This window comes from Tamandua tetradactyla, chromosome 8 (assembly GCF_023851605.1).
Source record: "Tamandua tetradactyla isolate mTamTet1 chromosome 8, mTamTet1.pri, whole genome shotgun sequence".
Lineage (NCBI taxonomy): Eukaryota > Metazoa > Chordata > Mammalia > Pilosa > Myrmecophagidae > Tamandua > Tamandua tetradactyla.
The window spans coordinates 30548322-30620410 of NC_135334.1; the positions used below are offsets into that span (position 1 = coordinate 30548322).

General features: G+C 39.8%; 2 long non-coding RNA genes across 4 annotated transcripts; one reads left to right on the top strand and one right to left on the bottom strand.

Moving 5' to 3' along the window:
• Positions 1-9695: 9695 nt before the first annotated feature.
• Positions 9696-34691, bottom strand: LOC143643320 (uncharacterized). 3 transcript variants are annotated; one of them, XR_013156217.1, is made up of 5 exons: positions 34599-34691; positions 33695-33930; positions 32839-32916; positions 12510-12678; positions 9696-10236 (listed from the first exon to the last, which is right to left on the bottom strand). It is a non-coding gene; the product is annotated as an uncharacterized LOC143643320 (long non-coding RNA). The 3 variants fall into 3 exon arrangements; XR_013156216.1 differs by lacking the exons at positions 9696-10236; positions 12510-12678 and adding an exon at positions 31769-31907; XR_013156215.1 differs by lacking the exons at positions 9696-10236; positions 12510-12678; positions 33695-33930; positions 34599-34691 and adding an exon at positions 31769-31907 and having other exon boundaries at positions 32839-33682.
• LOC143643319 (uncharacterized) lies at positions 33220-49594 on the top strand. Its single transcript, XR_013156214.1, has 3 exons — positions 33220-33479; positions 48653-48760; positions 49324-49594. It is a non-coding gene; the product is annotated as an uncharacterized LOC143643319 (long non-coding RNA).
• Positions 49595-72089: the final 22495 nt, after the last annotated feature.

Sequence of the window (72089 nt, forward strand, 5' to 3'; positions counted from 1 at the left end):
TTATGCATAACTATGTGGACCCTTCTTATGTCTGAACTAATGACTGATGTCATGGTAGAGGACTCTCAAAATTTGCAAAGGGGAGTGGGCATTGGTGGCTCAGCAGGCAGAGTTCTCGCCTGCTATGCTGGAGACCCAAGTTCAATTCCTGGTGCCTGCCCACGTGGAAAAAAAAAAAAAAAAACCGAAGAAGAAAAAAAAACTTGCAAAGGGAAAATATCTGGTATTTTAAACCTTGCCATAATATTTTTCCACCTGAATCTTGTTGTCAACCAATGGAATCCTAACATATATATTGCTAGTTAGTCCTATTGTTCCCCATAAACATCTTTCTTTTCATCCATAGTGCCCTGGCAAACAACTTCCTTCGATGGTAACTCATGCCCACAGTTGAATGCAATGTTGGGTTTGTACAGACTTGCTATCTTCAGGCACTGCCGGCCTTCCTTGGATTGTGACTCCTATGAGTTGGACTGCATGGAATACCTTGATGGCCTGGCAAAATTCAATGCACTGGAAAATCTGGAAAAGAATCTTACGCCTCTTGTCTAAATGATTTAATCCTTTTTCTTGGCCTTGGTGGTATCTCCTTGTAAGGTTGTTATCTCTGTGTGGGGAACTCCTAGTGTTCTGTTGTCTCTTATACTGTTGTTGGGGATATGAATGCAGTATCTGTCCCATGGGCAACATGGTCTGCTGTATGGGGGTGGATTTTTGTAGAGAACCAGGGCCTGGGCCCCCCTTCCATACTGAGAATGAATGACTGCACGTAGCCACCTACAATGACCAGGTCAGAAGTTAAATTTCAGCACATCTCCTCAGGAGGGAGGAGATAGTATCATAAACAAAGCATCAAAACTCCTTTCCCTTAATCACTATTGATAACAAACCTCCAACCCCTGTGTCATGAGACCCTGCTAAAGCGATGTTCTCACACCCTTGTCCTAAACTCTTATAAGCCCTTGCACTCCCTGCCCCCTTTGCAAAGCATTAACTTCCATTTCCTGACTAAATGCCATCAGGAAAATTCTTCTCCTATTTGTAAGTCCCAATAAAGTTCATGTCTAACTCTCTGCCTAGCTTTTTCTTGGTCTTAAGGCTGCATCAACCCAAGCTCCTTGAGAGCTGGATTAGAACAAGAACTACCTGTAAGATCAAAATAAAGCAAAGAACTGAGAAAATCTGTCTGGATAATTTTAACCCACTATCAAAAAAAAAGGCCTCCTCCAGACTGGCTCTCAATACAGACCAAATACCAAGATACAAGTTGAGGCCCTGAAAGTTTAAAAAAATGTGGAAGCAAGGAAAGATGTACTTGGAGGACATAAAGGAGTTAAGTAGGAGTTATTATTTAATAGGTCATGACTCTCTGAGCTTGAGCTCTGGTTCCAGAGGGTGAGTTTTGGGTTTATACTCAAATACATGGCGGTATGCTGGCTTCATGGTAGTGGGTATATAAAAAGGAAACACAGGGTAACCACCAAGCTCTATCAGGCATGTGGTTGGATATCAGCTAAGTAAGCCAGTCTGGAGTGCAGTCCAGAACAGAGAGAGTGAGTGGGAGATTGCTAACTAGTGTTCTAACTACAAATTCAAGGGCAGGAGGAGAGATGAAAGTGAGAGAAAAAGTGGGACCTAGGTCTATTGGTATATCTGGGTGAGTGGGTAGAGCTGACTGAAAGGCACTAGGTCAGGGTGGACCCTCCTCATAGTTCCAATTCTGTCTTCATGGTTTTAAATAAGACTGCTGGGATGCACTATTTTAATTGAATTGATTAGCCAGTGTGGTTAAACAAAGAGTTGAGTGACCTTTTAGTCCTTGAGTTCATCAAATTCCCCAGATGCTTTGGTTCTGCTTCAGGTTCCTTATATCACATTGCATAAACCCCGCATATTCTGCTAGTTTGGAGGGGCCCATGTGCCAGTAAGAGGCCTTCTCCCCCCAGGGCCCTGATGTCCTGTCCATTGGCTCAATGGAGGATGGAGACTTATTCTTCCTGACACTTTACTTCCTCAAACTCAAGGACTGTCAACTTCTATTGCACTCAAATGTTGTTAGATTTGAAATTCCTTGAAATGAGTGGATCATCAGTTGCAACTATTTCCTGGATGAGATGCTTTTTTTTGAGGAACATGTTGTTGGAATAGATTTTTACTTATCTGGAAGGTAGTACTTTTTTTTTGAAGTTTAAGATGTCTGACAAATTTCCTTTACTCTATCAGTTTACCAACAGAGACTAAGGTTAAGTCTTCCCAGAGTGACTGCTCCTGAATCATGTTTCAGGTGACCCCAAACATCTCGCTTGCCCCTCTAGGAGGCAGCGTGATATAATGAAAAGCACATGGACTTTGAAATCAGACAGTGTTTGGATCCAGCTTCTGCCACTCTCCAGCTGTGATCCAAGAGTCAATTGTCTAACCTTTCAGTTCTCTGCTTCTTTTCCTAAAAAATGGGGAAGCAATATTTATCCCAAAGGTGTACTGTGAGGGTTAAATGAAGATAACAGTGTTTAGTGCTTGGCATATATTAAGTGCTCAAAGGTAGTTCTAGGGCTTGGTTGGTTGGTTTATCCCATATTATGTGGCACTGGACAGAGAGTCAAATCAAGTCGCACTAAGACTCAATCAGGGGAAATCTGACCAATTAGCCAATCTGGAAAATACCTTTTTAAATAAAAGAGTAAGATTTGTAATGCAAGAACTTGTCTTCATTTATTTGTATTATAGATCGGTTTGGTTTGTATTTGTAAATGGAAGGCAAAACTTGAAGGCAAACAAGATGACCAGGCCACTCCTTGTTCCATATATGTTTGCTGGCAGGTGAATGGCTGTGAAGCTCTAATTCTGTAAGCCAGTCCATCCGACAGCAGCAGGAGAAGGCACAAGCTTTACCCCATTTAGTAATCCCCACACATCTGCCATTGAAAGCACTCAGCCCCTTACTTAACAGCCTGCGTTTAGGAAGGAATTATTTCACTGTCCAAATAAAAAAGCCTGAAAACCATTTTTCTCCCCTGGGCCCCAAATAAATTCTTTCCATAACATTAAGAGAATTGAAACGTTTGTCTTCTATTTCTTAAGATATAGAAGGCTCAGACTACCTTTGCTTCGTCTAAACATATTCTTGGAGTTCATTAAAATCATTTAAAGGAATTTTCAATTGTGTCTCTAGCTGTGGTCTAGAAAAAAATGGGCCATGAATAATTAGCAAGGCTTAGAGCAGTCCTGAATTAGCTGTAGCAGACACTGGTCAGTATTGTTGTGCTTTTCTTTGACTGCAGAGATTTGACACGTGCAGAGAGAGCCTTTGAGTCTCAATACCAGTCTTCTGATTGATTCTGCCAGCCTCCTTGAATGAGTTTTGACTGCCCAGACATAGTCGGCGGTGGGTAAATTTGTAAGTTGCAATCTTCTTGAATCCATGCTCTAGAGAGGGTCCCTTTTTAGGGCCTTTAACTTCTGTTTTAAGCTTTGTGCCTTGTTTCCAGAACTCATTTTGCTTTCTCTCATCTCTGGGTCTTCACACATGCCCTGCCCTCTTCCTGAAACATGTTTCTCAAAATATCTCCTCTATACCCTCTCTTCTTCGCTTAGTAAAATCACACTTGTCCTTTAAGTCTTAGCTTTGATGTCATCCTCTAGGAAGCCTTCCTTCTTCCCTCCCCTCTAGCAGGTCTGGATTAGGTGAGCACACCAGACGTGGCCTACAGGGCACTCACCACGTCAGACAATACTCGCATACACGTGTGTCTGTTTACCCCATTAGACCGTGAGTACTGGGAAATCAGGGCCATGTCTCCTTCACCATGCTAACCCCAGTGCCTGACTTATGCCAAGTGCCCACTGACACGTGCAATGTTTTGTTCACTCTAGTGCAGATATTCCAAACGTAGCTTTAGATTCTACCAAGCCAAAAGCTGAGTTCTTAAAAATAGGGAAAAAGCCAAGGGGAAGATAACACAGTGAATTTTACCCAACTCACTTCTCAGGAGCTTTGGGCATGTGATTTAGTATCCCCAAGTGTCTCCATCCATTTTTAAATGGAAATAATAATGCCTTAAAACTCTGAAGCTACACGGTTCTTTTGACTGCTCTTTGAGATACAGAATTTGATCCAATGAACATGTATTACTATTAATGAGAAGGAGCAGGAATAATTAAAGGAAAAATCTAAGGAAGAGGAAAAACTCCAATTTGTTTTTATCATGTTCTAGTGTTTTGGATGCAGTGAAACATGTGAAGGACAACAATTAAATTAGAAATGTTGGAATCTGTTTTTCTCTAAGCAAGTGATAGTCTTAAATTCACCTCTTTTGGATTTCCACATATCTCCTTACTGGTAAATTGTTTGGGACTCAGAGAATAGGGCTGGAATTAAAAAGCCAAAAGGCATCTCACACTCCAAGCATAGTGATGTAACATTTTGATGATGTTAAGGTAAACAGATTAGAGATCTGTGGATTGCATTCCTCATGAATTATGTAGATTTTTTAATTAAAGGGTAAAGTTCTCTGGGCGAAATGTGTTTTGCATTTGGTTGAACGCAAACTGTGCAAAGAGGCCTAAAAAAGGTTATTCTGAGAGTAGCTGCCTTTTCCTCCTGTCCCTATTTAAACTTCTCTCTTTTTTTAATTTTGTGCAGAGACTAATGAGCTTTGGAATGAAAGATACCTATATTCAAGGGAACTGCAAAAAAATAAGCCCTTGGCCAAGTTATTTAACCCTTCTAAACTTTGGTGTGCTCATTTTCAGTAAGACAATAATGATCTTTACCTGGCAGGTCGTTCTAAGAATTAAATTTGTTGATATGGATACAGTGCTTAGTCCAGCTCTTGGTGTATAGTAGCTGCTCAGCTATAGCATTTTTGCTAAGAAGCATTTCTTTTGTAGATGCAAAAACATTTGCATGTTTCAAACATATACTATACTGATAAGCATAGTATCGGTTCCAAATCAGATACAGTGTTCTAGGAGCATCAATTTTTGCTAATTTCAGTAGCTTCCCAGTTAGCTTCTTTTTAATTATCAGTATTCTTATTGTAGTTTGCGTCAGGAAATTACAGTAACTAGCAATCATGGACTTATTTGTTCATAAGCAAGCAAACAATAGGCATGAACTGACTAAAACCAAAATGTCTTTGGTAAAACATAGTGGAGGAACAGAGGACAAATCACAATATCAAAGGAAAAGCTTAAAAACCAGATCCCGCCAGGGACAAGAAGAAAATCAGCTCTAGGAATGCAAGGAGGAGGAACTACATAGCATTAAGAAGAAGTGAGTGGCTCATGATCTAAAAAGCTTTAAGACAAACACTGTGATCGATTAGTGTTTTCACCATTTAGTATTACATACTAATACTCTGATGGAATTATTTCAAGGAAGTGATCGTCCCACTGACTGAGAATGACTTTGACTAATGGTCCTACTCTTTTTGCTTCAAAGCATGAGTGTCCTAAAATTTGTGGTGGGAACTGCAAGAGGAAATGTCTGTTTACAAAATTTTAATATTCTGCACTTGGCTCTCACTTGAACACTATTGAATAATTAAGAATATATGCACCCTAAATGCTATTTGACAATGATAATTTTTCTTAGTTACTGGCCTGGAAGGTGAATTTGTTTCACTTTACGTGTTATTGATTATAAATTTGACATGAGATTGCATAGGGTCAGCACACTAGATAGCCTTCTTTGAAATTAATTTTGAAATGCAAGACATAATTGTATTGGCAATTGGATGAATTTAGAAGGAAAAAGCCAATAGATAGCCCAAACCTTCAGTGGGCAGAATATTTTATAGTGTCATTTATAGTACAGTATACAAAGTCCAACATTTGATTTCTTTCCTACACTATTCCTGTTATGACCTATCTCTCAAGTGTGTGGGGTGCCTCAGTGCTCTGATGTTCAGATGCAGAAATGGTTTCCAAGGAGATGCTGTAACAAATTCTGTCAACCTCACATGGGAGTCAGGCTTCTTAGTAAGCAATGCTGAGTCACCTCCCAGCAAAGCTGGGCAGATGCCTTATTTGGAGGTAAAAATACTTGCTGTAAAATTCTGAATTCACGAAAAATTGTACGGCTCTGTGCCTAGGCCATATCTGATTGAAAGCCTTTCATCTCATGAGGACAGACAACACGTCAAGGGCCAGGCCAGGAAACTTACTGTCCAGGAGCATGTTCCCTGAGTAGAGCCATCCTCGTGCACCCTTCAGATCTTCTCACCCTCTCTTTTTCCTCCAGCCTTGATGGCAGTCTCTTATGTACAAACCACAACCAGCTTTGTGCAGGTTTCACCTGACTCCTTTGGGTCCTCCCAGATGCCCCTGCTAGTCAGAGCCCAGGAGAAGAGCTAAGTAGAGCCTCCCCGGAAGTGTGGAAGCACAAGGAGAACAACTGCTGTCCCCTTTGGCTCTCCTTCCACATGTACACTCCTCAGAGAGTCCCATGACATAGAGCATAATGGTGGCCAATTTAACATTCCCCCTTCTACTGGCATTCCTTCTTCCCTGTTTCACACCCTTATCCATCCTTCCTGCTCTCTGGAATCACTCCCTAAGTAAACTACCTACACACAAGCCTCTGTCAGGCTGTGCTTTGGAGAGAACCTGAGAACAATCTACTCAGGCTTCTCATATAGAATAATACCCACCCATCTTATGCTGGTCCCTAAGTAGGGAGAAGTTTTCTCTCCTAAGACTTAAATTTTAAGGAACAAGTAGAGTTATTCTTTTTTCTCACTGATAGTCAAACATTTGTTTTTATACACAAATAATACCCATATCCTATATGGCACTTATATTTTCAGAGCTCAATTGCCTTATTAAGCACCTCAAGTTGAGTTCTCACTTCTTTGTAACCACAGCCCCACCTTCTACCAGCACCTGGCAGGCACTCTGGACTGTTGAGTTGGCTCACCTGCCTCGTGGATAAGGCTGTGGGACTGGAAGTCAGTCAACAGGAATGACCTTCTCATTATTGAAACATCTCAAACTCGTGATTTAGAAGATTGGGCAAGGTTAAGAAATAGCTTTGGGGCTAGGACATCAGAGAGTATCTTGTTAAAGCTTACAGCCCCATTTATTATTAGGTACATTTTTTTCAAAGATTCATCCTCATTTACATTTCAAGTTATCAATTGTTTATGATGTACTTACTAAGTGCATGGTACTATGCTAGGCCCTATGGGGGTAGAAAAGTAACAAATGTTTCCAGTCTTCTGAAAGCTTGCAACTTAGTTGGGAAAAAGTAAATTTAAAACCACATTTGACAGTAAATAGAACCAAGACCTAGACTACTTGGTAGAGAGTGTGAGTTCTATATGAACTAACAAGGGCATAATAGATTTTGCTGGAAAGAGTTAGCAGAATATGCATTATGTTAGGAAATGGCAGGTGCAGGCTGGTGGAAAGGTTAAGGAAGTTATTCCAGGTAGTGGGAACAGCATGTGGGTACATTCATTTGTACCCACATTGTGCTAAGTACCATATCTTGTGCTGGGAATATAATAACATAATTATATAATAATAGATATAATATAATAATTATGTTATTATATAATAATATATAACACACTCAGTCAACACTTCATGGAGCCTACATCCTAGGGGTAGGGGCACAAGAATAAGCTTGATCTGCAGAGAACCAACCTCCGTAGAGTGAAAGCTGCTCTGAGGAGCCACTTGAAAGACAAAACAAAGCGGCTGTTGATGATTTGTCAAAGAAATGTCTTTTTAGAGATTTTCTTATTTGAGGTATAAAACATTTATATCAGTGGAAGATGAGGTCACCTTTTATCAATATTACCTTTTATTTCAAACGGTACAATACCTGTTTGTATCTCTGGGGAATGAGAAGTTTACTTAGCAGACAGCTGTCTCTTTGATCAATGAGATCAAATATAATTATTTTTCCTTTACAGGAAAATAAATGGGCCTCCTATATTCTGGAGCACCTAGAAGTAAAAATATGACAGGATCATATGGTAGCCCATGACAAACTCTGGGATCTGTCCTGTAACTACTTGTTGAAGAGTACTTTGAAAACTGTTGCTTTTTTCTTTCTTTGCTTTGTGTATATGTTACACTACACAATTAAAAAAAGTTAAAAATAAAAATAAACAAATAAATAGGAACATTTGATATTAATATCCAGGACCTCTCATTAACTGCCTTCCTGATCACCGCCACAACAGATATGTATTTCTAACGACTAAAAAATCAACTCTTTTCTACAAAAGTTTGGCTTTAAGCTTTGGATAAGTAGCAGTTTAGAAGGGTCTCAAGCACATTTGTGCTCAAGTTCTTTCTAATTCTGTAATTTTGCACCCTGTCCTTTCAAATTGGAGATAAAATGAAGCAATCATAGTATAAAGTAACGAAGACTCCTTAGAGATATCATAGGGCTTTAGCCTATGTGAACCACACGTTGAACAAGTACTTGGGACACAATGGGGTGCAATAGAAAATTGTGATTAAATGCTACCTCTTCTCAGCTGAGTATTTGGTAGGAAACTTGCTCTTGCCTCTAAAAATGTCAGCATGGCTCTGGTTCCATTTTATATTTTTCAGAGTTAGAAGAGAAGTATAGACCTGAGATGGTAGTTTTTGTTTTACTATGATTAATATTGTTTCTCTTAGAAGAGCAAACAGAAGTAATTTGGATTCCTGACTACTGGTTACATACTGCAGAGAACTGTCTGGTAGAAAAGGAAATCAATTTGAAGGCAGTTGATGGCAGTAGCTAATACAAATTTGATGAGTAAAATGGAAAGCGGCTCTGACAACATCAAAGTAGATTTTAAAATATTGACATTCATGAAGGCCTTGGAGAAACTTCATTCTAATCTGCTCGGTATGGTGACAATCTCCCAATTATTACCCCTTCATCATGTTCTGTCTCACAACCTGGAGAGCAGGTCACACAACGGAATGAGAATTGTGTTCAAGTTCAGTTCAACCTTTACTGAGGAACTGCTGTATGTCAGCACTCTGCTATAACAGAAAACAAAAATGCATCAATTTATTCACTTGAAATTATTTATGAAACATAGTGTTGGACTTGGTGCTGGGGATACAAGACAAAGTTCCTGTCCCATGGAGCTGAGTCTCTACTGAGAGATCCCAACTGTAATAAACGTAATAAATATGCATATGATACAATTTCAGACATGGCTCCTGCCCTGGAGAATCTGATAGCTGAGTCTGAGTCAGTACCCGTAAGAAGGGGAAAATCAACAGGAAATGGAGGGAGCCAGAAAATGAAGAGTCTGTGGTCAGTTGTTAATTAAAATTCCCCTTGGCTTGGGGATGCAAGGGTAGTTCAGTGGTAGAATTCTTGCCTGCCATGCGGGAGACCTGGGTTCGATTCCTGGTCTGTGCACTTCCCCCAAAATGAACAGAACAAACAAAAATTCAACAAATGGTACTGCAATAACAGCATACTCACATGGATAATGAAAATGAAAAATAATGGAATGTGATCCTGCCATACAGTATACAGGAAAAAAAAATTTCACCTTGGCCTACATGTTAGCCTTTGGTTTTTGTAGTGTCTACTTGTCATCCAGTGGCATCCTATGTATCCTATCATCTTATAGGTGCTCACAGTCTCCTTTTATGATTTGAGTATAGTTATATAGGCCAAGTGAAGATTCTCATGATTTCTCTATTTTGGTTTTGAGCTTTGGGTAGACATTAGCGAACCAGGCAAAATCTTGGTACAAAAGTGTCAGGAGAGTCCTAATCCCTCTGGGGATTTTTTCAGGGCTAATAGGTTGATACTACTTATTCCAAGATGCTAGAAACCCACAAAAGCCAAGGTAAGATCACCTGATAAGACCCCTTGTCTAAGAGCTTCAGAATGAGGGGAAAAGGTCACACTTGCAGACTTGTTCTTTCCATCTCCCCTACTAAAGCTACCCTTTCCTCTAACCAACAACCCACCCACCCATCTATACTCCCTCCCCTTGTTCTCTGGGAGGGAATGGGGGAAAGATGTATTGTGAAACAGGTGAGCTTCCTTTTAAGCCTTTGTCAAAGTTGACCCCTTGCAGCTGGGCCATGGACCTCCCTTTGCCTCATCCCTCAGTCCATCTGCATCATGAGCTCAACAAGGCTTTTTAGTGGTCTGCAGGTTGGCCTAGTCTCCGTCCTCTCTTTCTCTGGAAGGTGTAGGTGGGGTTGGAAGGACAGAGATCCCAGCACACCAGTCCCCCCACTTCATCTGTTACTTCACTAAAAAAGAAGAAAAAGGCAAGGGGAGAAGAGCTGAGCTTAAAAAGCAGTCAGCAAAAAAGCTATTAACACAATCCTCAAAGCATGTTTTCTCTAACTAATAAGACTAAATGAAAGAGATAATTTTGGCTTTCTGTCTCTCATTCTTTCTCATGTAATTTCTTCCCATGCTTTTCTGAATAATTCCTTCATCGATTTATTAATTGGGGCACTGGCCACATTTTTATCACTTTTAAACCAAATTTCATGGGAATATTACACACTTATTCTTCACTAAGTATCACCTAATAAAGGGAAGACCAAGCTGGAATGCAGCAAGCTGAGGCTGGTCCTGGCTGGCAGCCCAGTGCTGGCCCACTAGCAGCCTATCCCTTGCCGTGTGGGTGTCCAGGTGCAATGCAGTGGCATGGATGCAGAAGTAAGATTGGTTGACTTTTTGTTATTTTGAAAGTTATTCATTATTACAGAAATAGTATAATATTTGCAAGGTGCTGTTCTGAAAAAAGAATGCAAATGCTTCTAAGAAAGTAATTGTGGACCAGTAACAGAAAACCTAATGGATAGTTTCAATCTAGATTACAAGGTGCTGCGACAGAGATACATCCAGAGCAGGTCTTGTCTTCTCTGTGGATTGGTGGACAAAGCCAAAGTCTCTGTCCTTGGGATATCAAAGATGAGTATGTACAATAAGAGAGAAGTAGCCTTATTTCAGGAAGAAACTCAGAAGCTGGTTTGGTATAGTGATTAGTGGCAATTTGAAACCCTGAAAATTTTTTGGACTTCTTTATATATTTAGCATATATTTTTGACACCTGCTCTGTGCTAAGTACTATGCATACATTAGAGTTATGGATAAAAGTATGCTTTGTCCCTGTTCCATAAGGGACACTTAATATACAAATTAAGTTCAATGATGATATCTTCTGCCCAATTATGGCATAAGAATACATGACACAAGGCCATCTCCAAAGAGCAGTGCTGATGGTGGCAGGCAGTGCAGAGCCCTGTCTTTCTCTTCCAAAGCTTCAATCCTCTCCCCATTATGCCTTCTGTCCCCTCTCCCACCCTCCAACTTGCATTCATTTTAAGGCAGGTAAGTCCAGGCCAGGGCTGTGATGCTCAAGGAGGGGGACAGGTTGCCAGGTTGATCCCTGTCTTAAATGAATCATGTCTGAACTGTAGAAGCTGCAGAAGTCCCTGGGTTATACAAATTCACCCAGAGAGAAATTCATTATAGCTATTAACTGCAATGGTGTTGAGGAATCCAGCACTGCTGGTGACTATCGTCATGTCCCTTGTAACACAAATGAACAAAGCTGTATAGTTTATAGTCTCCCTCCTTTGGCTTTGCCTGGGTCACTAAAAACTCATGAAAGCCTGGGAAGTGAGTATTAAAATGCATTTTATAAATGAGGATAATGAGGCTTGTTCCAGCTGGGCTGCTTAATGGTGGAGGAGCCAGGCCAAGACTAGTTTCATACCCTAGGAGTCTATAGCACACTACCCCTTCTTGGGTATTAGTAAATTCCTTTGAAGTACAATTGTTTGCTTTACCTTAATATTGTATCTAGTGCCTGAGCATTGATAAGGTTTAATGATAGCCTCAGTAACTCTTCAGAAATTTTGTGAATGAAAGTGTGAGAACAATTCTGCCAAGGTGGTAATTAGAGCTCCATGTGAGTGTTCAATGTTATAGTCTCATTCGTTACTGCGAAGTGATAAAGCAGGAGGCAAAGGGACAAGGAAATTACTTTCAAACTTTGCCATTTGCTTGGCTTACAGGAATATTTGCTGATTGTAAATTCAACAGAAACAGTAGGGTTCTTTTTTAATTTTTGAAATGAAAATCTGTCCTTGAGGACAAAACTTTGAGACTTTCGATTCATTGTTTTAGTTACATGGTTACATGAGTTAGGAACTGGTTAGGTCCCAAAATGAATAAAGTGGGATTTGCAGAAGCTATAACCATGGAGTTTTCTATAATTCCCAATGTGATGCTGTCACCCAGACTCACTTAGGGACTGCCTCCTGTGTGCACAGCCCTCTGCCAGTACTTTATACACATTCGTTTTCTTGCAGACTCTTCATAGCAGTCCTGCCAGAGGGGTTAAGTAACACCCCTCTGGTTACACAGCTAGTAAGCAGGGGAGCTAGGATTGGTATCAGGGTCTATGCAGCTACAAAGCACTTAATACCTGGTTTTTTAAACTGTGTCCTTCGGAAATGCCTTGGGGCCCTGGAAGGACTAAGTGGGGCAGGGTCAATCCACTCACCTGTGCTTCATGCAAGCATTCTGTCTTTATCTCCTTTAAATGGTGGGCTTCTCAAATTTAAGGCTCAAAAAATTTACAGCACATCTCAGATATACAAGGAAAATGTCCTTTCTGTATTTGGTCTGCTGTTGTTCAGATTTCCCTTAACATATGTCATCTGGTGAGGGGCCTGGAAAAGAAAGTTAAATAAATGTCCAGAAAAGGATTTAAGTTGAGTTCAATCTAAAATTGTGATTCCTTTTTTAAAAAAGGTGCAATCTTCCCTAAAGAATTGATAACAGGGATTCAAATAGATGGCTGTATGTAAAGGTTCTTAGTAGGGTTATTCACAATTGCTAAAAGGTGAAAACAACCCTAGTGTCCATCAACAGATGAATGGATAAAACAAAATGTTGTCCAGTGACAACATGGATACCTGGAGGCCATTATGTTGAGTGAGGTAGGTCAGACATAAAAGGATGAATATCATATGATCTCGCTAATATGAACTAATTAAAATGAGTAAACTCATGGAGTTAATATCTAGAATATAGGTTACTAGGAGATAGAATAAGGGCAGAGAGTGGGTTGCTGATGCTTAATTTGTGCAGAATTTTTCATAAGGTTGATTGTAAATGTTTGGAAATGGATAGAGGTGATGGTAGCACATTATCATGAGTGTAACTAACAGCACTGAATTGTGTGATTGTGGTTGAAAGAAGAAATTGAGGGTGATGTATATGACTAGAAGGAAAGCTGGAGAATGAAACATGGGGCTGTATAACACAGCGAACCCATTGCAGACAATGAAGGTGGTTAATAGTACAAGCATAAGACTTCTTCCATGAACTAGAAAAATGTACATCATTATCACAAGGTGTTAATAATAGGTTGATACATGGTAAAACAAACAAACAAACAAAAAAACACCTAATGCAAACTATGACTAAAGTTAACAGTATTTAAAGTAATAAAGTAATAAAGATTACAAATAGTCACCAAGGCTAAGTATCAATAATAGGGGAGTATAAGGAGAATGGGGTTTTTCTTTTGGGAGCAGTAAAAATGTTCTAAAATTGATTAGGGTGATGAAAGCACAACTCTGTGATTATACGAGAGCCATTGATTGTACACTTTGGATGGATTGTATAGTGTATAAACAAAATTGTTTTTTGTTTTTTTTTTAAGAAAAAGAATATATTCTGAAACTGTTATGGGGGGGGTCTATTTAAAAAGAACGAGGTTCTTTTCTATGTTTACCAATGTGGAAATACCTCTAAGATATTGTTAAATAAAGAAAGCAAGTAGTAAAATAATTTGTGGAAAACATATTATTCGTATAAAAATAAACAGCAAACACTATTTGTATTTTCTGTGGTCATTTGTGTATTTTGTTTATACAAGGAAAAATGTCTGGAAGGACAAAATCAAGCAATGTAGTTATCTCTGATGATAGCAGAGGTAGGGGATCTATGGAAAAATGGTCAAGGGGACCCAGCCTCATCTTTAAAAATGAGAATAAATTCATGAATTACTTCTGTAACTATATTTCAGTAATTAAAAAAATAGTCTTCACTTTAGAAAATAAATGTGGTTCATACATACATTGGAGCATTACTCAGCCTTAAATAAAAAAAGAAGGAAGTCCTAAATCCATGCTACAACACGGATGAACCTGGAAAACATTATGTTAAGCAAAATAAGCCAGACCCAAAAGGACAAATGTTTTATGATTCCACTTCTATGAAATATCTCGAATGGGCAAATTCATAGAGACAGGAAGTGGACTAGAGGTTATGAGGGAGCAGGGTAGAGGTGGATGGGAGTTAATGGGCACACAGTTTCCATTTGGAGTATTGAAAACATTTTGGAAATAGAGAGTGGTAATGGCTGCACAACATTATGAATGGAATTAATGCCACTGAATTATACTCTTAAAATTGGAAGTGAAAAAAAACAAAAACACAGACAAAAACAAAAAATGGGGGTGCATGGGTAGTTCAGGGGTAGAATTCTCGCTTGCCATGTGGGAGACCCAGGGTCGATTCCCAGCCCACGGACAACAACAACAAAAAATTGTAACGAAATTCCCTATAATATACATACATATCACATAACTGCCTCTGTTTCTGTGTATGTCTAGATATAAAAATACATATATGTAGGGAAACACATTAAGAAATGGTTAAAGTGGCAAAATGTTTGTTATTATATTTTACCACAATAAAAAGGAAAAAGCGTAGGCTTTCGCAGGGTCACCTCGCCTCCCGTTCCTACCCCTCAGGCTTCTGGGTGTGTGAAGGGGAGGCTGTCCTCGTGAATTTCCACAGGCTGGTCTCCGCCATCATGGTCCCTGTCTGCCCGGGTACCAAGCGCCCAAGAGTCTCCAATGCTGAAGTACCTTGGGGTCTATTCTTTTGGCCCTTGCATGTTCCTGATGAAGCTGTCTGCCCAAAAGAGCCTCCTGCTCACGTTACACCTCTTCTGAGGTCTGGCTGTCATGTCCATTTGCTCCAGGTCCAAGCAGCCAGTTCAGCAGTCTTTATTAACTAAGAGACACCTCATCCCTACTAAGATGACCCACTTTGGCTAAACTGGCTCCTTATACCAGTAAGAATTTCCTTGCTGGCCTTAAAAATCTGTTCCCAGAAAAGTTGTGAGCAGGAATGATTGTTTTTTCTCATTCAATAGATCAGAGAAGATCAATAATTACAGGATATTAGCTCCAGAAAGGGTCTTAAAGGCTATCCAAGTCCCTCCTCCCAGCTAATAGGATGAAGATCCCATGGCACAGAGGGACATAGTATTGGCCATGGGTCAAGGATCCAGATTCTGGTGAAGTTAGAGCTCAACCAAGATCTCCTGTCTTCAAGTCCAGTGCCTCAGGCCCCCATGCTGTTCCATCTCCCCATGCTGTTCCATCTCCCCATGCTATTCCGTCTCCCCACGCTGTTTCATCATCTCCCCATGCTGTTCTGCCCACCAGTTATAAACCATATCAGTCAAGCGACTGAGTCCTGACTCCAGCACCTGGGCAGAAAGGTTTTATGAATACTATCTTTTCCCAAGGCCAATCCATCAGAGAGAATAACTGCCATGGCTTTGGCACAGACCAGTTTTCCGCGAAGCTCTGTTGCGCCCAAGAAACTCAGGTGCCTTTCTCTTTAAGTGATTTGCCCCCAAAGTCTTGTATGAACTTCGAAGGCTTAAGAAGGTTGAGAAGGAAAAGGAGGTGCATAAACCAGCTCACATGATTTTTTTCTAGTTCTTTATCTCTACTCATGGTAGTTTCAAAACAATGCCACCTTTGGGGAAAATGATAGATTTTCAGCAGAAAGATAATTCAGTAATGAGAAACCAAAGGCTCTTCCATGAATACTAATGGGTTGACTAAATGTTTTATCTGCAATTTTCTATCCAGTGAAGTATCCAAAATAAAATGTGGAAGTGATTTTGTGGCTTAATGAGGTTAATTTTTTATATTTGGAGGGAGAGATGCCATTCCTAAGGGAGATGGGAACTTTTAAAAAGAGACAAAATGGCTTTAAAAAGCAGAGAAAAAAAATTCTGGTTAGGAGTCCTCCTGCAGTGCAGACTACCTGTAAAAACCAGAGTCTCAGGCAAAAGATTTTAGGATCAAGGGACCCTCCAGTACCTGATGTTGCTTCCATGGTCACAGACTCAGAAAGCTCCAGTTCCATCTCCTGCCGGTCAGAATCTGGCCCTCAGGGCACCAGCAAGCCTCCATTTCTCCCAGGTTGGGTCACTGCCCCGCTAGACAGCCACTGGGGAAGCTATAGCAATGGCCTGTCCCCATGATACAGTGGTGGAAGCATCCCTCATTGGGCAACTTGCCCTTTCTACTCCCATCCCATTGCATCCGTCCCCTGGTCTCTCCTCCATTGTTGCCTGAATCTCCCCCTTCTAAAACTTTACTCTCCTAAAAGGAACTTCACTTATACCTTACTAAGTCTTGTCCCTCTACAAGGGGTGTCTGCATTGAAATTTTATATGTGATTTTGGAATGAAAAGCTTTGGTCTCTATTTTGCAAATTAATAAAGCATGGAGGCCAGAAGCCTGGATTTGGCAGTCAGAATAAATGTGTTGGAGTCACTTATTCACCGCACATCTCTCAGAAAGTTAAATAACATTTAATTTTTCACCTTTTATATGGGGACACTAATGCTCCTCACTTTGTAGGGCTAAGTGAGATTGTAAAAGTAAAGTACTTAGCACAATTCCTGACAAATAAGCACCTCAATTAACAGGAGCTATTAATACATGGTAGCTATTAGGGGAGTTTCGGTACAGAGGAACAGAGTCTTTTCAGTCTCTGAAATTAGACGAGACAGCTGCCTACTCAGTTATGTAACTCAGGAGTCATATTTATAGTCACCATTAAGCCAAATAACTATATGATGACCTCTGTGTGCCTTGGGGCATCTAAGGAAATATAAAAAAATAATATTATTAAGCCAAAGGGTGCAAGTGACACAGAAGAATCACATGAGGCTATCCCTTTCTTCTTTTGATGAGAGGGAGAAGTCATCCAATATAGGTCTGATTACTTAGAGTTGGTAAAATCCAATACTGAGGGCAGAAGGTATAAATTCCTGCTCTAATTACCTACGTGACCCTGTGCCAACGTCTTAACATCTCTGAGTTTCGGGTTTCTTACCTGCGAGGTGTCTGGAGGATTCTAAGGTTGTATACAAATATTCCCTACCCCCCTCCAGGGGATGTGTATAATTCCCCACCCCATCGGCATCAAACCTATGACTTCTTGAATCAATGAAAGGTGAGTAGACATGGCGTTATGCTCTCAAAACTTTGCCCCACCTTTTTTCTCATGAACCTACCTGTTGAGATGGAGCCTCTGTTGGCCTGGTCTTTTGGGCCTACAATGAACAGACCCTGATGACCTGAGATGGGTATGGACCATAAGCAATAAATCAACTTTGCTGTTTTAAGGCATTGAGATATTGGGGTTGTTCATTTCCATAGCACAATTCAGTCCATTGTGCTGATGCAGGTAGACAGTCAGATATTTTCCTCTTGGGGCTTCGGTGAAGAGCTTTGCAAATATGAAGTCTTTTGCAATTATAGAACAATACTAGAGAATTGTTCATGGAATTTTAATCTCCATGATTTATTTTCTACTCTTACTAAAAATCAAATGTGATTAAGAAGTTAATGCTAGTTTAGGGAGCAGGGCAGCGGGGATGGCATAACATTAGCCAAACTTTTTTCTCTCACAGTAGACAGAGGAAAAAAGTATGAAGCAGAAATATTCACAGTTGGCTTAAAATGAAGCACCTTGGAAGTTTGCTTAAATCAGGCTGTCCTCCCACTGGCAGTATCAAGTCTCTATCTTTTGATTTTTTCCTTTTCCTGCATTTTCAAATGTCTAAAAAGGCTATCTGAAAATTGTACTTCTCTTTATATTCGAAAGGGAATCCATCAAATATGCACATGAATTTGCAATATTCTAGGTGAAAAAAAGAAGATGAAAAGATGGAAATCAATTATTTAAAAGGTACTCATTTTTTCCCTGCAGTGCTTGTAAGATGCATTATTTATTGTATAAAGAGAGTATACACGTTTTTTTTTTTAATCTACATGGTAGGTTCATCAATGATCCTAGAGAAAAACTTCCATTTTGCTGTCCTTAATCTAAAAATGTTAGTATGCTTCATTAAAGGAAAACAAAACAAAACAAGATAACACCCAAAACATAGTTGACCTAATTTTCACTTTCATATTTATAGTTGAATAAGTGAATGCCAAAAATTCTGGTAATTCTCTTTAACCAGACTAATGAAATCACACAAAAATCTACCCCAAATTATCCACCCTCCCCATCCTACACCTGCTTACCTCCTCCCTGCTCCACTCCAGGTGAACGATATTAACTCACAGATTGATTTCTTTTTAAGACCCAGACAGACCAGAACAGAATTGCCTTTTCTCCCTTTTGAAAAATGCCTTCAATTTGGTTTGTACCTTGCTGGGAATAAGATGTCATTTGTTTTAAATAAAGGCAACCTCAAGCCTCCTTTCCTTCAGATTCTTGCTGAGTATGGGTTGAAATTAAAAGAAAATGGTTCACATGTAAACCAAGGAGCCTGTCATTACAGAAAACCATGAGCAAGAGAGGCCTGGGTTGAAAAAGCTAAAGAAATCACAGCTCAGAGTGGGGCTTTTTTATGACACCAATCAGTCCAGCCCCAACACTTGGAAATATGCTACTTCCAGAATGAATGAGCAAGGCTTTATGGGGAGGCATGGGACTTGATTGATTTGAGTTACTGGGTCACTACTGCTTGTTTTAAATGGTTTCCTTTTGGGGGTTACCCTTCATGGACCGTATATGGCAGGTATTTCCACCTCATTTAAGTGAGAGTGCAAAATTGAGCATTGCGGGTGGGCCGTGGTGGCTCAGCAGGGAGAGTTCTTGCCTGCCATGCCAGAGACCCAGGTTTGATTCCCGGCACATGCCTATGCAAAAAAAAAATTGAGCATTGGCCCCACTTCTTGCAAGTGAGGAAAGAATGCTTGGACATGGATAAACAAATAGCAACGGAGCTCCCTTTCCTTTTAGATTTCCTGCTAAAAAGGAAGGATAATGCTTTTCTCAACCAATCTTCAAAAAGTATGCCCAAAGAACTTGAACATGGAAGCCCAAAAGATACACCATTTTGGATTATGAGCTGCCATTGAGCAACTTTTGCATCCAAGAACTGGTTCTCCAACTTTCAAATGTTCTTTCCCATTATCTCCAAAAACCTTTGGAACATACTAGAAGCTCTACATCCAGAATTCTTTTTTACTTTTTAAGAAATACTTAAGTGCCTATTAGATACCATGTGAGGCCCCAGTACTATTGTGTTTTCGTTGATACACGCATTTCTCTGTTTCATATTTTAAGACATAAACCCATATTTCTCTTAAAATGCCATCTTATATTTGGCAGTGATTTTTCTTTCCTCATTGTAGATAAAATAATGATGCATCTTACAGTCAGCATCTTAGGTTTAAGAAAATAATGATAAAATGGTGAGCCGAAGAAATGCACAGTTTCAATCCAATAGGGAAGAATTAATCCAGAATTAAATGAATAATCACACAAATAAAGTTAAGGTCATAACTGTGATTAGTGCTTTGAAAGGATGGCAATGGTGCTAGTAGAGCAGATGCCAGAGAGCCAGAAAAGGCTTCCCAGGGGAAATGACAATGGCCTGGAATACTAGAGCTGTAGAATTAGCTAAACAAACATGAGGAGGATGAGTAAGCACTGAAGTAAAAGAGATTTGGGGATGTGGAAAGGTCAGTGTGGAAGGAGCTTAAGGAGCAAGGGAGAGTGTGATGTGAGATGAGTCTGGGAAAACAGAAAGTTTCCTTTGAGGCACCCAAGTGGCAATGCTGATAAACAGTTGAATCTGTGCATTAGGAACTCAAAGAGGAGTTCATTCTGGGATGGAGATAAAAATTGAGTCAATGAAATCAAAGTCATAATTGAAGCCATGAATGAGGATGACATAGCCAAGAGACAATGTGATTTTGTACTTTAGAGTCCTCTGGAAGACTCTTAAAAATCCCAACAGTAAGGCTACCCACCAAAACAGTTAAATAAAAATCACTAGGGGTGGGACCTGGGAATCAATATTTTTTAAGGCTCCCCACATGACTCCCCAGGTGTGGTTATATATGAGTACCACAGCCTAGAGGGAAAGTAAAGAGCAAAAAGTGACAAGAGGCTAGAATGAAGAGTTGAATTCCAATACTTAATGGTCTGGTAAAGGAGCATGAGACTGCAAAGGAGACAGAGGGGGAATGGCCAGAGATATCACTGGAAAACGAGCAGATTCGGGGTCATAAAAGTCAGTGGGGAAGGGCAGTGCGATGTGGCTCAGTGGCAGAATTCTTGCCTGTCATGCCAGAGACCCAGGTTCGATTCCCGGTGCCTGCCCATGCAAAAAAAAAAAAAAAAACAAAAAAACAATGGGGAAAGAAAGGAGTTGTTAGCAATGCTGAGTGACGGTGGAAGTTAAATAAAGAAAGGATTGAAAATACCCTTACATATGGTCAATCACAGAGGGATCTAAATGAGAGATGTTTGTTGGTGTAATGGAGGCAGAAGTCAAATTATGCTGAGAACTGAGGAGAAAGTGAGAACATGGAGACACCAGTACTGAGGACTCATTTCAGAAATTTGGTAGCAAAGGGGTTGTAAGTTGAGGAGATTGTGCTGGTTTGAATTTGTCGTGTACCCCAGAAAGTGCCAAGTTCTTTCAATCCACTCTTGTGAGGCAGACCTATTGTTGGATTACACCTTTGATTAGATTGTTTCCATAGAGATATATCCCCACCCATTAAAGGTGGGGCTTAATCTGCTTGCTGGCGTCCTTAAATGGAGAGACATTTTGGAGAGATTCTTCTGACTTCTCCTTTAAAGGCTTCAACTGACTAGATTAAACATAACTCATTGCAGAAAGTGCTTTCCTTAGCCCACTGCAGATATAATCAACTATTGATGCTGATGATTTAAGTCCATGAAATGTTCTCACAGTAGCAGAACTTGCTTGACCAGACAAGTAGGCACCATCACATGGCCAGGTTGATACATGAACACATGAACCTGACCATCACAGAGATCAGAGGTAGAGAAAGTTTCACTTTATTTTTGTAAATGAGAAATATCCGAGCATATTTAAAAGTTAAAGGGAGGAACAGCTTTAAAATATAAGTGATAACAGCCTAGATTTCCTAAGAAACTGGGGTAACAAGTGGAAACCCTAAAACAAGTGAAAGGACTGGATTTTGACAGGAAGATGGATGGCTCCTCTTTTGTAATCAGAGGGAATGAAGGTGGTGTAGGCAGAGGTACAGTAGATGCTCAAGTGCAGTGGTAGGAAGAAAGTGAAGTTTATGTGTGAGTTTCATGTTGCATATGAAAACAGCTCCAAAACACCTTATTAATCCATGTCTCTAGTTTGGTTTTGGATATTATGTTTCTCATAAGGGCAGTCATATCCATGGGGCTGCTTTCCATGCATGCCAATTATCTCATTAACTGGCATTTACTGCCAAAGTCCCTACTCATGTACGCACTACTAATACTTTAATTCATCTAAGCAGGAGTTATTCCTTAGCTGAGTATTTAGTTGTTTTATCCCTAATGTTAAGAATCCATATATTTACTCAACAAAGGTCTGCTGGGTGTTCACTCTATTCTAGGTTTTGCCAATTACTGAGATTAGAAAATAGAAAGTGAATGAGGTGGGGAATTTGAAATTCCCTCGCACTCTACTTGCTCCCAAGAGTATCATAATCTAGATAGAAGACTAATGATTGGTAAGCAACATACTGATTTAAAATTCCATCACTGCACACATATCTTGAACCCTTCAACTTTGTATTTGTTGTTCCAAAGGCACTATTCTGGTACAACACTGACTTTTTAAAGTGGGTCTCTTTAAGATTCAGCAGTTTATGAACATAAGATACTTCTAAGGGAAGTGCTATTTAATCACCAAAAACCTTTATCAATGCCTGTTGGGAAGGACAATACTTTAAAAACTTCTTTTAAAAATTAGATGAAAAATCAAGTCTTTGTGGAATTAGAAAATTTCCTGATTGGGAGGAACCTTAAAGGTCATCTTTTTCAATGGCTAATCTAAAGGTTAAGTCTTTCCTAGCTTGAAAGCAAGATGGTTGTGGGGCTGAAGGGGGAGTGTGGGGCTGGGTGGAGGGGCAGTTTGGAACCTTGAGGATGATGGGTGGACAGGAAGAGCATTCTGTTAGCACGCAGACACCCTCCAATCTCCCAGCTCCCCACTCCTCTCCTGGATGCACACACAGGGCTTTCTTCCATTTTTTATTCTCTTCTTCAGCCCAATTGGCACTGGAGTCAATAGAAGATGAGAAGACAATAGAATAAATTCACTTTTCTGTATTGCACTTACCTTAGTGCTTTGTACATAATAAGTGCTTAATATAAGTGAATAAAATAGTACCTTGAATAACCTTCTCTGCCAATTGATAAGCTAAGCATATTACTAGAGTATAAATATAAATCAATCTCTTCATGCCCTCTTCCTTAATTGACCAGGACTGTATACAATATAAACTCAGTATTCTGTTCATAGATTATGCTAGAGGATTCAAAGATATGACAATGCCTGTCTTTGAGAAGTCCATGGTCTATTAGAGCTGTGGAGACAAATATATGCAATATAGTGACAAGAGCTGCCCTAGATGTATAGAGTGATTACATTCCCCTGATGAGGTGGGGTGGAGTGGCCTGGTTGACATGAGTAACCAAGAGCCAAGACTGGCTGCAGAGCAGAGAAGAAGTGTTAAAACCAGATTAGTTGAGTGGGGAAGACCCACACCGGTAAACCAGAAAAGTGAATTTATTCCAATAATGACAAGAAGAGGGTCCTTATTGACAAGGCCAAGGATTCAAACATTCAGGGAAATGAGATGTAGGAGGGGCAGTTAAGTGGGAAAGCAGGAGAATAATCTGAGTAGATACTTGAAACCAAGGAGCTTTTGCCCAATCTTGGCTTCCTGACCCTTCCCAATGTTTGGCATGAGAAGCACTGGCTCCTTTTGAAGCAGTGGAGTAGACAGATGACAGAAGATTATTTGGAAGTAGAATTGACTAAGGGAGTCAGATAGAACTTCCTGGTGGACTTAGCTGATACAGGTACCATAAAAACATAGAAAGACTAGAGCCAAGGACCTTTAGGAAGGTGATTTATGGCATGGCTATCACTGCAAAACCTAATATACAGTATACGTTGTCATCTGTGTGGAATAATGTTTCAATGGCCATTGGCTCTGCAGTTAGAATTCAGTTTGGGTTGCATGTATTCACCTCACATTATTGATTGATAAACATAATGAAGTCCCACCGATCTAAAGCTTTAAGAGTAGTAGATGGCAGGAAAATCCATTTGACAGATCAGATCATTTTTAGTAGGGTAAAAAAGAAATGGTGTGGTTTCTCAATCCTTTTAATTTGTCCATTAATAATTTTATATTCCTTTTTAAATATCCACCTGCAACAACAAATTGAAAGCTAAGGATTCTCTTATATACAGACGATGTGACTTTATCTTCATGAATTACAAATGACTTTAATAGAAAGCTGACCCTAATCTCCTATTCTTACCATTAAAGGAAGCTTCAGACCAACTATGCTAAAACCAAAGTTATTGGGCGTTTTTTGAATGCTGTATGGTGGGGTCACATTTCATTATTTTTCCATGTGAGTATCCTGTTATTGCAGCATCATTTGTTGAGTTTTTTTTTTTGAGGGGGGAGGGGAAGTGCATGGACTGGGAATCAAACCTGGGTCTCCTGCGTGGCAGGCAAGAATTTTACCACTGAATCGCCCTTGCACCCCTAAAGTTATCGTTTTAGGAAGATACCTCCCAAAGCTAGTAACCCCAGAGCTACATGATACATTCAGGTTCTTAGATGGACATTTCATATCACTTTGTTTTGAAGAATATCCCAGGAAGCTAAACTTCCCAAGTCTAAACATTTCTATGAGTATTTTGTCTAGGCTTAAATTAGCCTAGCCATCCTTCTATGGTAATGAATTGTGGCATCTCAATTTTCCACTTTTCTATAAATTGCAGCAGACTCAAAATTCCTTTCTGAGTCAAATCCTGGCGCTGTTTACAGGTGCTTTCTCAGCTTTCTTCAGTGCAAAAGTGGAATTAGTCTTCCATTCACACATATGTTCTTTTCTGATGCTTCAGTCTTCAGAGGAGGGAGTGGACCCACCCTTATGACTGGCCACCCAGAACAAGCCACCCCAGGAATGGGTCAGGAGAGCTCATCTTGAACTCACCATTAGGGGAACTTTCAGAAGTTCAAGTAAGAGAGAGTATTCCTCCATGGAATTAATCCAGCCACCCCATTCCTCTAGGTTCTGTGAAATCTAATCTTAAACTGAACTAAATAAGCCATCATAGTGCGCTTCAGTGTATGGTGCCAGCAGGACCATAGCAAGGAATAGCCCTGAGAATCACAATGCAATGTTTAATATACAGTGATATGATGAGCATTTGATATTCATTACAGTACACAATGTCCCACCAAGTGTTCTCTCCTTAGGAACAGTTGTGTGTGTATCACTCAAAAATGTTTAACTGGAGAATGTAACTTCCTGAAAAGGGTATAGAATATGCAAGTACAGTTTTAACAAATGAACAGCTTTGTAAACTTTCACCAGGTCGAGCACTCCATCCCAACCCTCCCCCATTTCTCAATCCTCTACCTACCCTCCTCCACCATCTTGACTCTTATTGTTATCACTTCCTTGCTTAAAAAATCATTTTATAACTAGATATATATCCCTCAGTAATAAAGCTTTTGAACTATTTATAAGTATATATGTAGAATCACACTACATATTTTGTGTTTATTTTTGCTCAGTATTATGTAAGCTCCATCCATGTTCCTGAATGTAGTTGTAGTTGGCTAGTTTTCATTGCCCTCTATTCTTTCAATATACCAGAATATCACAATTTATCTATCCATTCTACATTTGGCAGATATTTGGGTAATTTCCTTTTAAGAGTTATCAAGAACAATGAGACCCTTAACATTCTTATAACAGTCTCCTATGATGCATATGTATATATTATAGTTACTCTGGGACACATACTTTAGAATATAATTTCTAAGTCATATAAATAAATACACATTTTCATATATGCATTATAGCTATTTATGTACAAGAACTTTTGTAGCTATATATATATATATATGAATATTCTAAAAGAACCAACATTCAGAATAGACTTCTGCTGTGCTCCTCTTTGTCAATGGGTTAGTCTTTACTGCATTGAAGCTGTCACATTTCTCTCTTTGCAGTGGTTGCTAGAAGACTAAAGTCACATTTGTGACCAAACTGTGCTCTCCAGAGCTCTGGTAGGTTCTGAAGGACGGCATGTCTCACAGAGAGCTATAGGGAGAGGTAGGGGAAAGAGTGCATCCCACCCACCCTGTTCATCCAAGCAAGACAGCTTTTAATATTATGCACTTTTATGGGCCTACAGAAAAATAGAGAGAATATTATCAACAGTATTTTTATCCATTGTACATATTGATTTTCTGATTTATTTATTTATTTATTTTTAGGTGCATGGTCTGGAAAAGTATCTTTTTATTTTAAGGAAAGTTTCCATAAAACATGCACACACACAAGTAAACCTCTGCTCTATTCATATGGAGAAAACGTATAGAGCAAGGATCAGGAGACCTGAATTTATTGATTTAGACTTGGCTACGGTATGAGTCATTTCATCTCTCTGACCCTGCTTACCCCTCAGTGCAGCAAGTCTCAAATCACTAAAAAATTCAATGAATCATCTTCAGTAAAATACCTGAGACCTCACAATATTGTAGGAGCAACTATCAAAGAGTACAATAGCTTAGACTCTGGGGTCTGCAGCAACTGCTATTAACATAGAAATAAATTACTCTAGGGCATATTGTTTAGGGTTCTTAACATTGATATTTGATCCAAAGACATTTGCTATTGCATTTTGGAACATCTTGGTCTATGGATGTAGATTTATTTTTCCCCCTGCTTAAGTCTGTATTATCTGGAATATCCTACTCCAGAAACATGATCTTCCCTCCCAGTAGTGCAATGCTGGCTGCCATAACAGATAAAACAAAACTCAGTAGCCTGCTGAGCTACCTATATGATTTATTCCTCACTCAAAATCCAAACTGGATACTCCTGATTGGTGAGTGGCTCTCATTCAAGCAGCATGCCCAAGAGGAAGGATTTTTCCATCCTTCTTCAATATGTGGCTTCTGAGGTAGACAAAAGAAGGGAAAGAGCACAGAGGATCACATGTGAAAATTCTTTGGAGTCAGACCTAGAATTGGTCACAGAGTACTTCCATATTCCATTAGCCAGAACTCAGAAGCATGCTCACAATAAAGACTGAAAAAAAAATAGTCTCTCTGTATCCAAGAAGGAAAAGGAAATAGTTTTGGTGAATAGTTAGCCAGTCTCTGCCACTCTGTTATCCCATTTAATCTTCCATTTTCAGCTTCCTCAAGATATCTAGTCCTTTAATCCTTTCACTTCTTCCTTGTCAGCCCCTCCTTATTTCTCCCCTCCTGGTCCAGCCTATTCCACAAGACCCAACATATCCTCAATCAATACCATCAGCTTCCTTACCCCTGGTCATTTTCTTAAACCTGCTTAGAAAAAGATTAACCATAAATCAATCTAACTACTCTCATTTCAGCCCCTGTAACTAAGCTGCTGGCTGCCATTACACACACACACACACACACACACACACACACACACACACACACACACACATGCACAGCTAGTGGATTGGTACCACCAGCATTTCATATTTTCCAGCATCAATCAGGTATTCAATGTTGCTGGGCAATACGTTTACATATTTCTAGGCAACTCTCTCCCTTTTTCCACAAAGTGTCTATATTAAATCTCTAATTTCCCTAAACTTTTGATTTTATATCTTCCCCTATAAGTCTCAGTACATAACTTCATCGAAACATCACATCAACATCTCTGTCCTACAGGGAATAGTCACTATGCTGCTTTTAAAAGGTGCACGGGCTTCCTCACTGAGTATTTCTCGATGCCTTGATAAAAGACATATCACAGGGGACGTATAGTTAGGGAATGGGTTTGTGAGTCTTATTTGATAAACCCATGCTAATGCTGCTTTTTCTCTAAGTCTTTGAATTCCTTCTTCTCCATCACAATAAGGAACTTCTGGCAACCTATTCCATTTAGCATAGCACTGTTGTGGCTAGGTTTTATGCATCCAAGCAGTTAGACTCTATTGAGCAAGAATATTGAATTCACAGTCTTTAGTTGGTTCATGCATAGTATTAAACAATCTCATTTAGAATTATGTTCATCTTTCCTTGATTTTGTATGCTCAGAATTCCTTCTTACTGATCTTTACCGGATTCCAATGAAATGATTAGTAAATTCTTACAATTATTTTTGGTGTGGACATAATTTCTCTTCTTCTGAATTTAGCTTTGCAACTGCCCCACTGATAAATTCTGGGCCATGACTCTAGCCCAGAATTTATCAGAGGAGACTCTAGAGGAGAATTAGCTTCTCCTTGCTAGGTCATTGCCAAGTCATCAGTAAGGGAAAAGCAATCTCATCAAACAGCAGAGAAGGGACCACTTTGCAGAGATTGCTCTGAGAAAATTGAGGATTTAGAGAACTCTAAGCCATCCAGCTTTTCTTTTAGTTCTCCATTCTGCTGGAGGTCCACAATTGCCTGATAATGTGCTCTTGCCTTTGCATAAGAAAATCTAATAAACCTAGTGATCTCAATGACCATGTAATTCAGCAATCTACAGGATCAAACCTGATGTTTGGATTTTGCCTATCCCAGCCTGGCTTTAAAAATCAGTCTTCAATACCTCCTGATTTTCAGCCCTACCTGGTTTAGAATTTTGAGCTTGACATTCTCTTTGTTAAAACTATCCAACACAAATGGAAGCAATTGTCCTGGCTTATAGAACATGATTTTCTTCAAGCTTCCTATAAAGTTTTATGGTACTGACACTTGATCCCACCAAAACCCTTATCTGCAGTAGGCACCACCTTTCAGGTGACTTGGTAATTTCACTAACTCTTCTGCCATTCTCTGCCATGATCTACTCAAATTCCATGTGATAAACTGAGAGCACTGCCTTCAGCCCCAACCAGGTCAAGTAGCTGACCCCATATCCACCACCACCCCTGCCATTTCTCTCTTGTTGTGCCCAACCTCTTTTGGCACCAATTTCTGTAAGTCTAGTTACTTTGACTGTAAACAAAAGAGAATTCTATTTGCCTAGCTTTAAAAAATCAAGAGATCCAGAAATAAGGTTGGTTATTTCAGTAGCTTGATTACATCCCTAAAGACCACATTAATTTTATCTTTCCATTCTACCATTCTCAGTACATCAGCTTTGTCCTTAGGCCAGTTCCCTCGATAGTCACAAAATAGCTGTTACAGTTCCACTCAACACATCCCGACATTACAAAGTCCAAAAGAAAAAGAGGACCATTGCTTCCTTGTGTCTTCCTTGTTAAGAACAAGGAACATATTTTCTAGAACTATCCCTGTTACCATCCTCCATATCTCATTGGCTAGGACTGGATCACACGCCACTCATAAACCAATCACTAGCAAGGAAGAATGGAATTACTGTGATCGCTTTCATTAATCAGGAGTTGTCCCTGAGAAGAGATAGGACCACTTTCCCCAGGCACATGGCTGTACAGTGGATGGTAGATTTTGTTATCAGAACAAAATCAAGGCTCTGTCAGCAAAGAAGAAACAGAGAATGCAGGCTGAGTAGGTAACCAGCAGTGTCTGCTCCAATGATGGTGATTATGGACAAAGGATAGAGAACAGGCAACACCTGATTTTTCATTCTTGCCACCCAGTTTCCACTCTGTTGAGAAAGGGGACTATGATTTATGGCAGTGGACGATAGTGGGGTGGAAAGGTAGATTGGAGAGGACAAGGGATTTATTACCTCCCAAGTCAATCACCACTCCAATCTCCACAGTGAACAAGGAAGGATTTCTCTGTGGAAAAGGAAAGTTAGGCTTCAGTGCTGGGATTCCCAATAGCAATGTCTCCCTCCCATGGAAAGACTCTATTACCACTATGCTGAGGAATTCTCTCAAGCTAGTGTAGAATCCCAGGGGTCCAGATCCAAGAGAGGGAGGCTAATCACCCCCAGAGGAGACCCCTAGTCCAGCTTAGAGATCATGCTTAATCTTACATCTTATTTAAAGGAAACACAGAGCAACCAAGATGTCTTTCCGTATATAATGGATAAACACACTGTGGTACATCCATACAGTGGAATATTGTTCAGTGATAAAAAGAAATGAGCTATCAAGCTGCAAAGAGACATGATGGAATTTTAAGTACACATCGCTAAGTGAAATAAGCCAGTCTGAAAAGACTCCATGCTACTATTACTCCGACTATATGGCATTCTGGAAAGATAAGTGGTTGTCACAGTTTGGGGGTGGGATGAAAGGGATGCCTAGGTAGAGCACAGCCATTTTTAAGATCATGACATGGTTCTGTATGACATAATAATGATGAATACCTGACATTGGGGGTTTGTCAAAACCCATGGAACTGTACACAAATAGTGAACCCTAATGTAAACTGTGAATTATAGCTACTAATAATGTATCCATATTAGTTCATCAATTGTAACAGATACCACACTAATGTAAGATGTTAATAATAGGGGAGACGATATGTGCTTAGAGAGATATATGGAAACACTGTATTTCCTGTGCAACTTCTCCGTAAACTTTTCTTATTCAAAAACATTTTGTGGGGAGAAAGACTTTCTGAGCTGAAATAAGCGTGAACAGAAAAAAATTACAAAGGAAACACGGTACCTCCAATATTAAGCCAAGAAAGACTCATCTACAGAGTAGAGTACGCCTTAACTGGGAGAAGACAATTCTACTTTGCAACAGTCTTCACATTACTCCTTGTTCCTTTGAGAATTTTATTCGCAGGATATCCTTGATGTTCAATGATATGCTCTCACCTGGATAACTCTGGTGGGTGAAGGGGGAAGGGTGTGAAGTGGAGAGAGAAATCCAATAAATGATGTGACTATTTCTTAGACTGGTGTGTGGACAACTTGCGTCCTCATGTGGAAGCAGTTTTTGGACCTTCTGTGCAGCTGTCAGGGCAGCAAGGACCATCCAGCCCATATGTCTGTCCTTCACTGCGCCCAGCAACTAAGCGCGGGCACAGTCTGCTGCGCTCCGGGCTCAGCCCAGACACTCGCACTGGGTGATGCTGGGAACCATGGGTCAGTGTCGTGGAGGCGTTGGCTGCTTCCACTGAGACCTCACAGCCTGCAGCTGAGGCATTTACCATTTGCCTCACATCCCTGTAAACCTACCAGTTACCCTCCCCACCTCCACCCCAGATTATCCAGAGATTATTCTCAATGATATTCTCTTTACATCCCTGAAGACCATGATTGCATCCTCAAAGACCACATTAATTTTATCTTTCCATTCTACCATTCCCAGTATATCACAATTGTATGGCATAATATTTTAACTCGAGAAAAGATTTAGAGATTATCCAGTAATAGCTGATTCTCATTATTCACAGCAGATTAGTTCTGTAAAGTCACAGTGAACACTGAATAAACAAATACCTTTTGCTGCTAAAGGAAATACAGTTAGATACTTCTAAGCCTCTGATCACAACATTCTCATCAAACTGCTCAATATATAACTTTGTTTACTATATGCTTCTATTTAAAGACCTCTTATTTTTTATATATAATTGATTCATTAACATTGAACTCACAGCCAGCAGCACTATAACTCGTGTTTGGGAAAGAAGCTTATCTGACATTTATTTTTTTCCATAAGGTACATCACAGCTTGCTTGTGCTCAGGAACACTGTTTAGCCTTTCAGCACCAAACAGCAAAATCACCAACAAAAAGCACAAAAATGTGAAAAACGTGCGACACTACATACACTTCAAAAAAGATACTTGGTTACAGTAGGAGGACTGATCCAAGAGAGCAGAGCACTTGTTCCACTCAGCTGACTCAAATTTTTCTCCACTCTGCACATGTTGGCAAAAGACTGTAAAAGCGCCACAAATATTGAATTTGAGGTCACAAATGAATTTTAGTGAGTAGGCACAAATTCACAAATACGGAATCTGCAAATACTGAGGATCGACTGCATGCTTGTGTATATACACACACATACACACGTATGTATGTATGCGTGCGTGTGTGTGCATGTGCGTGTGTTTGTTTGTGACTGATGCCTTGAAGAGGAGCTCAGTAGATTGGTAGTCACAGGACTGGGCATGGAAACCAGGACTCCAGATTCCCAGCCCCATAGTCTTTCCTTTCTCTCTTCACATTGACTCCATCTCGGAGCCCTTTGATTTTGCACCCTTTCTTTTTTACCAGGGGAAAGTAATTAAGTTTACCAGAAGCAAGTCCTGATTTTGAAGCCCTTCAATTTAAAGCCATGGGGAGGAAATAATTAAATTGAATAGAAGTCAAAGCACTTAAAGTGCTGGTATACATCAGGGATTTTTTTTTTCTTCTTTTTTTTTCCAGCATTTTTATGAACAGAATTAATCATGAATACTTTTACCATGGCAGCCCACTGAGCTGGAATTGGAATGAAACACTTTGTGCAGTAAGAATTCACTCAAATATTCAAAGAGAGGCTCTTTATTGAAGGTTTTAAATATCCCATCTAAATGTATAGGATTTTCTCTAAGAAGATCATAAATTCAATCATTCTGTAAGTTCTTGGGGCAGTTAGCTTGGCTATTCAGATAGAAGAAACTGCATCTGAAACAGAGTTTATGAAAATGAGCCAATTCTACACTTGGGGTTTTAAAAATGTTTATGAAGAGTCAGTATTTACTGGTCAGAGTGAGCTTTCTGACCTTGTTTTCTATTTTAAAATGACTGACCATCTCCCTTCTGTTGATATAAGCATCTGTTGTTGCCTTGGAGAATAAGTGTGTGGCTTTTGGATATCTGACCTAGAGGGAAGGATATTGGACTGAGGAGCTCACTTAGATGGCTAGGCTTAATCCAGAGGAAGCCCACATGTTAGATGCATGTAGGGCTCTGCTTCTCTGACAGTGCTGCTTTGATTGCCAATGACAGGCTACCCAGAAATCTTCCAAATCTATTTAAACATTGTACATGGGGGCAGAACCCATGGAAGCAGAGGGAATGGAAATACAGCTTTGCATAATTTTGTCACTGAATTCTTTCAACAGACCTGGGACATAGGTAACGTCTCCATTTTACAAATAGGGAAACTGTGATTTAGAGAAATCAAGTAACTTGTGACAGATCAAAAGTGAAACAAAAGGCAGAACCAGGGTTCAAATTCCAAGTGCATTCAGAACTAGCTAATATTCTCATTAACTGTGTGGAAGTGTGATTGCTTGTCTTTTCCTGGACGGTGACTGGAGTGTTCTGGGGACCAGCTGATGGTGCAAGAAGAGTCAGGAAACCTAGTGGACACATAGCTGGGCCCTGTCCCATAGCCTAAGATCTCAGTGCTAATCTTGGTGGCCACTGCGTCCATGGACAGGTGTACAGGAAACTAGGTAAGGGCCTGGCTGGACAACCCAGCCAGGAAACTGTTCCCTGCATCTGAGAACTAACTCTAAACACCCACCCTCGATGCTGATGGCCAGTCCAATTCTCTCTCTGTTCTGCAAACTCCTTCTATGCATTCCCACATGGGTATCCAAACACTCACCTTACCTCCTGCTGAGAACGTCCTCCCTCCAGCTTTCTGCACATGTCATTCTCCCCTTATTTAATCCTCATGACAACACTACAAAATGAGTACTATAATCACCATTTTATGGACTATATTTGCTAACACTTGAACACTCTTTGAAGCACTTTGTTCTTAAACTGAAACTAAATAACATCTAAAGTGAGAAAACTGAGGCCCAGAATCACATAGTAAGTAATTGGCAGGGGAGGTGTGAACTCAAGTAAGTCTGGCTGCAGATCCCGTGCTCTTTGCTAGCACACAAAGTCCCGGAGTCAGAGAAGTTAAGTTCCTTACATCATAAAGGATTCAGACATTGTGACTCTTTGACTTCAGGCCCTGCTTTGACTCCTGCTTTGCCTTCTAAGACACCGCATGGTATACCTGGTGGCAGGTAGTAGGGAAGGTGGAAGGGGAGGTGGAGTTTGTGAAGGAGAAGGGAAGGGCCAAGATGAAAACTCCTGTACTTCCTTGGATACACTGGATATCTTCTCTTTGTAGCTTCAGACCCACTCCCCACTCTTCTCCATGCTAGTCTCTGCCCCTGAGACTGACCTGCAACCAACGCATCAAAGGGCGCCCTACTCTCTTCCACTTCATTAAGCCATCAGAGAACACTGGTAAGAGGGTGGAAGCTGAGAGGGCTGTGAAGGCAGGTTACCTATTCCCCAGCTCCTTCTTTGTGAAGTCAAGTCTCGGTTCCTGGCAGGCAGCTCTCCCATTATTGAGGAGCCCCTCTACCCTCCCATTCACTTTGGGGATGCTAACAGGGCTCCTCTGTAACTAGCCACTGCACTGTCCATCATCCTTACTGGTTTCCCTGCCTCTGCCCCACCTTTGTCAATTGTCCCTGTTCTTCATGTTACCCAACGTGAGCGTCATCTGTTTGTTTCCTGTCAGAACTCTGACTCACACACTGCATTTACTGCTTTGCCGATGAGACCAACTGACAGGTGTTAGATGGAAAGTCTTTGGTTCTGTAGCCCCAGAGCAGCTGAACAGCCTATCTGTGCTTCTCGAGAGGCAGCCATTCTCCCCTCACTGAGGGCTTTCCCAGCCTTATTCTTTTGTCTGGAAGAAGAAATACAGCTTTTGAGTGTTGTTTTCCCCCAACCCAGGTGATACCTCCGTTATGAGGCCAACCTTTCATGAACTCCCATCTTTTGAGGATCAAGTAACTGGCCCAAGTAATGTTATATATATGCAATGCTATAAATACATATAATGTTATATACAACACATATGGAACATGAAAGTATATAAATTATATAAATATAATTAAATAGGCAATTATATAGTACATAGTTGATATTTTATAGAAACTACAATTTACTATAGTTCTTATAGTCAAATCATCAAAAAAATTTTCATTCAGTGTCTAATTTCATTTTGGATACAAATTATTTTAACTAAAATTTAAGAAACCAAAAAAAAGGAAACCTCCATAATGCAAAAGCTATTTTCATTTCTATCACTTCCCAGTCCTTGTTCCACCCAGGCATTCTTATTTTTACATGGCACATATAAAATTTTGAATTTTGGATTTTCTCTTAATGTAATACTATAAGCATCAGTCTCCATAGTTATCATTTGCAATGAATATAATGCATAACCATTTCTATTTCCTGAACAACATGGTAGAAAGCATCCTGGTTTGGGGTCAGACATCCAGAACCAAATCCCAGCTCTCTCAGACACTAGCTATAAACATTTCTTTGAATCACTCAACCTTTCCGTACCTCATTTTTCTCTTCTATCAAACGGGAATTATAATAATGCATGCCCTTTCTATATCACAGAGAGGTTATAAAGTCTGACTGAGATAATGGATATGAAAACGTATTGTGAACTCTATAATTTCATACCTCACTTGGTCACTTTATTACATCACCCTGTTTAACTTTTTCATTGTGCTTATCTGTAGCTGATTATAATGCTTTAATCATTTTTTCCTGCTTGACTCTCTTCCCGTGCCCTATTATAGTCTAATTGCTGAAAAAGCTGAACTTTGACTTATTCACCCCTGAATCTCCAGTCTAGAATAGTGCCTGGTGCTTTGTAGGTTCAAGAAATATTTGTTCATGAATTGAGAGACTTAAGTGTGTTTTGCTTAAATGGGAGAAAGCACCATGTGGAGCCAAGATTCCATTTCTTTAGGTTACTACAGCAGTCATCTAATTTCTACCACCTTGGGAAAATACAGTGTATAAGCATTTAGTGAACCCGTGAGAAGGACTGCGGGCATTTCCAAACACTTTTCTTCATGCTGAGTAAGTCTTGTTCTAAGTGCCAGCTGTGCTTCTGAGCGAGGCAACATACCCTAGGAATGGAAGAAACAATTGAAAGAAGGGTGCTATGCCCATGCTTGGCCACTTCAGCATGTACAGATACTTAGGTGAGCTATCATTCAATTCCATTCAAGAACAAAGGGCTGAAAATGTTCTAAAATTAGATAGTGGTGATTGTTGCACAACTCTGAATATCCTAAAAATCATTGAATTGTACATTTTACATGGGTGAATTTATCGTAGATGAGTTATACTTTAAAAAAGTTTATGACACTATTTGTTGCCCTCTGCATGGCCCTGTTTTAAGTTAACTTTGTTTGTGGCCATATTTGGGACATGTAGGGATATCTAGCATCACAAGTGTTTTTCTAGACCTTCTTTCGTATTGTTTTTTAATGTGGATTTTGTAGTACCTTCTTTGTTCTGTTTCCTCATTCACAACACAATGTCCACTTTCGCAGTTGATATAGACATTTTTAATTTCGTCATCTTCAGTGAACTTGAACAATGCTGGCTCATCCCACCTCTCCAAATCTTCCTTCACTCCCCCATAGCAATGCTATACTCAGTCTTTACTTGTTCCTCTCTTTTCCCTCAGCAGTCTCCTCTCAAATCTCAACAGTGTTGACCTTTATGCAAATAAGCCCCAAATCTATATTTTTGGACTCTTCCTAAACCTCAGCTCTGCAATTCTATCAGAATGCCTGGCCCATACTCTAAACTCACCATGTCCCAATCTTAACACATCATATGTTTCCATTTCATGAACCAGCTCTTCCTCCTACATATGCCTGCTATGTTTGCCTTCTGTGTCTATTAAAAGAAACCTCATTCCCTAGGCCATCTGGAACCCAAAATCTGGGTGTCACCTCTGACTCCTCCCTCCCCTTTAGGCTTCATATTCAAATAGTTACCAAGTCTTGACCAGCCTTAGGATGTGAACAGCCTTTGCCTGTTTACTGCAGCTGTGGATTGGCTTCTGCTCAACCAAGAATGGGAAGGGGAGGGAAAGTTCAGAGAAAATGAGAGAGCTTTGACCTAACAGTGAGGGAGAAAGAAAAACCAAATGGTCTTTGGAAATCTAAATAGTAAGGGAGGCAACGATAGCCTAATTAGATTGTGCAAATGTACCAGACTGGACTGAGGCATAAATGGCATAAAATAAACTCTTTGCTCTGGGCAGACCTGAGGGCTCAGAAGCAAAGAAAACACTTGTAGTTATAAAATAAAGTTCCCTTTTTGCATACTCCTACCTTGTGGCTGACTTGAATTCTGTGCATGATCTGTGAACTCTGTGGGCAGGCTATGTGACCTCTAGGAAGTGGCTAAGACAGATGGTCACTCAAGTGGCTTGTGGGCTTCATGACAATGACCCTATGACAGCAAACCTCTGGGAAAGACTCAAGATTAGAACTTTCCATATCATCAGCTAACCTGAGCAAGGTGGTACATCTCATAGGTCTTAGAAGCCATAACAGCTATCAGATTGACTGGGTTTTATGTTTATGAATCTTGTTTAATGCAAGTCTGCGATGAGAATCCCCATCCTATTTCAAGTCTTCCCAGAAGTGTTAAGAAAGTGAGTGGGAGATATGCTAACCAAGGCCTTCAAGTGTTCCTATATGGTATTATGTTTTCATGCCTTTTCTCCACAAGATTGCCAACTGCACAATAGAGCTGCTTCATTATCTATGAGGCCCAGAACTGTGCTTCAAACTCAGCTCCCAATAGATGCTGGTTTGCAAAGCAGATGCATCCTTGCCATCATCAGTTCACATGTCATTGCTTCCCAGTTTGCCCACCATGCTAGTTAAAAGACTTCCTCCACTTGTTAATTCAATCGAGCTTGGGAAACATGATAAGAGCTAAGAGTCAGTCGACACTTTGTGCAGGCTAGGCATGCTGCTGTTCTGCTCTCATCAGTGACAGGACCAGCTGAAGAAACATCTGCTAACTCAGACATCCCATCCCCGGAATGCCAGGCCCTGCCCTCTTGAATAAAACCACTCTGAAAATAAAAAAGACAAGCAACCCTTGTTTTGCTGACTTGTGCACATTCTAAAACATCCAAGAGATTGAAAAAGAAAGAGAGAAGCAACATTTGCCGATTTAAAAATAACTGCTTTTTGGAGAAAATAAAATAATCCTTTCTGGATCTCCTGGAAAATATTTCAAACTCACTGAATTGTGGAAACCTTTTTATCTTGTGCTTACCCGACTCTTGATAATCAAAAAACATTTAAATGTTATTATGAATGTAGCACCTAGCACAGTCTGTGATAATTGGGAGACACCCATACATAGTTGCTGTAAGGAAGGGATTCCTCCTTTCCAGGAGAGAGTGAAGAAGGAAGGAAGGAGGGGAGGAAGGTGGAAGGTTTTAAAAGTAAATACATATTATTATCATTACTTACAAGTTCAAAATATTTTACTATAGAATAGGTCTTCCTTAAATTGCATATGATTCTTTGTTACTTTGGAGAAGAGCTCCACTGACATAGGTAGCAACTAATTCCAAATCAATCTGATCCATCTCCAATGACAATATTCATACAACTAATGTAAAAGCATGGGCTTTGGAGTTAGATAGATCTGTGTTCAAATCCCACTTTGGCAATTCACTGGCCATGTGGACTCCACCCTCTTCATCTGTATCATATTCATTTTGTAGAGGCAGTAAAACCTGAAGTTAAGAGTGTGAGCTCTCACACCAGACCCTTTAAGATAGTTAGAATACCAATTATGCTACTTGCCAGGCATGCGACTGGGGACAAGTTAATTCTCTGTGCCTTAGTTTCCTCAGAAGTAGATGAGGGCTAATAGTCCTCCCTCATGAAGTTTTAGGAAACTTTAACAAAATAATATGCAGAAAGCACGTTTATAAGAACCTGGCGCATGGTTATTCAATAACTAGTTGTTATTATTATTGTATCCTCAAAAAACTAAGCTCCTGGAAAGCAGGAACTTTGTGGGATTTGTCACAACTGTATTCTCAGTGGAAGCCTACCACAAAGTTGGGTCTTATTAACTATTGATGAGTAAAGCAAGAAAACATCCTCTCAAGGTTGCTGTGGGGATTCTGCCTAAATGTGTAAACTATCTGACACAGAATAGTCACTCAATAGATAGCGATTACATACTCTTTTCCCTGATCACTTCCACAGAACAACCCATGTGTCCCCTACTTTCCAAATAATCTCGCTCCTTCAGAGAAGAAAGCTCACCTTACTCCTTAAGATGATCAAGTATCTTGGTATACAACTGAGTGGTAGTTTCAATGTTCAACACTGGCTAGGGCACTGTCTATACAGAGGGAAGATAGGGAGAGAGCCCTTCTCTGGTTTTCATGGGCTGTAGGGACGATCTGCTTTGGTGCTCATGAGTGAAGCACTTCTCTGCTGGGTTCTTCATTCAGTGCTGCCCTGGGAAAAACACAGCCCAGGTGGTGCATTGTACAGCATCAGAAAGGAGAGGGCATTGTCCGATTGTGTCACCAAGTATCAATGAGACAAGAATTTTAGACAGACTTTTAAACTGCCACTTCATGGGGAATCTAAAATGTCAAATATGATGCCTCCTTGGTTTTGCAGATATTGAAATCAATACAAAGGCCCAAACCAAAACATAAAATAAAACAACTTCTCATTCAATAATTTTCTTTCACAAAGGCAAACAAAGCAATAGCTTTCTTGGTCAGTCCCCATTTCTGAATCCTCAGCAGAAATCATTTTATTCCAGAAGAGTATTAGAATATAAAACTCTTAGAATTGGAAGAAATTTAACTATCAGAGGTTATAGGCATATTGAAGATGTTGGGATAAGATCAAGATGACTTTGCTCTTCAAATCCTCCTACTGACCAGCTCTCTCCCTTGGGAGATCCCTAAAAGAAACAGAACCAACCCTGATACCCTCAAGTGGGGTCAGTAGCCCAACCTAGGGACCTGTCTCGTAGAAACAAGAATTGAAAGGACTGGAGGAAGCCAAAGTATCAGAGAAATGCCTGAAGCTGCTCTCAGGAAGAGCACTCCAGTACTTTCCCCATTCAGCCTTATATAGAGAATAAACAAGATTTTTCCCACTTCTTCCAGCCATTACTACCCACAAACAATAGCCAATAAATGTCCTTACCTTTGAATTCCACTCCTCCACTTGTGCAATGGAATGGAATGAAATTCAGTGGCGTAATCCTGGGGTAGGAGTACGGAAGAGGCCATGGTTTAGGAAATTCCTTGGAATGCTAGAGCCCAATATGGTAAAGGACAAAGACCTGGAGTCAGGGAGACCTGGGTTCATGCCTGGCTGTTCCATTTATTAATTGTATGCCCTTGTAGAAATCACTTAGCTTCTATAATACTGAAGTTCTTAACCTAAAAATAGATCATTCTTACAAAGCACAGTTGTTATGAAAATTAAAAGGGATAATGTTTGTAATGCCCTTAGCAGAGTGTTTGGCATGTGGTAAGTGCTAAATTAATTATAACTATTGTCGTCATTATATGAAAGCCAGGAGTAACTTCTGCCACATCCCTGACAAATGATTTCCAATTTCTGTTTGAATATCTCTGAGGACTGCCTGCTGATAACCCCTCAAGGGAGCCTATTCCATTACTGGATAGTGTAGAAAATTCTATTTCTTTATTTGAGATCAACATCTATTGCTCTTATCTCACCCCCTGGAGCAACACAAAATAAACATCCTTTCTTTTCAATATGATAGCCTTTTACATATATGAAAGCAGGCTATTATGTCCCCTGAGTCTCATCTTCTCCTGCATCAACATCCCCAGTATTCTTAAACATTTTATATGAATTAGTTTCTGGGCCTTTCACCATCTAATTACTGTCCATCATCTCAACGAAGTGATACAAAAACCTCTAAAATCATCTAAAATTGAGAGTGTTGATGGACTGTGGACTTTGGGCACTATACATGATGCCTGATGAATGCAGATGGCTAAAGGATGCACCAACTAAGTAGACTGGTGAATGATGGTGTATACTTAATGAATGAAGGTTGTGCTGCTACAAAAAAGGAACAAAGTCGTGAGGCATGCAACGATGTGAATGAACATGTGGGACATTTGGTGAGGCAAAATAAACCAGAAGCAAAAGAACAACAATGGTATGGTTACCTTTAGAAAATGCTTACAAGAAAACAAGGGCCTAGATTGTAAGCTTTTAGAGCAGACACAATTAGTCTGGAGTGGTAATTATTATTTCTGGATTATGAGAGGCTGTTTTACATATATATGTATATAAAACCTGATATTTAAAGTTAAGAACAAAGACAATCAGGTTGGAGTTAAAGTAATTCAGAACACAAGGGTAAGGAAGACATTGTCTGTGTTTTAGAACCAAACATACTCTTTGAGACCAAAGGAAGAAAGGTTTATTTGGTCTGGAACTGAAATTTTCTGTAGCACATAATCTAAATCAGCCTATCTGCATTGCTCATTTGAACAATTGAAACACAGGGAGCTCAGAATAAGAAAGAGGTTCTTTAATCCTGTATAGCCTAATATAATGCCGAGGTACAGGCTAGAGTGTATTAAGCAGATAATCGAAAAGTATTGGCAAAGTCCCATGAGGGATGGGAGAAAAAGTATGGAACTATTAAACTTTACCACTAGGAAATTCCCTGATACTGTGTCAAATTTTAGGGACATCCAAATCAGTAGTCCATGCCCTTGATTTTGAGACTTACTCTTGTGAAGTTTAGGTACTGGAGGAGCATAGCCTACTTATAAGCATGCCTAAGAGTTACTTCTGGAGGATCTCTTTTGTTGCTCAGATGTGGCCTCACTCTCTCTAAGCCCAACTCTGCAAGCGAAATCATTGCCCTCCCCGCTATGGGGGTCTGGACATCCAGGGGTGAAAGTCTCCCTGGCAATGTGGGAGATGACTCCCAGGGATGAATCCAGCCCTGGCACCATGAGATCAACAATTCCATCCTGACCAAAAGGAGGAAAAGACGTGTAACTAATAAAGTATCAATGGCAGACAGAGTTCAGAGTCAAGAGGCTACTCTAGATGTTTTTCTCACACAAGCTTCAGGTAGACCTTGCTATCTATCATAACCTGCCAAACCCCAGCCAGGACCATTCCAACCAGTCCTAAAGAACACCTAGGGCAATATACAAGATTCACAAGGGTTTTATGCACTAGTATAACTTTCCAGAAACCTACAACCTCCAGATGGTTCCCTGGACCAAATAAATCCTGAAACTTAGAGGGCCCAACCTCTCAAAAATATCAGACAGTTCCATCTCCTTACCCCATATTAGTTACAGACCCTTCCAATATGAAAAATTTAGAATGGCCATAGCCCAAATACCCCTAAAGAAAGGGATAGAGAGATCAAAGGTGATGGTGGAGTTATACAGAAAAGACAGGATTTAATAAATGAATATGATTCCTGAATCATTAAATTGATATCTCTTTTAGTCTCCAGTACCTTATATCAGCTAGAAGTAAAAACCTGAAATTGTGGAATTATAGCCCATGTCAAATTCTGAAATATGTTCTATAACTTATTGTGGTGCTGTGCTTTGAAATGTATTGCTTTTTTGTACAAATGTTATTTTCCACAAAAAAGAAAGAAAAAATTTGATTGTGGTGATAAAACATATTTAAGCCTTCTAGTGTCCCATATTCTGGAGCAGCTGGAAGGAACAATCTGAGAGGGTTGTATGGTAGCCCATGACAAACTGTGGAATCTGTCCTTTAACTGCTTATTGAAGAGGCTTTGAAAACTATTGCTTTTTTTATTTCTTTGCTTTGTATATATGTTATACTATGCAATAAAAAGTTTAAAACAAAAACACCTCTAAACATTGAACTTCATTTTATTGTCACTTAAGGTGTGTCTCTCTTAGATTCTTCACACAGGATATTCCACCAAAAACACTGACTAATCATGGGGAAAAGGTCATACCATTCAGGGCAAGGTAATTCATTAACAAAACTAAGCAAGCATTTTAATTCATCCATCCAGCAAATATTTATTGAGCACCTACTATAGTGTCTGTCACCTTTTTAGCAGCTTAAGATAGTCACAGACTTGTCTCCAGGGATTTCATAATTCACTGTGTGAAACCGATGACTCATAATCAGTCAACTGGATGAACATCAAGAATAAATGCCCTGAGAATATTTGAAAGGGATAAGAGGAAAATTGTGCATGCTTGAGGGCAGGGGTCCAGCCTCGTGCATTCTCTCCACACTATATACAATCTTATTCTCATATCATATATCCCCCAATCCCATACCAACCAAAGTCATATTTTTTCATGCAGTTCAGATCATGTCACTTCCCTGCTTAAAAATTCCTGGTGGATTTCCAGTACTCTTCAAATAAAATCAAACATCTTACCCTTGCCTATGAATACCCTGAAGCTTCTTTCCTGCTTTCCAACCTTTTCTTGTACTACTCGCCCTCTCACTGTGTTCCACCCACAAGGGCTTGTGTCTTCCTCAAACATATGAAAGTCATCTCTGATATAGAGCCTATGTACTAATCATTGCTCTGTTTGGAATCCTCCTCCTCCTGACCTCCATCCGACTTATTCTTCTTGCCATTCATATATAAGCACACAGATCACCTCCTGCAGGAAGCTTTCCTTCTACCCCAATTAAAATAGCTGCTATGTTATCACCATAACACTGGATTTTAAATAATGTTCTCTTTAGCACTTTTATACACTACTTTCAAATCCTCATTGTGTGTATGTTTATTTTCTGTCTCTTCCATCAGAGTATAAACTCCATGAAAGCAGAATCCTATGTATCTTGTTTATCCCTGCTTAGAACATTGACTGGCACATAGTAAATAATTGCCAAATGAATTAATGAATTGTTGATGCCCCTATACCTAGTAGAGTACTTGGCACCTAGTAGGTACTTGTTAAAGAAATGAATGAATTGGTACAGAGGAGAGAGCAGTAAGAGGGCACCAAGTCCATAGAAGACAGAAATGGGCCATGAAAACATACAACTACAGCATGGTTTTATTGGAGGTTGGCCTTGCCTGGCACGCAATTGTCATTCACTTCAATTTTACACATGGTGAAGTGAACTTATTATGGACATTAACCTCCCCTAACCAACTCTCATATCCATCCCCTCACTATTGGGAGCCAAACAATCGAGGAAGACATCTCAAGGTTTCATCTGTCTTAGATCTGGGTTCCACCCATAGCCAGGGATACCCCAGACTTTGTGGATACCAATGACTGCCTGGCTGCTGTCTGGTGTGGACTGCCACACTCTATCTCATTATGCACACCTGCATTTTTCCTCCAGCTCTTGCCAATGTCTATAACTGGGACAATGGCTACCACATTCCCAATCACCAGCACCTTCTTCATCATTAGAATATCCGAAAATTAAAAACTTTGGGGGAAGGAGAACATTATTAGTTTTTTTTTCTTCTCTAAAAGTAATAAACATTTCCACTTCAGTGCTCATCTTTGAATAATAATTATTTTTAAAAATTCACCTTTCATGAATAATCTAGGGTATATTTGAATAATTATGAAAGACAAAAATTCATTTCTATAAAGTTAGAGATCTCTATTCCCGCTAATGAAAAATGGAGGCTTTATTTTTAAATACTGAAAACTATAGGAAAAGATCTACAAATTGTATAAATGTTTCCATAGCATCTGCTTCTCTTTACTAGTATGATTAATAAAGAGAAAATCTAGTACTCTCTATTTTAGCATGTGTTCCCATCTGGCCTTGTCAGCAATAGCATAAACAACCAGAATGAATGAAACGGAGGCTTCTCATTCTGTTCAATCAGTCTACACATCCACACATGACCTGAACCTTGCCCATATTTGCAACCCATCTTGGTCCTCTCTCCTCCCTACCTCCAGCTCCTATACTGCAGCCACACAGCTCCTCTTTCACATAATCACAATATGCTTTTCTCTCTCTCCTTTTCTAGGATTGTAACATTGAAGCCCCCCTCTGACTATAACACTCATCCCTTCTCTCTTTGCATTACTAACTTCTATACCCTTCAGATATCAGAATAAATGAAGCTTCTTCAGGATCACATGTACTAACCTTTCCCTTGTTGCTTCCATTGCTCCCATTCTTCTCCTATCTTAATCTCCTTTGCAGAGTGGTTTAATGTCAGTCTTGACCTCTAGACATCGTTAGGACATGAACAGTACATGTCGGTTCACTATTATATCCCTGGCATAGAGTAAAAAATTCAATAAATATTTGTTTGGTGAATGAATGAATGAATGTGCTGGGGCTATTATAATATAAACAGGAGTTTTCTGAGACTCATTTATAGAAGAAACAAGAATTTCTATTTTATTCCCTGTCTTAATGGAAATAACTAATTTCCCATGACAGATCCAAGCAATCTACTTTACCACCTTCAGAAACAGTCCAGTGTCATGGTCAGGTTCACGTGTCAACTTGGCCAGGTGGTGGTTGGGTAAGCACTGGCCCGTCTCTTGCTATGAGGACATTTCATGGACTTAAATCATGATCACATTGGCTGCATCCACAGCTGATTGCATTTGTAATCAGCTAAGAGGTGTATCTTATGCAATGAGTGTTGCTTAATCTAATCACCAGAAGGCTTTTAAGGAGGATTCAGAAGAGACAGTCACTCTTCCTGCTTCAGCCAGTGAGCCTCTCCTGAGAGTTCACTGAGGTCCTTCATCAGAGCTGCCAGCTTGCGGCCTGCTCTACAGACCTTGGACTCTACATCCCCATGGTTACATGAGACACTTTTATAAATTTTATATTTATGGATATTTCCTGTTGATTCTGTCTCTCTAGAGAACCCTAGATAATACACCCACTATAATTCAATCAAACTGTGAACCTACTCTTGCATAACAGACTGAAAGCTGGTGCAACAGTTTTGGTAAGTTTGAGGTCTAAGAGGATTCTCTTACATTTGAGAAGTCCATTGGGAGAGAAAGAAATGGGATAGAATCAACACTTAAGGAGGTGACATAGTTAAAGGAAGACATTGATAATGAACTGACGATGCTTATTTTTCACACCTGTTTGACCACAGAATCCTTCTTAGACAGGCAGCATAGTGGGGTGGTTGAGAACATGACCTTAGGGGTCCTCAGATCTGGATTAAATCCTAGCTCTTCAAGTTCTTGTTATGTGATTAGTTCTTCCAGTCGTAGCTCAGCTCTTTTCCTCTTGGCTACTTAGGTGAAATGTACCCACTTCCTGTCTATACTACAGAGGCTAGGAAGCTGAAAACAACATTTCCAAGGCTTCCTTTTATCAAGGGTTGTTCAAATGATTAGGTTATGCCAATAGATGCATGCTAATAAGACTTAAATTTGTAACTGAGTTTAGTGAGGAGAAGGAGGCAGTACCTGAGCCATCCATTTTGGTGGTATGGATTTGGCGCCTGGCCTTGGTCCCTAAATCTCAGTTACAACAGTGTCTCCTGGAGCCAAGAGTTGCAGCTGGGGCTTCCTGGATGCTGGATTGCAGCTAAGAAGAAGGATCTTGAAACCAGCGGCAACTTCCCAATTATGGCAGTGTTCTGGTTGGGTGGCCAGTTCGATGGTGTTTTTCTGGGAGTCATTCCTGAAAGACTCACCTTGAGCCGCTTCTGCAGAGCTTCTGACGATTTTGTAAGCACCGAGTTCTTTATGAAGTCTTTTCTTGCTTATAATAGTTAGGGTTGTTTATGTTACCTGCAACTAAATCCTGACTGATAACACCTGCCGTTAAACTTCATTCTGAAAATTAAATTAGATAATTTAATAAATTAGATATCTAAATTAGATCATGTAAAGCTCCATGGTGTGGGACCTAGCAGATAATACACATTTAGGAAATTATTGTTGTTTTTCCATTGAACATCTCCCTACATTTATTCTACAGAAGACATGAGATTTTAGCCTAGATAGGAAGGAGAACTGCATTTTCCTCCAACTCAGCAGGGAAGAAGATTAGGCAGAGACCTTTTGAGGAGAAGAGAAAGGAATTACTGGCATTTCTTTTGAATGGCTTTTATCTGCCTTTAGATACTGAACATGGGAGAGGTTTTTCAAACGTTAATATGCTATGTGAGATAACATTTATAGTAAAGAAGGCAGCTCTGACAAGGACAAAGCTTCTGACCAGTTTTTAAGGCTTCAGGTAAAGAAGATGTGTCATTATGTATCCTAGGGTAATCCAAGAACATAATCCAGTGGAGGGATAGACAGTGAACAAATTTTTTAAATGCAGCAAATTTGGCCAGCAATGGCAGGAAAGTGTGGCACCCTGAGCTGCTGCAGCCTGTTTAGCTGCCTGTCAGGGGCCCCCTTGTCACTCTGATTCTGAGTAACTGCTTCCTCAGCCTTTGCTGGCCCAGCCTATGGTCTCCTTGCTCTGTATCTTGGCTCACCAGGTGATATTCCTCTAACCTGTTCAACTCTCTAGCTTTTCTTGCCTGTGCTTGACTGAGATTACATGACCTATACCCCCCTAGCGTCTGCTCAATAATGCCCAAACAGCAAGATCACTTGGGCAGGCAGTGTAGAAGATAGGAGAGCTCTGATGGTCCTTTAGACACAGAAAGCACCATCAAACAATCACCTTCAAAAAGAGATGCCCTCATTTCAAGTGGAATCCTCAGCAAGCAAATCTGGAGACAACCAGTTGGTAAAATTAGAGGAAAATTCCATAGACTCTGAAGTGCAAATAAGATACCAAAAACCCATGGGGCAATCACAGAGTCCTGAGTAGCCTACATCCTCTAGGATCTCAGAAATGTCCAACAAGTTCTCCCCCTCTAGAAAATAAAATGCTATGAGTAGAGGACAAATTGAGGAAAAACATTAATGGAAAAGAAGAGAATGTTCAAATACTTGGAGGAGAACGTCCAGAAGAAGCAAGACCATTAAACTGGGGGGCCATATTTCTTAATATTTTAAGATAACAACATAGGAGGGAGTTGGAGCCATGTCTCTGAGGAAGTTGTCCTGGTCTATCTCCACCTATCACGTAGCAATCTCCTTCTAAAAGAACAGGAATAAAGAGACCACCTGAAAAAAAAAACAAGATAAAAATTGAAAGGATTGCACGCAAACTCCATATAAAGGCATTGCCAGAAAAATATGCCCACAAAGCTGATGAAAATTATAACTTATCACAAAGGGGGGTAAAATGAATTTAGAACACTATGGGAGCTATGAAAACATAGACTAAATTAGAATTAGACAATCTGAGAAGTGAAATAGTTGAAAAATAGGATGTGAAAAACCGACGGAGTTCAGAAAAAAAATGTTTCCTCTCTTTGCATCTTGTAGGCAAGGGGGTGTGCAGACAATAACAGCTTCTCACCTGTGCTAGCCTCCAGGCATTGCACCCTCCCTCGTTTATTTCCGTGAACCCTGACCACCCCTTTGTAAACAGTCCCTTTAGTAAAATCCCTTCAGTGACTTCTCTTGAATATGTCTATTTCCTGCCAGGACCCGGACTCTGCCAGTCTATATGTTAGATGATAGTAATTATTGAGAACTTTGGTAGGGTGATAATAGCATGGTGGCTGTGCTGGAAATCATCTGAAATATTCATGAATGACATGGCATGATGGCTGGGATTCGCTTCTAAACACTCATGGAAAAAAAAAAGTGGAGGGAAAGATTAAAAAAAAGAGAGAGGGATATACATGGCGGTTCATACAAAATTGGGCATATATAGCATTATACTATTCACTCCAGTTTTACACATATTTGAAAATTTTCATAATAGAAAGAAATAATATTTGTACTCAAACCCCATATTAGTTTTTCAATTACCAATAGTTATCAATATAATTATCCTTAGTTAATTGAACAACAAAGGATAATGATTGAATGGATTTTGTTTCAAAGACCTACAAAGATTACTGTGGGCCCCAAGATTAAGAACATAAATTTTGGTGATGAAGATTAGGTTTAAATCTCACCTCAGACATGGATCAAACAAATGGGGAAACGTTCCGTTCACTTCACAATCTCATTTCTTCATCCGTAAAATGGGGATAATATCTATTTCATTGGACTGTTGTAAAAATTACTAAATAAAACAATGCATGTAATCTGATTGATATGCATTAGGTGCTCAATAAATTGAGCTACTAATATTAATTATAATAGTTCATATTCAGAGCATAAAATGAAACCGAATTTGGGGTACTCAGGAGATACATAAGGTATAGTGGTAGCTACCAAGAATCTTGTGATAGATATCCATGTCTTCCTGATACAGATTAAGTTTGTTGGGAGATTTCGTTGTCCCTGGAGAGCTACAATTTTTTACAAGCTAATTGAACTGTATCATTTGAAATAAGAAGTGCAATCAAAGCTATTTAAATAGCATGTAGTAAATTAGGAAACCAGTTTAATGTAGAAAATCTCAAAGGGAACTAATTTTTTTTCCTATTTAACAGGATGAACATTTTAACACCTTGATAGGAGCACCACACTGTTTCAAGTCTTTTAATTGGGGTGATTTTCATTCTAATTGCAGGGAGAGTTAAAATCACATTATAATAAGACCATGAAGAAGCCCAGATGTTTTGCAATTTGACTTTCTGCCTGCCCTCAAAATGGCTCAAGGAAAAGACACAGCAATACGGTACAGTGCACATTTGTTTGAATATTTCACTAGTGGTTCTTGATAAATTATTAACTGATCAACACGATATGGAGTGTCAGGGCTATAAAACAAAATTATGTCTCCACTGAGATAAGTGAGTGGCAAAGAAGTGCTCATTAGCAATGTCTACACATGAAAGAAGAATGATAAACTGAAACAATTCTGCTAGTTAACATCAAATTCAAAAATCACTCTAACCTGCTATATTCAGTTGATTGAGGAAAAACTGCTTCAGGCTTTAAAACTTCTAAGTAATTGCCCCTATTTTCTACCTCACAAACACAGATGACCTGCCCTGTGTTTTACCCTAAGTGACTTGGCTGTTTAAGCTGGCCACTTAACAGGGGCAAAATTAGTTCTCTCTCAGGAATCCCTCAGGCTTCCATCCAGAGAGACCCTCTTGGGGGGCTCCAGTGGTCCCGTCCCCAGTATCCAAATGCTCTCTGCCTTTCTACATGCTTCCTCCAACCTTATCAATCCTGCCCTCAGTGTCACGCTAATGTTTTCAAAAACTAACAAATTCAAATTTCTACTTCATCCAGGGAGATCAGAATTTCAACAGGAATCAAAATCTTCAATGTAAGGAGTGCAAAGCTCTAATAGGTACAACTTGGAACTCAGCATATTTCTGGGGGTGAGAGAGGGTGAATGATCAGAAGAGAGTTCAGGCTTGGGAACACTTGGTGAAATCATCAGAAGGCAACCTCGGTCCAGCCCACAGCTACGGTTGACACACTTGCTAAAATGAAGCAGGGGCCAGTAAAGGCCTGTCCACACTGAAGTGTATATTGAATGTGATTCTAAGGGCATGAGCTCTGGTTCCTCCCAAATTGTATTACAATGTCACCTGGTCCCACCATGAGCAGCCTGGACAGGTAGAATCCAGGATTGTGGATGCAATCCTTCACATCTCCTTGAGACCAATGCTCAAACAAAACCTGTGCCCAGCCTAAAGATAGAAATCCTATACACTATTTTCTTATGAAACATCTAGAGAATGTTTATCCCCAAAGTACCAAAATGCTTCCATTCATCGTGCTGCCTGATTTTCTAACTGACTCTCAGCTATTTACTCACTTAGCATCTGAGTTTTTTGTAAGGGAGGGGGAAATTTTAGTGCGATAACAATTATAACCACATACGTCGCTTGAGACAAGAAGCTACGCTGTTCACATGCTTCCGGCTCCTGAGAGGAGAGATGACCAAGAAACTATTGCTTCCAGCCCTTCCTCTTGGCAGTTCAACACCTTCTATTAGGAGCTAATCTGTATAAGATCCTAAAGGAGGCAAAAGGCTTACTAGTGTCCCTCTCCCAAGTTGTATGTTTACATTCACGGTGAGCTTCTGGAGACGATGTTTTAACTCAGCATTTCCCAAAGTCATGTTTTTCAGGTCCTTGTTCCCAGACAAATTGATAGATATGCCTAGAAATAGGCTCCATGAATCAAGAAGTTTAGTAACTGCTGAAATCCATATCCCCCTCTAGGGGGTTCAAAATGCGTATCTCCAATTAGAGGCTCTAAGATATCCTGCAGTATAAAGGACATCTTTGTATAACCCAGCTTTTCTCAAACTTTTTTATCCTGGCACCCTCCCTCGTACCCTGTGAAATCAGTGTTCCAGGGGACACAAGCTTTTAAAATGCTGATTAGCCCAATGGCTTGAATCTATGGGTCTTAAAGCTTGGTGATTATGTATGGGGTATAAGGAGGTAGGGGAAGTAGAATTAGGGATCCATGAATACATAACATTTACCAAGCATTATCCCTAGATACAGTAAATAATATAGCTCATAGATATATAGGTGACTTTTTTCAAAGATATGAAATTTGTTGTAATTGATAAAATATGAATCCATGTGAAAACACCACTGAGATTTTAATAGATCTTTTGTTTTACGTTTATTCAGTTATCAGAAACTAAAGCATAACTATTATGTGGGAGATAGTTAAAATGTTTTTGCTATTTTAAAAATAGGTTCTTTGCACTAAAAAAATATTAATGATGATTTAAAAGGTGGGAAACCACTGCCTTAACCCAAAGTAGTAACTCAGCTGAAAATTCAGGCATAGTGCCAACAGACACAGAGATTCTAAGGGCACACGCTCTGGTTCCTCCCAAATGGTAACACACAGTGTCACTTGGTCCCAACATGAGCAGCCTGGGCGTGTAGAATCCAGGACTGTGGATGCAGCCCTTTACATCTCCTTGAGGCCAAGGCTCTGTGGGGTGCTTGGCACAGCATGCACAGTGAAACTGATGTTTCTGGATCCCAGCTGTATAAATGAGCTACAATGGCCAGATGTGACCATCCTGACCCTGTTTGTGTGCAGCATGTACATGCAGCCTCAATGACCCCAGGGATCTTGCTGGCTCTGGGATCCTATGACAGCAGACTTCTGTAGGTTGTACATCAAAAACCAAATTTCCATGTAAAGGGGGGAAAAACTGCACTCACGGATGCCACTCTCTCCAAAGAGGGCAGGGCAAATGCAGGTCTATCAAATGAAGGCCAATATAGCAATGCCCCTAATCCCAAAGATCCTGGGTCTGATTGGCCAAGAGTGTGGCTAGCATGGCTCACCCTGATCGTTACTCTAGAATCATTATAACCCTAAGGGTGAGATGATGATGGTGATTATCATAACATGTAGTTAGGCTACTAGCATATTACATGCTTGGACCATTTTTTCCTTAGCCCAGCTGATAGACAGCATATAATTTTGTTCTTGGTATATAAAAAAACCATCATTGCTCTACAACATTTGATTTTACACTTTATCATTATTATTTTGACAAGCACTCTGCGTTAGTTGAATTTTAAGAAATGTTCACATTTAAATCATGCCCTCTCTGGTGCGAGGTTGGAAACACAGTCTGACCAGGAACACGACCAGAGACAGCCAGATTCCACTTCTGCTCCTCGGGGCTGGGCCCACCCCCTTGCAGAGGAGGTTGAGTCAGTGCCATTGGCAAGAGTCACACGCTGCTAACTTCATCTGGGAAAAGAATGCCTGTTAGATGGGACACGAAACTCTTGTCCTCTCACTGTTCTTAAAGACTCAGTAGTTGTTGACCTGGAGGAAATCCAACCCAGAGAAACAACATTTTATTTAATTCCTTATTATATTGTTAGTTGGGAATTTTGGACATTTTCATCTGTGACTCTGGATGGGAATTTTTTGATATCCCACTTTTCCAGCTCATTTCTCCCTTGGATGTTTTTAAATTGCTGGTGTCACGTGAGGGTTACAATTTTAGTTGATTTTTCTAAGCTGCATGCTCCAAACTGTGGTTCTACAGTTTTCATGTTTGTGTCTTACTCTAGGAGCACTTGAAAAAGAAGCATTTTAGCTTTAGATGGCTAACGGGAAAGACCAAGGAGACAAAAGCAGAAATTTGCATCTTTCAAGGAATTTTAGCTTCCAAGTTATTTCAGGAGGAACATGGATATTCCTTCTTGGCTTTGTCTAATTTCCATTTTACTTATTTGCCAATAGAATGATAATTAACATTTATAGCTAAAAATTCCTGGCAGGGAGCCAACTAACAATAATAGAATTGTCTACATAATATAAAGAACTCACACTGGTACAATATGAACTGGAGGAGGTGTGGAACAGAAAAGAATAAATTAGTCAATGATTCACAAATCCCATCTACACAGTGCTAGGTGTTTGGAAGAATATCCAGTATTCCAATTAGAACTTAAGGGATTTTCAAATATTTAGATATTTGATTTTAAGAAAGTTTTTTTTTTTTTTTAGATTTAAGTGCAGGATAGTTTGTGGGCAATAGTCTTTGGTGAAAATGCTTTAATTCACAACCTTGGAAATGATGGCTTCTTTAGTCATGGGGCCATTGGTAGATGGCACCATTTTAGATTTTGACTATGTGTACTTCAGAAGCAATTGACCAAACATGGGGCTTTGTCACAAGGTGGGGTCTCATGAAAATGTTTTATCAAGCAAAGAATTCTGCTGGACTGAGAAGAAGTTTCCAGATGAAAGGATGATGTTTGATTGGAGTTGAGTTGTGAATAACCCTTGTCTTATGGTGTTATTTGTCTCAAACTAGACAGAGAAGGGGAGGGGTTATCCCTTTTAGGAAGTGAGATGAAAACATTGCCAAGAGGGAGAAGCCCTGGGTGTAAAAATAAGGCATAAGGGAACTGAGTGAAGAGAACAGGGAAGCTGGCTCTTGGGGCATTCGGTGTGACTGGGAGGCAGCTCAGCAGATTGTCACCTGCGCTCATGGTCACAGAACATCACTCTCTTGCTAGGAACTGATGTGCTAAGGAAAAAGTGTCCTGTGCTGAAATAAGCTTGGAAACTTTTGGGTTACAGGGGACTAAGCAGGTTTCTTTAGTGTGGGGCTTCTCAGAGCCTTTAGTATGCTTTTGTGCATTGAGAATTTCTAAGAGAAGAATGCAGTATCAAGTTTCTAAAGGTAAACCTGACCCCAGAGTGATCATTTAGATACCTCCTGGCTTGATATTCCCAGAAAAACATTTTAGAAAATTATGGTGTAGTGGAAAGGATTCTGGTTCTGGAGGTAACACACCAGAGTATAAATCCCAGCTCCATCACCTACTAGCTGTATCATCTGAGACATATCTTTTCCAAGTATAAGTCTCAGGTTTGTCAGCTGTAAAACATAGATTTTGATCTGTACAGTATAGAATTTTCATGAGAACTAAGTGACCTATAGTAATAAGTATAAACAAAAATCATAAGCAATGAAATACAAAATAAATATTGGTTCATTTTATTATTAATTCAGATGATGAATTTTAAAGGTAAATTTTAAATCTTCATATGAACAGCACATCGTTAGTTTAGATGTTTTAGTTCTTACTTTTAGGGCATTACCAATCAAGCTGATATTTAATTGAAAAGATGTATTCTTATACTTGGCCATCTGCTACAAGACAGCTCATTTTTAAGAACCCCAAAACAGTTAGAAAAGTACTGCTAAAGGAATGTGCCATTTTTTATTAAAAAATAAATGTAAAATTTCTGCCTGATTCTACCCACAAATATGTTGCAACCAACTCCCAGAGTGTTTGGAAGGGACAAGGTTAGTTTAGGATTTATGTCTCATCTTTAAACTCTGAAATAAGCTGAATTGTGTAAACATTTTGGCACAGTATGCAGGGAGTTAGAAACAGTACTCTTGGCGTTATTTACAGGTGGTGTGGGAATAAGTTGCTATGGAAAGTTCATGCTGCAATGTCAGCAGAAGAAAATGTATTTTATAAGCTTACGGGGATAGAGGGAGGGGGCAGCAAAGATTCTATAGGTCTACTGCATGAAGATGACTGAAAAATACTTTCCAGCTGTCACAACTGTACATGGCTTGGATGATTTCTTGCAGTGTTATGAATGTCAATGCTATTCAATTAACTGTTTCAGAAGCATAGCGATCATTTCCAAGAGTGCAAATTCTAGGCACCTGAAGTACTTGAAAGCCCCTATTATTTTCCAAGTTGTTCAGTCTCTTGAGAGATATCACCTCCCTTCCAACAAGGGCTTCTGAGTGCTCTGAAGATATAAAAATAGACATAGAAAGAATATGTCCTCTTTAATAAGCCCAGCGGTGGTCAACTTCCAAAAAGCTCAGCAAGAGTCAGGATTCAGTGTATCCACACTGCAGCTTCATCTCCTCCAGTCATCCTCTTTTCCAGCATAGCTTGTATCCAAATAATTGATGTAGAGCCAGATGGGAGGAGCTCAAACTGCAGCAGGACCCATATAGGTTGGAACTTACAAGAAACTTCTGCTGACCACGGTATGGAGAACCACAGAAAATGATAGAATCTCCTTTTCTGAAGAGCAGAAGGTGAAAGGACCCAAACCAGGATGGTTAAAAAGTCCCTGCAAGATTTATTAATTTTTGAGACTAGGGAAACTATTTACTGTGGCTGGAGAGGGAGAACCAAATTCTTTCTATTGTGGCTCAGGTAGGACTAGAATCCAACACTGCCTGACAATGGTAAAAGTAACTCCTGGGAAGGAAGAATGGTTGAGTCCTGAACGTGAGTGGGGGTCAACCGAGGACTAGCCAGAGCAGAATTGAAGTGCTGAGTTGTGGTTTGCTGAGGTTTCTTGAGCTCCAGATCATCTAGGATTCCCTTCCTGTTAACTTCCTGGGGATTTTTGCAAAGCAAATGATGAGTTCTCGTATCCATGTTGTTTTGTTACCCCTGTGTGAAGGGTGAAACATAAACTTTTTTTACCTTTCTCTCACTCAGTGAGCTGCCCAGTTCCATTTCGATAGCTGTCCACCAGCACTCTGAAATACCAAAGACACCAAGAATAATAGCCTATCCTCAACTTCCCAATACGTCACACACACTGGGCTGTAGGGTAGCATCATTTAGTTAAGGTTAAGAATGCTGGCTTTGGAATCTAAGAAACCTGAGTTCAAGCTCAAGTCTCAGTTCTGCCTCTTAACTAGCCATGTGATGTCAGACAAGTTACTTGATTTCTCTTCATCTTTGTTTCTTTAAGTCTAATAGGGTGATAGTCATGTCTTCTGCACACAGGGTTTTATCAGAATTACTAAAGATAATCCATGTAAAGCACAGTGTCTGGTACCTAGCAAAACCTCAGTAAATAGTAACTATCCCTTTTCTTGCTAGTAAAAGATGTCTTGTCTTGGTCTCTAGTAAAGAAAGGATTGTTTTGGGCAGGCCATGGTGGCTCAGCAGTCAAGAATGCTCCCCTGCCATGCCAGAGGACCTGGGTTTGATTCCCAGTGACTGCCCATGTAAAAAACAAAAAAAAGAAAGGATTGTTTTGATACTTGACATGGTTTTGTAAAGACACCCATCCACATCCCAGGGAAGAATCACGTTACCAACTTTTCTATTCTTGCTATTGTAGAAATTAGTAAGGAGAGGGGATGTGAAGAAGTAGTAACATTCAGCCCCATTATTGGGCATTGCCAATAAAGCTGATATTTAATTGAATATCCAATATTCAATATCAAATATGATACTCAATATCAAATATTGGTATTCAATATCAAATATGCCCCAGCTTCCCAAATCTTTACTCCTGCAACTCTCCTTGCACCTCTATCTGAAAGAATTGTGAAGCGAGGCCTGGGCCAAGTACTCCAATGTTGTCAGCAATTATAACAGCTGAGCTGGGTGAGGATTCATGCTTTCACTGGGTAATTTAAATAACTATATTGGAGTTTCTAACAGTGTGTTTGGCTATAGCACAGGACTTGCCAACATGCATCTGTGTTTTTCAAATGAGAATTATTCAGTTGGCAGCAAAACTACCCAAGCCCTTGTAACCAGGAAATATGATTACAGCATTCAAAATTGTCATTTAATTTGTTTTAGTATTCAGTCTGTTTTTCTACATCCAGAAATTCTACACCCAAGTGATGAGCAAATGAGGTCAAATTATATTTATTGCGTTTTCGCAGGATGCATAATATTATCTACCATGTCCCCTGGGGCCATTCAGATGCCCCTGAAAGGCCTGAACACAAAGGCTTTATCCACAAACATGAACCTAAGTCCTCCCATAGGTCCTTGCTTAATGCCACATGGTAAGACTCTCTTCTGGTATCCAGATATCAGCCTGCCACATGTTAGTAACAAGGGTGACTAAAGTTTTCTCTGAGAGGCCAAAGTCATCCACCTAATTGAACAAGGGACTCAAGTTGCTTCTTTTTACAAGATGTTAAACAAGTTAATGATTTTTTCTTCTTATTAAGTTGTCAGATTTTGAGGTTATTAGAAAGTACTCAAATCCCAAATCACTTAATTCCTCACTGTAGCAACTAAAACAGGTGAAGTTTGTTACTATGATCGCTATCATCCCTTTCCTTTATGCCTTCCATTGTCAAGACAGTTGGCAACTTAAAATTAAAATGAAAAATATTGAAAGTGCTCAAATAAGGTGCTTGAGGTAACAGAAAAAAAAACAACAACTATTGACTCGATTTTTTTCTTTTGAGACTGCCTGTAGTTTACCCCAGCTGATATTCCACTGTCCTATTAAACTTAACATTTATAAAATTGTGCTCAGCCCCATTTCTAGCGCAGCCCACTGATCCTTTTCCCCATTAAAATCCCCAAATTCATCTTTCTGCATTCCTTCTCCTTCAGTTCATTTCAGTTCACCTTTTATGGATGGCTTATTTCCTGCCAGGCACTATGCTGAGGGCTGGGGTCTAGGCCAGCAAGCTAATGGTTAAAGTTTGGGAAGAAACCACTCTTTTGGACCTATGTGGCAGTTATGGAATTGGGGAAGTAGGAAGCCAAAAATCTACAGAGTGCCTACAAATAGCGAGCACTTCACATGTATTATCTTGCTGAGTGTTCACAGTAACCTGTTGTGGGTTAAAAATTGTCCACCCCATATTCATGTCCACCCAGAACCTCAGAAGGTAAAGTTATTTGGAAATAGGATCTTGGCAGATATAACTAGTTAAGAACTGAGATGATGTGGGGCCTACATCCAATGACTGGTGTCCTTAGAAGAAGAGGAGAGGACACACGGAGACACAGGAAGAAGGCCATATGACATTGGAAGTAGGGATTGGAGTAGTGCAGCTATAAGCTAAGGAACACCAAGGATTGCTGGCAACCACAGGAAGCTAGAAGAAGCAAAAAAGGATCCTTCCCTAGAGACTTTGGAGGAAGCATGGCCCTGCTGAACCGCTGATTTCAGATTTCTACCTTCCAGGACTGTGAGAGAATAAATTTCTGTCATTTGAAGCCTCCTACCTTGTGCTGTATCATCTCTAGGATACTAAGACAAACCCTATGAGGACAACTATAACTATTACCCCTGAAGTTAAGTAGTTTCTACAAAGTCATATAGTAATGACTAGAACTGGAATTTGAGCCCAGATCAGTGTGAGTCCAAGCATTTTCCACTACAAGATGAGAGAACCATCATTCTCCCAGTTCCCCAGGCCAAAACTTTAGTCACCTTAAATTTCTCGTCTCTCCTACTGCGTCAGCATAGCTCCAGCTGCAAGCCACAGGAAATCCTGACTCACTGGCTTAAACAGTATGGAAATGTCTTATCTCACGTAACAAGAAGTTCAGGGGTCAGATGATTCCTTCTCCACTTCTCTGAATTCTTTGGCTTTGCCACCCTCCATGTGTTCCCTGGTAACAAAATGGGCTACTCACAGATTCAGACACCACACCCCAACATGACAACATCGAGTCGAAGGAAGGGGACACATTTACTTCTTCTTAAGTATAAATTAAACATTTCCGGAGGCCCCAGAAAAGCTGACCTCACATAACTCTGGCTAGAATTGGTCATATGTCCACCTTGAAACCAATTCCTGGCAAGAGGAGTGGCTGGGCATGATGGGCTTCTACACTAACCAGGATCCACCCTCTGGTACTGTGGAATGAGTCACTGTGTAGAGGGGTAAGAGCTGCAGAGCTCCCCAAATTCATCCTGCCACTTAAGGGGGACACCTATTCTTTTACCAATGCAATAGCACCAAATACCTAATGGCTGCTCTGACGATCAATAGTTGGAGAGAAAAGAAAGGGAAGTCATGTTCTTCCCCTTTGTTTTTGACCAGCTCTCATTGCACTGGGATTAAATAACTATTTACTGCAAAGGTAAGTTTGATACCTTTAATGGTTGAAATTCTCTATGCATCCATTTATTTGACATCAGAGGACCTTGTGTTCTCCCTCTCTCTCTCTCTATAACACACACACACACACACACACACACACACACACACACACACACACACACACACCCCACAAACTGATTTGGGATTATGGACACCCATCTGGCAAGAAAAAGTCCTTAGTAATTTTACTGATCTCATGATTCCCTCCAACATTTAGAAAACACATGAAGCAGTGTCTCTAACCCAGGTCTATATGAATTATGCTCTTATTTAGTTTTCATAACTCCTCCCAGTTCAGCCCCACCACAGTCCTATCTCACAATCTCTACAACAAGCCACATGACATGAAGAGCAGCAGAGGGTTATCAGGGAAGACAAGGTGATTGAGTCTCTATATGTGACCCTCACAATAGATTAGAGTTCATCCTGGGGTGGAAGCCGGGGTTATCTTCAGTGGCCTTCTTTGAGAGTGGAGCTAATAAATCATCTCCTACTGAGATCAAGACACTCCAACTTCTTGGAATGAGGGTAAACCATTCAAAATCATTAGTCCAAAATTAAGGCTGGCATAGCAAATATGGTGGAGGTAGACAATTTCAATTCCATTACTATAAATATTCTGAGGAAAAGGGCATACAGGTTATACCAGTCCCAACTATATCTATCTCCTTTTAGAAGATCTCTCATACAAAGTTGTCACTTAATGGTTGAACTAATTTTCAAGCTGACTGAAACCTGGGGTGACTACCATAACCCATACTCTCCCCTGCCTGCACCCCTGTCACACCCAAGTATGCTATAATGGGGAGCCATAATGAATGAAAGAAGAAAAACATATTAGAATTGAAACAGGGTGAAGAATGGAAGAAGCTGCCCCTCAGTAACAGGGATTTCATTTCAAACACAAACCTGAAAGGTTCAAACTGCAAACTGCAATAGCTAATTCTTCAGGGTCTGCCAGAAAGAACCATATGGCTACTGAGAGGCCTGGCTCTCAACCTAATCAGTCCTGCCTGCTTCTAGCTGATCAATCTTTAATTTTTTTTCAAAATTAAAACCAAAGTTAAGATTTAAAGACATGTAAACTAAGTACCTGTCAACTAGGAAATTCTGTCCAAATCTTCATAAGGTCTGATGTTGGAAATGAGCACTCCATGGAATGGGGCCTTCCATCATCTGTACCTCATAAGTTAATGTGATAGCAGCAATATAAAGCAGAGGTTAAGTTCAAGGTTTGGGGAGCCAAACAGACCTGGCTTTGAGTTTCAACTTTAGCACTAGTCTTTGGCAAGTCACTTATCCATAATCTCTTCACTACATACATTGGACATAAGCTAGTATATGGCATAGATGAATGAGATAATGTCTCTAAGCCACTTCTTACTATGACAGGCACAGAGTGAGTCTCCATAAACATAGCTGTTCTCAGTAAATATATTGTAATTATCATATGAATTCCACTCGACTTAGACTCAGCCCTAAAACACTTTGCCATAACCCCATTCTTCTTCTTCATTTTGTCTTTTGGATAAATACAGTTTTTCTTACACATGGGCATAATTTTCCTTCCAACACCTCTTAGGTTCAGGTCTAGTGCTTTTAATAAAAGAAGGTAAAAGGAGAGAAGTGTGGGAAGAAATACTAGGATGACTCCGATAAGAGACAACTGTAGGAAGAACCTAGGAGGATGGAAATGCTCTGCAGAGGCTCACATAGATGGGGCCATATCTGGACTAACTGTTGGTAGTACCCCATGTGGTATCACAGAGGACAGAATTCAAATCATAAGAGAAAAATGAGGTCACAGAAGACATTGTAAATGAAGGCTGTTGGGAATTAGGAGACAAAAAATGTTAAGTGTCAGGGTTTTGCTCCTGGCTGGTGCCTTGAGAAGTTATCCATAAATGGAGAATGTATATTGCTGGGTTAGGGGATTGGTCTCTGGCAAGCAACCTTTCCTGTATACACAGACAAAAGAATGCACAGTATGTTGCTGAGTTTTAATAAATGATTACAACATTAAATAATACCAAAAATCATGCCTAAATGATTTAAGATATAAGAGCAAGGATATCAATAATTTATTTAAAATCCTTTCAAAATAAGGGAATGTTGGGTGGGCCATGGTGGCTCAGTGACAGATTTTTCACCTGCCAGCCAGAGACCCGGGTTTGATTCCCAGTGCCTGCCCATGCAAAAAAAAAAAAAAAAATGTTTAATGAGGTTACAAAAATCCCCCACCCAAGAAAGTATAAGCCAAGATAGTTATTTCATAATAATATGATCTCAATACTAAAACTTGACAAAGATTTGTATGAGAAAGGAGAATTGCAGACCAATCCATTTCATGAATACAGATACAAAATCCTAAACAGAATGGAGCACAACATATAAAGGACATTATATCGAGGCAAAGATGGGTTTATCCCAAGAGTGCAAGCTTGATTTTATACTTGAAAATCAGCTAATGTAACTCACATCACTAACAAATGAAAGAACAAAATCATATGCACATCCCAAAAGATGCAGAAAAAGCATTTACTAAAACTAACATCCATTCAGGATTTTTAAAACATTCTTAACAAACTAGGCACAGAAGGGAACTATCAAAGGGGTTTCTGTCAAAGAAAAAAACTTCAAGAAGCGTTGCACTTCAAGGTAAAAATGTAAAAGCTTGGGAACAAGATAAAGATGCTTGGTATCACCATTTTTAGTCAACATAGTGTTGGACATTCTAGGCAAAACAGTTAGACAAGAAAAGGAAATAACAGGCATGAAAATAAGAAAAAGTATTATTACAGATTATTGGATCTACCATGTAGAAAACCCAAAATAGACACAGGTAAATTATTTAAATTGATCAGATAGTTTAGCAAAGTTGCTGAATGCAAAATCAAAACATTAAATGAATTACATTTCTGTATACCAAAAGCAAACAGAAAATTAAATTTTGTAACCGTTTACATCTTCAAAGATATGAAGTACATAAGAATGATTTTAACAAGATGGTTATAGAAAAAAATCATGAAATTCAGTTGAAAGATGCTATGGTGTTCACCAAATATTTTGATGCTTTCCTGTTCCTAGTGTGACCAATGTGACTTGCTTTGATTAATGTAGATGAGTGGAAGTTTTAAGAACAAGTGTGCTATTCGGCTACCCTCTCTTTCCCACTGCTACTGAAGCCAGCAATTGTCCAGATGATGACTGTTCCATAATCCCAGGCTGATGTTGAGTGGGACTTTGACACACTACTGGTAGGAGAGCAAATTGACACAACCTGTTTGGATTTTAGTTTGGTATCACCTGGTAAAGTTAAGTGTGTGCTTTGGTTAATTCTCCTCTTGGTTGTTTACACTAGAGAGACAAAGTTGTAATAATTGAGACAGTGTTGGATTGGTACAGTGATAGACAAAGACCAATAGAACATAATAGAGAACCCAGGATCAAATCCATACTTACATGGCCACTTAACATAAGACAGAAGTCAAAACAATAGGGACATGATGAGCTTTTAAAAGAAAGGTACTGGAACAATTGGTTAACCCTAGTGAAAAAAATGAAATTAGATCCTTACTTCACATCCATAAAAATCAATTCCAAGTGGATTAAAGACATACAAAAAACAAAACTATAAATTTTTCAAAAGATAATATGGAGAAATATTTTCCATAACGTCAGGTTGGAAGAATTTCTTAAACAAGATATAAAAAAGTCCAGACAGGACAAGATTTTTAAATTTAATGTCAAAAATATTAAGAACATCTATTTTTTAAAAGACACCATAAAGAGAGTAAAAGATAAGCCATAAACTGAGAGAAGATATTAGCAACACATATAACCAACAATGTACTAACACCCAGAATACATACATGTGAAGACCCCTGCAAAACAATAAGGGTCAAAACCCCAGATCAAAAATGGGCAAAAGGCTTGAATCGGCACTTCATAGAAGAGGAAACCCAAATAGTCAAAAATTACTGAAAAGATGCTCAACTTTGTTGGTAATGTACATTAATAACATTATAAACTAAAATAAGACATTATAATTACACTTTTATCAGATAGGAAAAAGAGTAGGTCTGACAATATCAAGTGTTGGTGAGAATGTATAGCAATGGGGACTTTGACATACTACTAGTAGGAGAGCAAATTGCTACAACCTCTTTGGATTTTGGTTTGGTATTGCCTGGTAGAGTTAAATATGTGCTTAGGTTATGATCATAACTAAAGTTATTTATACTACAGAGACTTCTGCCTGTGTAATTTGGAAAATATGAGAATATTTAAATAACCATTTATTCATTGAACTGGAAACAACCTCAATGTCAATCATTAATAGATTGGATAAATAAATTGTGATATGTTCATGCATTGGAATACCATATGGCATTGAAAATAAATGTTATCTCAATTTGGTGGGTAAATCTCAGGAATATAATGTTGAATTTTAAAAATTATAGAAGAATTCACAAATGAAGAATAATTCCATTTATATAAACTAAAAAAAAAACAGGCAAAATTAAACAATATGTTGTTTAGGAATACAAAGATTTGTGGCAAAACAATTAAGAAAAATAAGAAAATGGTAAACACAAAAGCCAGGAAGGTGTTTACCTCTGGGGAAGAGACAAGTCAAAGTGACCAGAAAGGAGCACCTGGTGTGGGGAAGGGGTTGTCAGTCCACTGGGGAAGTTACAGTTCTCAACCAAGTGGCAGGCACATGAATGTTCACTTTAAGCCGTACATCTTTTAATTTGCTCTTCTGCATGTGTATTTCTCAAAAAAAAAGGAAAACTTTTAGTGTGAAATGATTATAGATCCAAAGGAAGTTGTGAACATTACAGAAAGTCCCACGTATTTTACAATTTTGAAAAATGCATCTCCTCAAACAACCCACACTACTGGTGGGGTGGGAGGTAATCAAAGCTAGTGAGGAGGTGCGATTCGTAGAGTGTGAATTTCACCAAACAATAGGCTTGGGGGGAAAAACTAATAAAATACAAAGTGATTTTTCTGCCCTTATTTTTCTTCCTGGAGAATAAGTGTCAGGGAGCTTCTGACGACATTCTCCAGGTGAAAAGAAATGCAATCAGACTGAAAGGTTTGTTTGGGAGTGTCAAGTTTAAGATGAGAAGTGATGTAATTCCAAGGCCATGAAAGGCCAATTTAAATGTTCTTACTAGAAAGGCAGAAGAACTCATATTTTGAGGTTATTTGGGAATAATTTCTTCCAAAAACAGAAAATGGCATTAAGTTGGATGGAAACTCTTGGCGTCCATCCAAGATATCCTTATATGGCCTTAGAAACTCAAGTCTGTGTTGGATTCTCAATATGGAAAATTGGTCAGCCTTGAGGTGAAGCCCCCAACTCCCTCTATCAGTTCTCCAGAAGAATGAGGCTGCTGCTAAAATTAGGCTTGCTCTTAACCAGAAATGTTTACTTGAGTAGAGAGCAACCAGCTCTTGAGCACTATAGCCAGCAAGAGACATCCTAGTGGCTCTGGAGCCTAGGAGACCCGGCTTTCAGCCCTGGCTCAGCTCATTAGCTACACGAGTTTAGTTTCCTCTGAGCCTCTCTTTTGTCATAAGTAAAATGTACATAATCATACCTACCTCCCAAAAGTCACTGTAACTATCAGAGCGCTTAGTACTTAGTGTTCAAAAGTTATTGTAACTCTTGGGGGCTTGCTAGTGTCATCTGAGAAACAAGAAAAAGTCTGGTTGCTCAAAAATATCTTCTTACCAAATCAGTGCTCCATGGAATGACTTGCCCACTGGCATCTCTGACTTCAGTGTCTCATCTTTGGACCATCCAAAGGCTTAAGCTTGGGAAGGAGACAGTCTGAATTATGTCATGTACACTGGATAATCTGATAATCCTTTAGCATGCATTGCTATTGAGCAGGAACTATGACTCCAAGGGAATAACTTGAACCGTGATTACATTTCAATCAGAGAACAATTCAGAGCTCAGGATATCACAACAGGAGGTCACTGATAATGTCTTCACAAACATAACCCCAGTCATCAAAACAGAGGGTGGCAGAGGCAGAATGAAGCAGAGGTCACTTGTCTGACAGCCCTCTGCATTTTCCCTTCAGCCAGAAAGATAAACCTCTGAATAGTTACCTCTACCTACATGCCATCTCTGCTTCTCCAACTGGCCTACCCAGATTCCATTCAAAAAATGAGGCCATTGATGAATTCTTCCCCAACCACCTCCCCTCTTGGTTCCCAGTCACTGTCAATTGCTCCATACCTGGTGTTGCCCCATGTTGAACCCTGTATGTATGCATTTGGGTTTTCATGTTCCACTGTCATCGCTGGATGTGACTCACTATGTCTGCTTGGCTTCACATACTTGCAGATTCTCAAAGGGATGTAGACCAGCCTCATGTCCTACAGAGGCCAGGCTATTTCAAGCACATATGACCCGCCCCTCCCAGCAGTGCCTGCACCAACCCCCTGCCCTCCCTAGGAACATCAATGCCATGGTCAGCCTCTGTTATTAATGGAAGATGTCATGACCCTGGGGTGTTGTTGCTGAGCAAATGCTGAAATGCATGGTTTAAAAGAATGTTTCAAAGTGTGGCTCCCTTATTACCTATATTTGCATCATCTGATTTCATGCCTCTACTCCCATTGTCTAATGAATTAGATAAGATAAAACGGATAAGACCCAGGAATTTGTTTCTTATGTCCTAGCTCATTCTTTTGTCAACTAAAATAAGAGAACCACTGATCTAGATAAGAGCTTTTTAATGACAGAGACCAAATCAAAACCATCCTTATAAACTCCAACATATAATATGTAGCATGGTACCTGGCACACATATATGCATGCAATAAATGTTTGCTGCACGATCAAATACATTAATCTCTCTACTCCATAGTTTCCTAATCTGGGAAGTTGTCTCTAAGATCCTTTTCTGTGCCAACACTCTGTGGTTGCAAGCGTTCAATATCTAAGTGAGTTTTGTTCCTTGTACTCTGTGTCAATTTCTCACAACCCTTGCTAAGACCCTGAACCCAGGCAGTACTGAACAGTTTTCAAGCACTTACAACTTGTCAGGCATTATGCTAAACATTTTATGTGCACTAACAATAACAGTATGAGGGAAGATCATTACCCCATATTGAGATGGGAAAATCGAGGCACAGATTGGTTAATTAACTTGTCCTAGATCACGCACTGAGTTTTAAAAGCAGGATTCCAATCCAAGCAATCTGACTCCAGAGTTTATAGGCATAATCACTCTGCTCTATTGCTTCCTGCTATTATTGAGTACCTTCCATGAGGCAGGGATAATTTGGAAAAAAGAAGAAGAAAAGAGAGCCCCCCATCCCATTGTCCTCTGAACTGCTTATTAGAAATAATAAACACAAAACCCAGAACAAGATCTAACATTAAGACCACATTCTCTTTTCTGATAATCAAAAAGAGCACCAGGAAGCAGGTTTAGCTGTCGAAACTATTAAGATGAATTTGAGGTGCAGAATGTAAAAGCCACTTAAAACTCAAGTGGTTAAAGAGAGGAGAGTCAGGGAAAGCCCTTTCCGAGGAGAAGAGGTGTGGGAGAAAGCGGGGAAGAGAATACGCTCATGAATTATAAACCTGGTGTGTAGGAAATACCCCTCACTCCCACCCCCACATTAACCACCATCCAGCCAGGAACCAAGATAAAAATAAAGGAAGAACAGAACACCTTCAGACTTTCTCAGTCTTTGAAGATAGGAATTTGGTATTCAAGACTAGCCGAAGTTTCTCAGGTTTTTAACAGATACATAACTCTCTTCTTCCTGTGTGTGAAATTTACTTGAAATTTTATCCCCCTCCTTTTATCCCAGACCTGGCGAAACCTAATAGTACTACCAAGAGGAGTTGTCTTGTCCCCTGTTTCCTCAGACCAGGATTATGTTGGCTATAACTTGCCTAAGTGCTCAGAAAGGCCCCTGGCTAGAACCATATATGTGGAAATGCCCAGCCCTTGAGAGTAGATGTAGAAACCTTAAGAGATAGGAAAGTTTCTCTTGCTAACCCCAATCCCTGACATCCAGGCCTGCCACCCATCCTGACTCTTGCATTGCTGGCCTTTTGGTCCTGAACTGAACAGTTAGTTCTTCCCTGCTTTTTGATACTTTCTCACACCACCTCTAGAGAGGAAGAGCTCAGGCTCTGACAAGGACCTGGGAATGGGTCCCCAAAGTGCTAGAGGGTGGAGATTCCAGTGGCTGGAGCAAAGAATTCAAAAGCTCTTGTGGTCTGTCAACATGCCATTTTGGTATCTCTCCTTTTAATCATTTGCTATCTTGAAATACTTTGTGTCTGGTTTGGTAATGGAGCCTCAGGGTAAACTGGCCTGAAGCAGATGCCTGAGCCTCTTTCCAGCTAAAGTCCCTGATTTAAAAAAAAAAAAAAAAAAAAAAAACTCTAAAATGTCTCTAAGGAGAAAACTTTAATAAAAGACATAGAAAAAAAGCCAGAATTGTCCTAGAGTGTTCTCTGTATGTCTAATCCCTGTAGGTATAGTCTGGGATGGGAGTAGTCAGGGGAAGGTATCTGAGAAGAATTCAAACTCCTGACCTGACCATACCCACCTTTACCAATACTGAACCACTTGGCCCCTGGCTGTGTCCACCAGCCTTCGTCCAGCTGCCTTTCTTGCGTCTTCCGATTCTGGCCCAACATTTTCTCCATTCCGCGCCTGCCCTAGCCTGTCCAGGCCCAGAGATACAAAATACAGTCCTAAAATTTGTCTCAGCTAGCCCAAATGAAGTCCTGGGGAAACAAGTGGCTGCCTTCCGTAATTTCACCTCAACTAATTAGTTGTCCTTTTATTATTACTAAGTACAAATATCTATCTTTTGAGAGGTGTCTCCTGTGTGTCAAATGAGGGCCCTGTCTGTAAGTATATTATATTTTACGAAGACAGATAATAAACTAAACGAATTTTCTTTTAAAAGCAAGATAATCACAGATGATGTTAAGTGCTGTGAAGACATTTACAGGGTTACATGATTAAAAGTGGCCAATATATGAGTCTTTTCTGATACAGTGGTCAGAGTAGGCTTGGGGGCAAGGGTAGGTAGAGAGGGGTTAACTTAAGACCTGAAGAATGAAATGGAGCTTATCCATGGAAGAACCAGGCAGAGAGCATTCCAAGCACAGGAACAACCCTCAAATCAAACCAAGCTTGGATGTTCCAGCAATAGAATGGAGGCCCCATGTCTGGAGGGAAGGCAAAGGAGGAGTGTGACCAGGAAAAGCAAAGGCCAGATCATGAAAGTCTTTGCAGGATTTTATTCTGGAACCAGTGAAATGGAAGGTAGATCTGACCAGCTTTTAAATTACGTGAATTCCCTTCCCTCATTCAGAAGTTCACTATCATGAGCAATTATCGGACTTTATTAGAGCAGCTACTTGGAGTTTTGTTGCTGCAGTCCCTCTCCAGAGCTCCCAAGATCCTTTTGCTATGAGGTTAGTATAGCAGTTATGCAGCAATCCTTCTGCTCTGCTTTTAACTTGTTATTATGTGTCTTTGAAGACCCTTTCCTTCCTACTGAAGCAAAGAGCAGGCCCTCTGGAGAAAACATAGCTTGGTCACCCTTCCCTTTCCAGAAAGGGCCATGTGGGAAAATGAAAGCCTCCAGATTTCTCGTGGTTTTCACTTACTCATCTAGATTTGGGATGTTAAGGAGTAATAGTTTAGTTCCCATATTCAGTCCCTCTCAAAAGCGTAGTACAGCATAATGCTTAAGGGATTGGGTTCTGGAGATGACAAACACGGATTTGAATCCACCATCTAGTAGCTCTGTGATCTTGAGGCAATTACTTAACTCTGATAAGCTTCTGTTTCCTCATCACTAAAAGAAGGACATTATAGGAGCCACTTTAATGAGTTGTGACAAATGGGATAATGCATTTGGAGGAAACAGCCTAATAAATTTTAGCTATTTTATTATGTTCTTATATTCTAAAAAAACAATAAAAACAAGTTGCTCTCTTGAATATGGGAGAGAATGTGTCTATTGCAAACAAAGGACTATATTAACAGTAATATATAAATATTTTTTCCTCAGCAGTAACAAATGTACCATACCAATACTTGGGGTCAACAACAATAGGGGAGCATGAGAAGATGGGATGCTTTGGGTTTTCTTTTATAACTTCATTTTATCTTCTTATTATCATTCTTTTTTTTATTTAAAATGACGAAAATGCTTGAAATTGATTGTGGTGATGAATGCACAACTATGTGATGATACTGGGGCCTTTGATTGTATATTTTGGACGGATTGTATAGTGTGTGAATATATTTCAATAAAATTACATTAAAAAAACAAACACTCCCCCTCTTGCATGCTCTGCTTCAGCCACAAGAGCCTTCTTACATGCCTCCCTAATAAGGTGTCTTTGCTCCAATATCCCCATTACAAGGAAAAAGAGGCATCAGAACACAATGTGCCAATACACCTAAGCTGGGTCATGCAGGAGCTCTAAGTAATCTGGAAATGGCCCAATTGTAATTTTTCTCATGTGATTGGGAGTCCAAGAGTAGTAAGGAAACCATAGTGCTGGTCCCTATTCTGACACGAATGTCTGCCTGAACTGTTCTCCTCCCCACCCAAGTCTTCTTAAGGCTGTATCCTTCTCAACATTGGATCTCAGCTGAAATGGTCACCTCACACAGAAGCTCTCCCTGACCACTCCGATTAAGTGCCTCCATGACCTACTCATTCTCAATACTATTTCCCTGCCTTACATGCTTCAGGGTAGCTGTCACTAATTTCAAGGCAGGGAAATACCCTTACCTTGTTCGTGCATCTCCTTATAGGTTTCTTATGTGTCTCACCCGTGATCGTGACAATTCCACGTGGGCAAAGCCTTTGACTCTTTTGTTCATGCTGTATCGCTAAGGCCTGGCACAGAGAGGACATGATAAATATCTGTGAAATAAATAAATGAATTGATAATTCTTGTATATTCAATAGGGTTCCAAATGTCCTCTGGAGCCATAGCCCCAAACCTCCCATGAGAAGATCTTAGAGGGTCTTTCCCCCTCCTAATTTCAATTCATGTGAAGTAAATCACTAAGCAAATCACAGACCTCACCCCTGTTTCACAAGATTTGGTATTTATGATGTGGAAATGGGCTCTGGAATTATGCAATTATGCATTGGAGGATGTCCCTAGGCTTCAAATAATCTCTCCCAGAGCTGTATAAAGGTGCTGAACAGCTCTAGTGAGGAGAAAAATGTCCCTTGGCTATACAAGCTGAAATTCCAAATCCTCAAGATGACAGAGGAAGGAGAATGTCCACAAGTGAGTTGTCCTTGGACTCCTTGCACAGGCTCTTGGAAAATGCATGAGTGGGAATTAACTGAGAAAACCTAAGGAATTCTGAGAGAAGGACTCCAAATTTAGGGTAGAAGTTAGCAAGGCCCTTCAATATGAAATGTATTTTTGCACCATTGCAATATAGCAAGTGAGAGGTTCCTTATGAATGCTGAGCTTTCCAGTCTTCCAGGACTTGTTGATATTAAACGTATTTAAATTAAATATATTAATTGTTTTTCTTTCATAATGCTTACCTCATTGCATCATGATGGAAAAATCATTGCCCACACTTTTGCACGTAGAAAGATGCAGAGATTAAAACTTCTACCTAAACAAACAGAGCACTTAGATATGGACAAGAAATTCTGAGACTGGATTCTGATGAAGGGCTGCAAGATCAGAAGTAGAGCACTGGAATGAGCCCTTGATGAGAGGGAGAAGGCTACATGGTGCATGGAACTTTAGAGGTGTCCCCTTCATAAGGGCAATTGAGGGACCTGTGCAGCATTGATATAGGGAGTGCATGTTCCCCAGAAGGACAAATTAGATCAATCAATTGCCATAAGGTGGCTGTGCTGTTCACTCAGCATGTTTTTACTGAGCACCTATAGGGTGTTTAGGTGTGGGAACACTAGGATGTATGTAAAAGACATAAGTTCAGCCCTCCTGGACCTGACAGCCTAGTCTAGTCCTGGTGACAGACAAAAATACAATTATACTGTGATGCAGCCAGTGTCACCAAGATATAGGAAAATGCAGCAAGGAGAGCAACAAACCAAATCTTCAGGGACAGTTTCACAGAAGAGGTATTGGAGAAATGATAATCTGTCATCTGGTGAAGGCAGCAAACTTTTCTTGCCAAATGAATCGGGCAACGTAAGAACATTAAATTATTGGCAGGATGTGTGCCAGTATCACACAAAACCTGTCTTGGTTTTGCACACACTATCCCCTTCTTTTCCCAGGCTCCAAATGCACTACCCACCCACTAATATCTACTCGTCTTTTGGTTCTCAGTTGAAATGTGACATTCTGGGAGGAAGTCCCTTTGACTCTCATATGACGAAGTGCCATGCTCCTCCTAAGGATTCCTGCAACACCTGTCTGTCCTTCCATCAGACTAATGCTTATGTGCTCACTGTAAATACAGCTGTGTTCTGAGTGTTTACATGCATTAATCATTCTCTCAACCAACTTATGGGGTGTTGGGGTTGAATGATGTACTCCACAAAAGACACATTCAAGTCTTAATCCGTGTTCCTATGGGTGTGAACCCATTGGTAAAAAGGACCTTTGAAAATGTTATTATTAATTAAGTTATGGGCTCATTTGTGAATAAGATCTTCAATGATATATATGTTATACTATGCAGTGAAAAAGTTAAAAATAAAACAAACAAAAACAGCCATATACTGCATCAAAAAAAATATAAGATCTTATCAAATAACATTAAATGGAATCAGGGTAGGTCTTAATCAATACAACTTGAGTCCTTATAAGCAAAGGAAATTTGGACAGAGTCAGTAGAAGCCAGAAGTCAGAAGAATCCAGATGTCAGCAGAAATCAGAGGAGCAGTCACAAAGAGGGAGAGTTCGCTGTGTGACAGAGGATTGCCAGAGTGCTGTACAGACTCCAGGAGAAAGCAAATACCTTAACATTCAACTTAAGAAAAACCAAAAGACAGTGAATTCCTGTTGTTGAAGCCAGCCATTGTGTGCTATTTGTCATAGCCGTTTTGCTATGACGAATAATGTACCCCTGAAAAGCCATGTTCTTCCAGTCCGATCTTGTGGGGGGTAAACCTGTTGTTGGATGGGAACTTTTGATCAGGTTGTTTCAATGGAGATGTGTCCCTGCCCATTCAAGGTGGATTCACTTACTGGAGTCCTTTACGAGGGAGATATTTTGGAGGAAGCACAGATGCTTGGTGAGCCGACACAGGTATTTGGAGATGCTGAGAGATCCGTTTGAAACCAGAAGCTGGGAGAGAAGGACACCAGATGTTGTCATGTGCCTTGCCATGTGACCAAGAAATCCTAGACACTATCAGCCTTTCCTGAGCGAAGTTATCCTGTTGATGCCTTAATTTGAATATTTTCATGGCCTTAGAACTATAAATTTGTAATCGAATAAATCCCCTTTGAAAAAGCCAATCCATTTCTCATATATCGCATTCCAGCAGTTTCAGCAAACCAAAAGAGCAGCCTTGGCAAACTAAGACATGAGGTATGATTACTATCTCCACTTCACAGATGAGGAAACAGGCCAAAATAGTAACTCACCCTAGGAAGTGGTAGGGCCAGGACGCAAACTCAGTCAGAAAGCCTCCT